Source organism: Physeter macrocephalus, chromosome 21 (assembly GCF_002837175.3).
Source record: "Physeter macrocephalus isolate SW-GA chromosome 21, ASM283717v5, whole genome shotgun sequence".
Taxonomy (NCBI): domain Eukaryota; kingdom Metazoa; phylum Chordata; class Mammalia; order Artiodactyla; family Physeteridae; genus Physeter; species Physeter macrocephalus.
In genome coordinates, this window is record NC_041234.1 from 92,448,679 (window position 1) to 92,513,719 (window position 65,041).

At 46.4% G+C, this 65,041-nt stretch overlaps 1 protein-coding gene and 2 long non-coding RNA genes across 10 annotated transcripts in view; 2 read left to right on the top strand and 1 right to left on the bottom strand.

Moving 5' to 3' along the window:
* LOC102990891 (uncharacterized) overlaps positions 1–3,387 on the top strand; it is an 86,546-nt gene extending 83,159 nt beyond the window's left edge. The window contains exon 11 of one of the 2 annotated variants that reach the window (XR_008616402.1): positions 3,303–3,387. This is a non-coding gene — a long non-coding RNA (uncharacterized lncRNA). The remainder of the gene's footprint in view (positions 1–3,302) is intronic. The other variant, XR_008616406.1, reaches the window with a different exon arrangement.
* A 2,825-nt stretch (positions 3,388–6,212) lies between these two features.
* On the bottom strand, positions 6,213–9,705 carry LOC129391751 (uncharacterized). Its single transcript, XR_008616414.1, has 3 exons — positions 9,638–9,705; positions 6,710–6,770; positions 6,213–6,295 (listed from the first exon to the last, which is right to left on the bottom strand). It is a non-coding gene; the product is annotated as an uncharacterized lncRNA (long non-coding RNA).
* LONRF3 (LON peptidase N-terminal domain and ring finger 3) lies at positions 8,271–52,231 on the top strand. Of its 7 annotated transcripts, none has more exons than XM_028482826.2 (13): positions 8,271–9,927; positions 12,568–12,686; positions 15,757–15,879; positions 19,472–19,627; positions 21,870–22,134; positions 22,822–22,912; positions 31,202–31,316; positions 33,536–33,657; positions 35,808–35,966; positions 36,556–36,736; positions 37,726–37,875; positions 40,984–41,138; positions 51,955–52,231. In XM_028482826.2, coding segments are annotated over exons 1-13 (2,454 nt in total). In that variant the 5' UTR covers positions 8,271–9,110; the 3' UTR covers positions 51,956–52,231. The 7 variants fall into 7 exon arrangements, 6 of the variants coding, with proteins under 6 accessions (XP_028338627.1, XP_028338628.1, XP_028338626.1 ...); XM_028482827.2 differs by lacking the exon at positions 51,955–52,231 and adding an exon at positions 46,855–47,295; XM_028482825.2 differs by lacking the exon at positions 51,955–52,231 and having other exon boundaries at positions 40,984–42,760.
* The last annotated feature ends 12,810 nt before the right edge of the window (positions 52,232–65,041 follow it).

The window sequence follows — 65,041 nt, forward strand, 5'->3', positions numbered from 1 at the left end:
ATTAATCTCCAAAATATACAGACAGCTCATGGAGCTCAATATCGAAAAAACAAACAATCCAGTTAAAAAATGGGCAGAAGACCTAAATAGACATTTCACCAAAGAAGACATGCAGATGCCCAAGAGGCACATGAAAAGATGCTCAACATCACTAAGTATTAGACAAATGCAAATCAAAACTACAGTGAAGTATCACCTCACACTGGTCAGAATGGCCATTATCAAAAGATCTAGAAACAATAAATGCTGGAAAGAGTGTGGTGAAAAGGGAACCCTCCTGCACTGTTTGTGGGAATGTAAATTGATAGAGCCACTATTGAAAACAGTATGGAGGTTCCCTCAAAAACTAAAAATAGAATTACCATATGACCCAGCAATCCCACTACTGGGCATATACCCAGAGAAAACCATAAATCAAAAAGTCACATGCACCCCAGTGTTCATTGCAGCACTATTTACAATAGCCAGGACATGGAAGCAACCTAAGTGTCTATTGACAAATGAATGGATACAGAAGATATGGCACATATATACAATGGAATATTACTCAGCCATATAAAGGAACAAATTTGGGTCATTTGTAGAGACGTGGATGGACCTAGAGACTGTCATACAGAGTGAAGTAGTCAGAAAGAGAAAAACAAATACCGTATGCTAACACATATATATATGGAATCTAAAAATAAAATGGTACTGAAGAACCTAGTTGCAGGGCAGGAATAAAGATGTAGACATAGAGAATGGACTTGAGGACACCAGGTGGGAGGGGGGAGCTGGGGCGAAGTGAGAGTAGCATCGACATATACACTACCTATGTAAAACGTAACACTATGTAACACTACCTATTTTACACTAACTATGTAAAATAGTTAGCTAGTGGGAAGCAGCAGTATAGCACTGGGAGATCAGCTAGGTGCTTTGCGATGACCTAGAGGGGTGGGATAGGGAGGATGGAAGGGAGGCTCAAGAGGGAGGGGATATGGGGATATAGGTATGGGTATGGCTGATTCGCTTTGTTGTACAACAGAAAGTAACACAGTATCGTGAAGCAATTATACTCCAATAAGGATCTATTTTTTTTAAAAAAAGCAAAAGGGAAAAAAATAAATGCTTTGTAAACTGCAACTTTTTACACCAGTGTTAATAAGTATTATGTAATATTACTGTGTTCAGGTTGGTTATTTAATATTGTTGGCCTACTCACCCATTTGATCGTAACTAATATCACATTTCAATTACATCATTCTGGTTCCTTATTATGCCCAATACTAATAAAGGCTACCACTTATTGAGCATTTAACCTGGGCTAGATTCTGTGGTGAGATTTTAGATGTGTGATCTCATTTATTCCTCATTATAGCAAGCTAGGTATTATTATAAGCATTATCCCCATTTTTCAGATGAAAAAAGTAAGGCAAGCTCAGAGAGGTTAATTAGTTTCCCCAATAGCAAATAGCCAGATTTTGAATCCAGAAACTTCGAGTTTATGATCCAAACCCTGATTCTAATCATCTCCCACTTCTGCCAAAGTCTTCAGATAAGGACAGTATCAACAGAGTGAAAAGCAACCCACAGAATGGGAGAAAATATTTGCAAATCACATATTTGATAGGGGATTAATATCCAGAATATATAGAAAACTCTTAAAACTCAAAAACAAAAAAAACAAACAACCTGATTTTTAAAATTTTTATTTGTTTATTGAAATATAGCTGATGTACAATATTATATGTTACAGATGTACAATATAGTGATTCACAATTTTTAAAGGTTATTCTCCATTAATAGTTATTATAAAATATTGGCTATATTCCCTGTGTTGTACTATATATGTTCTTGTAGCTTATTTTATACCTAATAGTTTGTGCCTCTTAGTCCCCTACCCTTATGTTGCCCCTCCTCCCTTCCCTTTCCCCACTGGTAACCACTAGTTTGTTCTCTATATCTGTGAGTCTGCTTTTTTTTGTTAAATTCACTAGTTTGTTGTATTTTTTAGATTCCACATAGAAGTGAGATCATACAGTACTTGTCTTTCTCTGTCTGACTTATTTCACTTAGCATAATATCCTCCAAGTCCATCCATGTTGTTGCAGATGGAAAAATTTCATTCAGCCACAAACAATCCTTTTTTAAAATGGGCAAAAGACTTTCTCCTAAGAAGATGTACAAATGGCCAATAAGTACATGAAAAGATGCTCAAATCACTAGTCACTAGGTAAATGCAAATCAAAACCACAATGGTATGCCACCTCACACCCATTAGGATGGCTATTATAAAAAGAAACAACAGAAAATAACAAGTGTTGGCAAGGATATGGAGCAATTGGAACCCTTATGCATTGCTGGTAGGAATGTAAATTGGTGCAGCCACTGTGGAAAACAGTATGGTGGTTCCTCAACATTAAAAATAGAATTACCGGGACTTCCCTGGTGGTGCAGTGGTTAAGACTCCACGCTCCCAATGCCCGGGCCCCAGGTTCGATCCCTGGTCAGAGAACTAGATCCCACATGCATGCCACAACTAAGGAGCCCATGAGCCGCAACTAAGGAGCCCACCTACTACAACTAAGACTCAGTGCAACCTAATTAATTAATAAGTAAGTAAGTAATTAAGTAATAGAATCACCATATATCTAGCAATTCCACTTCTGGGTATATATCCAACGGAAGTAAAAGCAGGGTCTAGAAGAGATATTTGTATACTCATGTTTATAGCAGTATTATTTACAATAGCCAAAACGTGGAAGCAATCCAAGTGTCCACTGATGGATAAATGGATATACCTACAAGAGAATATTATTCCGCCTTCAAAAGGAAGACAATTTTGGCACATGCTACAACATGAATGAACATTTGAGGTCATTATACTTAGTGAAATAAGCCAGTCACAAAAGGACAAATACCATATGATTCCACTTATTTGAGATACCAAGAGTTGTCAGATTCACAGAGACAGAAAATAGAAGGGTGGTTGGCAAGGGCTGGAGGGGGTGGGGAATGGGGAGTTGTTATTTAATGGGTTCAGAGTTTCGGTTTTGCAAAATGAAAAGAAGTTCTGGAGATGGGTGGTGGTAATGGTTGCATAATAATGTGAATGACCTTAAGAGTAAACTGTACACCTAAAAATAGCTAAAATGGTAAATTTTACATTTCGTATGTTTTACCACAGTTTATAAAAGAAGATCCAAGCCTTGATTTTAACCATTTCCCAGTCCTGCCCAAGTCTCAGATAAGTTCCTTCTGATGAATGTTTGCTGCTTTCCCTCCAGATAACCTGCCTTTTCTTTCTTTTTCCTCCTAAGACCAGACTGCTCTCTGCCAGGATCTCTAGAGCCTCACATTGGTCAATGCCCCTGAAGAGGGCAGAGTCCAGCCTCAGGCCTCTAGCCCACCCTCTTCCTGGGAAGAAAATGCCTCTGCTCTGAAGGCAGCCAGCACATATTTTACTCACAACGGTCAGCAGATGGCTGTGGATCCCTTCTGTTCCCAGGAATCACATCGGAACTAACCGCACTGTGCATTTTCCATCACTGGTAGCTATCCCAACGGTGACATGGGGCATCGTTATTAATAGGTGAAGGACAAAGAGAGAGGGGAAGTGGCTTGGGCTGAGTCACACAGCAAAGTTAGAACTCCGATCTCCCAGCAACTAACGTCGCCCTGGGCTCTGTCCCACACACCTGGCAGCTCCAGAGACTTGCTCCTTTTTGTACTCTGGGCAACGAACTCTCTAGCTAACCAAGCGGGTCTGACTTGTCTTACAGAGAAATGAAGCAAAATCTTCTTCGGGATGGTATATTATGATCTTTCTGTTTCTGCTGGCTGGCAGGAAACCGAGTCCCCACTACTTACTGAATGACCTGGAACACATCATCGAAAGTTTCTGGACCCTCAGTTTTCCCTTCAGTAAAATGTAGACAAGATTTATTGGTGCCTACCCCCAGAGAAACTGGATGAGGTAGGGAGAGGAGTGGGGTGCCCTTATCCAATCTATTCTGCATTACCCTTTACACGGGTGAACTTCAAACCTGGCTGAGCATGATAATCACATGGGTGGCCTTTAAAAATACAAATTCCTGGGCCTTGCCCAGCCTGGCTTACTTGGATTTCTTCTCCTTTCTCCTGGCCAAGTGGCCCCCAGGGTGAAGGGAACCCCCTTGATTTGAGCAGCGGGGTGGTCTTTAACTTCTCTACGTAAATCCTCTCCTACTCAGCTTAAAGGAACCTTTGCTACGAGATGGGAAGCATTGCGTTCTGTCTCCTTTGAGCTCTCCCTTGGACTCTCTGTTCCCCCAATTTTGGCACTTCTCACATACTGCTTGTTATTTTTACTTAACTGTTTCAAATCTTTGCCTCTTGTTTCCTCAGTTAGCTACTGGAGGGTAAAAACCATGACCTACCCTTCTCTTATTGCCCCGCAAATGCCAGCTCCATTAGCACCTAGTATCTCTTCAATAAATATTTGTTGAATGGCAAATCTTGTAATTCGGAAATCTGAAATAAATTCTTATTTATTTGGGAGACGTTCTGTGTCCTTTGGAAGCTTTCTGGTCACATGGAGAGAACTTTAAACAAAGAGGCAAGAGCCCTAGCTTCCAATCTTGGCTCTGTCACAAACTCCCATTGTGACCTGCAGCAAGTCGCTTGCCTTCTCTAGCCCTCGATTCCCTCACTCGTGAAACCAGGGCTGATCTGTAAAGTTTCTTTTAGCTCTGGATTTTTTGGCTACTCTAGATAGCAAGGGGCAGCCTTTTTCATGTCAATGCCTTTAATGCCCACCATGCCTAATTTTTTTTCCTCTAAGGACTACATAATCGATGGATCACCTCCAGTTTATAAAGTGAGAAACTCAAGTAAAGAACAAGTAAATGCTTTGGCCAAGCTTCCATGCATAGCGTGTGTGTGTGTGTGTGTGTGTGTGTGTGTGTGTGTGTGTGTGTGAGAGAGAGAGAGAGAGAGAGAGAGAGAGAGAGAGTGGCGCTGTCGCTCATTCCTCGCTGCAGCTCCCTGGCTTTGACTGGATTCTTCCATCCCAGAGCTGTTACCAGTCCTTCTCAAGTGTAGGACTGTTAACCCTTAATTATCTGTATGGCCACTCTCTCTGTGAACAACCCAGGGCAAAGGTATGACATACTCTAGCTGGGTTTCCTCTTGTCCCTCTGCACACTCCCATGTAGGGTCAGAATGTCCACTGCAGTGTTCAGTATGGTCTGTTCAAATACTGTCCCCGGAGGAGGAAATGAAAGACATAAGACAGTAGTCCTTGCCCTCTAGTTGGCCTGGGAGGCCGGGACAAGAATGTGTGGGGAAAAGCTGCCACCATATATAAGGGAGGACCTGGGAGCCAAGTGCTGCTTTGATATATCTCCAATACCTAGAACAGTGCCTGGTACATAGAAGATGCTCAGCAAATATGTTAAAAGAGGTGAAAACTGCCACAGTTTTCAAACTTTTTAATTTTAAGGAAGGGAAAGCCTTTCTTCAATGAAATCATCCCCAAAACTCACTACATGAAACAGGTGGACGCAAGGTTGCCCTGGTTGAAGGGAGCTAGAGTCGAACCCTGCCTGCTGTCTCCTCTGGGCCCCAGAGAGAATCCTGAGCCCAGTTGGAAAACTTGCTGTAAGTCAGTTGAAAAGGAGGGGCGGATCAACTCTTGCTCTTTTTCTTGGTTAACCTTAGCCAGGAGGGGATGCTGGCAAAATAAATGGAGGTTTGAAGGACCCAGCCCTCTAAAGGGAATATTTGCATCTGAAAGAGCGTTCTCAATTTCTCCTCTCCCCTCATCGTCAAGTTCTAGGGAACTTCAATTATTAAGGGTAGAGGAGAAGAAGTTTTGAGTAGGAGATTTGTGAGTTGGTCCACAAATGAATATCAATGGAATGTTTGTTTAAAGAAAGAAGGAAAGACAAGCATTGTAATGTTCTCCAGTATTCAATAGAAACCCACTGGGTGTTATCCTACAGGCAGTCCTGATTTGCAAATGCAATGTAAAACTCTCATGTGGCCTGGTCAGTGAGTGGATGGTGCTGCCTTTTGCACCGTTGCACCCTGCAACACGCTGGCAGCTCTTAACCTTCCTAAGTTCCTGGTTAGCCATGGCACACACAGCTGCCCAGAGGGGCTACCTGATGAGAGCAACTCTACTCAAAGTCTGCAGGACTGAATGAAACCTGCTGCCTGACTTGGCCTTCTCCTTGTCTCCTTGCCATGGCGGGTAAGGGAGGGAAGCCAACCCAGGGAATGCTTACTTGTCAAGGTGGTCCAGGGAGCAAGGCACATCCCAAATCTGCATCTGGAAGACAATTTTGGGTAACCAATATCTATTTTTAAAACTTGTCAAAGGGATAAAATTTTTGAATTGAGGTCTTCATCACTATCCATCTCATGGCCCTTTCATATAAATCTCTTTACCTGCCCCACAGATTATCCCTCCTCACAGGCGCCAGAAGGGACAGACAGATAATTAATGCCTGGAACCCTGCTACAGACTGTGTCCCCCCCCGCCAAAATGCATAGGTTGAAACCTAATCCCCAATGTGACAGTATTTGGAGGTGGGGCCTTTGGGAGGTGATTAAGTCATGAGGGTTCCCTCATGAATGGGATTCATGCCTTTATAAAAGACCTCACAGAGATCCCTTGCCCCTTTCCACCATGTGAGGCTACAGAAAAAAGACAGCTGTCTTGAGCCAGGAAGAGGGTTCTTACCAGACACTGGATCTGCCAGCACTTTGATCTTGGACTTCCCAGTCTCCAGAAATAAATTTCTCTGTAAGAAATAAATGTTTGTTGTTTATAAGCCACCCAGTCTGTGGTGTTTTGTTATAGCAGCCTGAACAGACTGGACTGATAGACCCCATTCAATAACAGGGGAAACTGAAGGTGAAAGGAGCTCCCCTTAGACGGCAAGTCAGCAGGAGCTCCAGCTTCTCCCCAACTGCCCGGCATAGTCTTCTCCTCCACCTCTTGGCCAGTCTCCTGACTTCCCCAGCTTCAAACTCTAGCTCAGGCCTGACCTTGAAGAAGAGGACAGCCATCTGGCCACCCCTGCCCTTCCACTACTACTGCTGACCTCACCCCCTTGTCCAAGCCACCATCTCCCACAGCATCTGGACTAGTCTTTTGTACTTAAGTAGTTGAGTTAGGTATCATGACATCTAGTCTTAGGATAGAAGGCTGTCAAGGTTCAAGCTGGAGGGAACCTTGGACATTAGGACAAGACCTTGTCAAACTAAGACCTTGTGGGAGGACTTGCCCAAAGTCTCACAGCAAGTTATGACAAAGCCAGGGCTGCAAGCCAAGTTTTCCGATGTGTGCCTTCTTCGCTACATCCTGAGTTCCTCTGTTTCTTTTCTTGGTCCCTTTCCCCTATGTGCCCGTGTCCCTTCTCCCTTCTGACCCTCTCCCCCCGTCCTGTCTCAGAGGGAGGCTCTAAGGATAGCTGCACAGTACCTGTTCTCTGGGACCTTGGTGTTCACTCAAGGGGGATTAATGACCTAAAGAGACACAGCCCGGATGGAGCCTGTGGTTCCCAGCTCTGAAACATAACTAGTCATCCTTGACACTGGTTCAGAAGCCAAAACGATGGCTCCCAGAGTTTTAGATCACTTGCCCAAGGTCACTCAGCTAAGAAATGGCCAGAGCAGGCGCCCGTTGTAGGTCCTCAGGCCTCTGCGGCGGCACTCTACCTCGGTCGTGGCTCCAGGCAGTACCGAGAGCCTGCCGACTCCGCAGGCCCACTGAGCCGGAGACAAGTCCAGACCCCACCTCCCTGCTTGGAGCAGCGGGACCCTTATTTGCGCGAGTGGCTCCCGTCCGAAGTGTGGGGGTGGGAGGGAGACGCGGGGTGGGCGGTTCACTCTGGCCTTCTGGAAGGAAGCGGGGCACCCTTGAGGCCCCTAGCCGTTGTGAGCCAAGCATCGCGGCTTGCGCGCAGCCCCCCACGGTGACGCGCCTGCGTCGGAAGTCTCCGCTCTGGAGCGGCGGACCGGCAGGCAGCGGGGCCGGCCGCTGGAGTGTGCGCCGGGACTCGCGGACGTTCTCCCGAGCGGCGCTCTGGGTTCCCGCCTTCCGCCCGCCGTTCTCGCACGCCCCCGGAGTGCCCACTGACCCCAGCAGGCCTTGTGCTCGCGACCGCGCGCATCCTGCCGGTGGCCCCCAGGGCCGGGGCGCCGGCCTCCCGCCCCAGCGCAGGTTCCAGCGTTGGAGGAGAGAGAGGTGAGGAAGCGGGGCGCGCGGGGGGCCTCCTCCGGGGCGCTAGCCGGCGAGCGCATCTTCTCCGCACGTCCCTCTCCGCTCAGCGAGCGCCGCCAAGCTGCTGAGCCCGCCGGGCCCGCTGCTCCGAGTCTTTCCCGGCACAGGAGATCAAGCGCCCTCGGATAACCGCACTCACTACCTTTGGTGGACTCCATGGGGAAGGTGGCCAGGGACCCCGGGTGTGAGGAGCCGGGGCCGCGACCCCGGTGGGGGCTGCCCGGGGACCCTCCCAACCCGCTTGCCTTCACAGACAGCCGCCGTCGCCCCTGGGAGGGCAAGCCTCCGGCGTCCCTAACGACCTGGCGGACTGCGCGCCTCGAGGTACCGGCCTCTCGAGGGGAGAGGGGACCGCTAGCGGGCGGCTGGCAGAGGGGACCTGTTTGCTGACGGGTTTGGAGGTGGGATGGGGTAGGGTTTGGAGACGGAGAAGTCCAGGAGAAGACGCTGGGTTCTTTCTTTCCCTCCCCGTCTTCCGAAAAGGAACCACATTGCGAGGGGGAACTAAGACAGAGTGTAAACACAAACAACCGCAAAAAGAAGCCAAGAAAAGCTAAGCCCAAAGAAGCAAGCGCAACACTGTTACAAAACTGTCTGGTTTTGTAACAATCGCCCCGCCGCCGGCCAATGAGCGGCGTGGCGGCGCGTCACGTGGTGTCGTTTTATATAACACTTTGCTGAGACAAGACAGTTATTAGGCGGCGCGGGGCGGCCGGCATGGAGCTCGTGGAGGCATTGCAGAGACCGGCGAGAGGCAGAGCGGCAGCCGTGGCAGCCCCGATTCCCTCCAGCCGCCGCTCCCTGCTCCGCGTCCCCGGCCCCTAGACGCCTCTTCCCCACGCATGTCCCTCTCCCTATGGATTCATTTCAGACTGAACAGATGCTGAGCTTGCCCGCCGAGCTCTGCAGCAACAACTTAGAGCTGGCGGAGCCGGCGGCATCACCTGCCCGCGGAGACACGGGCCCCCACCCAGAGGCGGCTACAGAAGGCCCCGCACCTCTACCGACCCGGCCGCCGCCGCAGGAGCGGCCTCCGAGGGCCTCGACGCCGGAGTGCAAAGTCCTGCTCACGCAGGCCGACGCCCTGGCGTCTGGGGGGCGCCTCCGGGAAGCCCTCGAGGTGTACCGACAGCTCTCGGAGCGGCAACAGCTGGTGGCTGAGCAGCTGGAGCAGCTGGTGCGCTGCCTGGCCGAGAAAGTCCCTCAAGGCGAGGAGCCGGCGCCGGAGCCCCCGGACGGGAGCCGCGGGGCGAGCTGCGCGCTGGCGGCGGAAGAGGCAGGGGCGGCGACGGCCGCCGAGGCCACCGAGGTGTGGGACGGCTTCAAGTGCCGGAAGTGCCATGGATTTCTCTCAGACCCCGTGTCCTTGTCCTGCGGACACACCTTTTGTAAACTGTGCCTGGAACGCGGGCGGGCAGCCGACCGGCGCTGTGCGCTGTGCGGGGTCAAACTCTCCGCTTTGATGGTGGCCACCGGGCGGGCGCGCGGGGCCCGGCGGGCTGGGCAGCAGGCGCCGCCGCCGCTGCGGGTCAACGTGGTGCTCAGCGGCCTCCTCGGCAAGTTGTTCCCGGGCCCGGCAAGGGCGTCGCAACTCCGGCACGAGGGCAACCGGCTGTACCGCGAGCGCCAGGTGGAGGCGGCGCTGCTCAAGTACAACGAGGCAGTTAGGCTGGGTGAGCCCACCGTGCCGCCGGGGCGGGGGCGGGCGGGGGCACGAGCCCGGCGGGGAGCTGCGGGGTGGACCCGGGCGGAGGAGGGCGCGCGGACCTTGGGATGGACCGCGACCGGAGTGGGGGAGGGGGGCTCTGGAGTTCCGTCTCCGACTTTTTCTCTGTCTCTACTGGTTCATCGCCCTTTCTCTGGGTCTCTGTCTATCTCCTTGCTCTTTGTCTTCTTCTGTGTCTCCTGTTAGCTTGTGTGTTTCTGCGTGTCTCAGTCCCTGCTTCTGTTTGTGTCGCTCTGTTTCTCCGTCTTTTTCTTTCTTTCCGTATCTTTGTCACTCTGGCTCTTGCTCGGTGTCACCGTCTGTTTCTCGGGCTCGCCTTCTCCTGTCTCTGCGCGCTCGGGCCCCTCTTAACACCTGCCCGTAGCTTTCGGGCCAGCAGGGGAACTTCGCACCCTTCCCACTCGCGCGCCGGGGCCTCTGGGCTCCCGCCAGCCTGGGATGTTCGGTCGGCGCCTGCGTCTGCCGCTCCCTCCCGGCCTGGGGCCGCCGTGGCTGCCGGGAGTTGTCCCTTCCGGGGCCGCGGCTCCCGGTGGGGTGGGTCCGGCGTGGAATTAGGTCAGGAGAGCACTGGTTGCATAAGGGGCCGCGAGCGGCCCGGGCCGGGCGGCCCCTCCTCCGCGCGGGCGGGCGAGATTGTGTAACGGCTGAGGTAGCCGAAGTGGGCCACGCTTGCCTCGGAAACCATCCCGGGAGCGTGTGCGGGTGGGGTGGGGGGAGCGCTCGAGCCCCGTCGCCCTGTGACTCATTGTCACCGCTTCCTATCACACGATCCTCGGCTGAAATAGATGCCCCCCCCGCCGCCCGACCGCCTGCAGCCTGCGCTGTCGCCTCGAACGCCAGCCCGACAGCCCAGAGGGCGACCGGCCAGGCGACGGCTCGGGGATCCCCGGGGACCGTGGGCTGGCTGCCAAGGGGGCCGCCTCTGTCCCGCTTTCCCGTGCCGCCTGAGGAGGGATGGGTGGTCTTTGCGGCCTCAAGGGCGATGTGGGCAGTCCCGCGCCTCGGGCCGCACTAGGGCGTCCGAGTTCCCTCAGGGAATGACTCCCCCCTCCCCGACCCCCCGCGTCTGGACCCAGGAAGTGGCCGCCGAGCCGCGGGTATTGCCCAGCTCAGGCCGGCTGCCAGGAGCTCGGCGGCGGGGCGCGGTGTCTGGCGAAGCGTGCCGGGGAGGAGGCGACAGGGCTGGGCAGACAGGGCTGTGGGATCCCAGGGTGCCCTGAGCCCCACTCGGATGGGTGGCGGAGCGGGTGGGCTGGCGTCCCCACGTGTTGAATCTCCACTCGAGCTTGCAACAGGTAATGGGGGAGGGGGAGGAACGAGACCCCGTGTGCCCAAGCAAAGCACAGTGTGTACTGCAAGGAAAGGGGACAGAGGGGGCTGCAAACTCTTGACTGATGTCTTAAGAGCAAGTAATGGGCACCCAGGCGAAACCTCTGCACAACCCTGCTGGAAAAAAGCCAACAAAGCCTGTTCCCGCAGCAGAAGCTGGAGCCCAGTCCCTGGGGAAGAGCAGGGCAGTATGAAGTAGACAGGTGGCGGCCGCTTAAGCCCAGGTCTCCAAGGGAGGTTCCATTCCTTTCAGCCGACCCCTAAGGGCCACGAAAGCCCCTTCCTGCCCTTCACCTCCTCCCCCTTTGTTGCTGTCACCACTTTTCCCTGGGGGTTCTTCCTTGCACCACCAGAGGAGTCAAGGTGAAAAATGTCAAGACCTCTTCACCCTTCCAAGAGGAAAGGGACCTCCCCAACAAAGAGTATCTTTGTGCCGGAAGATGGCCAGTCTCCCTTCCTTACTATTCGAAGTACTACACTCCCCTTCGGAAAAAAAGGAACCTGTCTCCCACCCCAGATTCAAAGTCTGGCAAGTTAGCAATGAGTCTGGCCAGCTAGCTAGACTTTGAGCAGATGCCTTCCCCTCTGTGGGCTTGATTTTCCTTGAAGAATGGGTTGATTGAGCCAGATGATCTCTAAAGGCCTTTCCAACCCTGGCATCTAGTGGTTCAGAGTATTGGTGAGAGCCAACCTCACTTTATTCCCAGAAGCCTTGTCCATTCACATCTGCCTATCTGTAATGAGAGGATGGAGGCTTGCAGATGCATTTCTATTTTCTTCAGAAGAACTTCATGTGTGCTGGGGTTTGTAGACAGAGATGTCGCTGATATCACTGGGAGACTAACTTGGACTTGTCTTCCTGGTGGCAAGGATGGGGGTCACATCTGGCCATCCCCTTCTCCTTCCTCCCTGGCCTGTTTCCTTGGGGGCAATACCTCACCCAGAAGCCAGGCTGTAGGTTGTTAGCCACGGCCATGAAGCAGGGTGCGAGAGTTTCCTGTATGTCAAAGTTGCTAACGCACCACTGACACCACAGGCCCTCGAAGGAACTGCTTGAGAGAAGGGGAAAAATGACTTCTTTACAGCTGAGGAAGCTCAGACCCAGAGCGGCTGGGGGGTGTGGTAGGCAGGGCAATATTAGGGCTGGAGATCGAGCTTACCCCTTTGGGTCCCTAGTAGAAAAGTCCTAGATAACTTGTCATTTTGCTCAAGGTTTTTGTTGTTGTTGTTGTTTGTTTGTTTTTTCTCATTTTGGCAGCTCCAAATGACCACTTGCTTTACAGCAACCGGTCTCAAATTTATTTCACCTTGGAGTCTCATGAGGATGCACTACATGATGCAGAAATAGCATGTAAGCTCCGCCCCATGGGGTTTAAGGTGAGTGTGGGATGTGGGGGATGGGAAGGACTTGTACTGTAGACAGGAACTGGCAGGAAGGACTGCCTCCCTCACTCAGAGCAGGGAGAAGGCTCTTCAAAGGAGCTGGGGGGTCCCTTGACAAAGGGGGACTTAGGGAGCAGCCTGGGCCTTGTGACTCTCTAGAGCATGGACTTGGGAGCCAGACTGCCTGAGTTTATGTCCCAGCTCTGCTACTTTTACTAGCGGTGCGGCCTTGGCAAATTACCTAACCTCCCTGTGCCTCATCTCCTCATCTATAAAATGAGGATATTCAAAGCATCTACTTCACAGGGTTTGTTGTGAGGATTACGTGAGCTAATGCACGCACATACTTAGAACAATGCCTGGCACATAGTGTTGTGTGTGTCTGCCATCATCAGCATCATTCTTTTCCCAGGACAGTAGAAAGAGGAGGGAGAGAGAAGTATTGCTGGCTCGTTCTGCCATCTCAAGTCCTTAATGTAGTCAGTCAGCCTGCCGGTCCCCCTAAACATGTAGGTCACGTGGAGGGGTGGGGAGAAAGACAGGTTCAACACCTCTCAAGATGCCGGGGTGCAAAGTCACTTTCTGCATCTCTGTCAGGCCTCAGGACTGGCCCTCAGCCGCATTTCAATATTTTGTTTAGAAGATTAGATTTGAGCCTGGGCTCTACTACCTGCAAGCTAAGTGACCATGGGGAAGTCGCTTCACTCTCTGAACCCTAAGTGTCCTAGTTTGCAAAATGAAGATCTTGCTGTCTGCCCGGATCGCCTCACAGGGATGCAGTGAGGGTTACAGGTGAGCGTGGCCAAGAGACCATTCTGTGAGCTGTAACGCTGGCTCTTGGTGTGGTGCTCTCTCTACACAACCCCAGCTCATCCAAGGCTGTGATCCCTCATCTGAATCCCATGGGGCCAGATATGTTCAGAATCCAGAAGGTTTCCAATCTCACAAAGACCAGGTTTTAGCTCTGGACAGCGCCCCATAGTCACACACACTATTTCTGCAGGATATTACATGAAAATACACACTAAGTGGGACAAAGACTGTAACACACATCATTTTAGGTCAGGTTTTGCCACCTAATGATTTTGATGTCAAGCTTATGAAAACATTGGATTATCAGACTGTTTTCTGGATCTGGGAACTTCAGATAAAACATCGTGGAGCTGCATACTAGGCCATTAATGTCAGAGTGAATCTCGTATGTTCTTTCATGAGAGGGTTTTCATGAGTGATGATGGATTAGTATATTCTCTTTCCCAAGGAGCACAATTACAGTTTATTCAAAGTCACCAAAGTCTTAGCCCACAGGAGCTTCAGTGGCAGCATTTCAGGCCTTGTAGTGGTGCAGGCCAGTGAGCTGCCTGGGCATAAGAGGACTTCCCTTGCAACTCTTTCTGCTTAGGCCCCCTAAGGGTTGGGGCCTCAACAGTGCAGTGGGAAACAAGGCTGAGTAAGCAGTGGACCATTTTGGATGAAACAGGAAAAGTGACTTCCCCAGTGAAGGAAGAGTTGGTGGAAATATTAAACAGGAGTTCATTTCCCCAAAGTGCTGGGGTAAGCAGAGAGGCAGTGATGAGACAACTCTGCTGACTTGGGGGTCGAGAGAAGACTTGAATGGTGCTTCTGATTCAGAGCCGCCTCACACCCCGATTTGCATATTTCCCACCATTTCTGTATGAAACGCCCCCGTGGGAGGAGTTCACCGCGTGCAGCCCTATTCCGGCCACCCAGCCAGGGCTCGTGCTTCTCAGACTCTCCTGCAGGCGGTACAGCTCCCAGTAGGGTGAGCTGGCGGCCCTGAGCTTGGCATGACTGCTCAGATCCCAAAAGTCTCTCCAGGTTCCCAGCACTTATCTCCTCTAGCCGCCCTGAGATGTCACACAAGCCTTTCTCCTGAGGGCCCCTGGAGCACTGCTGGGAACACGCAACAAGCCATGCATCCGGCTCCAGAAGGAGGGGGAGTTCCGGGGGAGGCCCCCAAGAGGCTTGGGGCAGGGGCCACTGCTCAAGAAGGCTGATCCCGGCTGACCCCTGTAGCCAGGCCCGAGCCGGAGGGCACTGCGGCCTGCAGAGGCGTGTCGGAAGGGGAGGCCCCGCATATTAGAGTGCCCAGCAGCTGCACCCTGGATTGCTTCCTTCACTAAGTTACACTCGGGGTCAGCCGTGGAGCTGGGGGAGTGGGGAGCAGGCCCCTGAGGGGCAGCCTCCAAGCCAAGCTGCCAGGAGCACCTGTCCTAAGGCACGGAGAGAAGGCAGCCCTCTTCACACCTCTTTTCTTTTTCCTCCCTCTTCCTCAGGATGCTCCTCTCCTACCCCTTAGGGTTTCTCTCCCAGGGCAGGTGGGCTTTGGACCCTGAGGAGCCCTAAAACTTCTTATACTATTTCAAGACGTGGCGAGGGAGCAGACGTGAGCCGAGCCCACCGGAGCCGAAGTGTTTGCGCAGGCCCTGGTTAGCCCTCCAAAGGGCGGGCGGTCTGCTTTGTGGGGAGGGGCACAGTTCTAGTTGCAGCTTTGCTACTAGCTACCTTTCACGTCTTGGAGAGATCACATGCCTTGGCTTACTTGGGCCTCTTCTGATAAATGATCAGTGAGTGTAGGTGGTCACTCAGCCGGTAAGATGGACTAGGTCTCTGCTTGACTGACCAGTTACCAGGAAGGCCCATCCAGGCAGGTCCTGAAACCTGGTTAGTGTGTGCTCAAATGGGGGTTCTTGCTACATTTGGTACCTCCTCCAATACAGTGGTGGGGCCGGGAGAGGAGGAGGCGGAGGCACAGTGGTTGAGAATTTGGACTTCGGTATCAGTCAGTGCCAGGCTCAAAACTTGATTCCACAATTTCCCACCCGGGTTATTTTGGGCGAGTCATTTCTCTGAGTCTCAGTTTTATCTCCTTGAAAATGGGCTTCAGAACAGTTGCCTACCTAGTAGGGCTATAGATGAGATAGTCCTTTTAAAACCTTTCACATGACGATGAAAACCCACGAAGCAGTTAGCTGGTGTTATGAATGACAGCAGCATCCAGAGGTGGATAAGAATGGGATTGAATGCTCATGTTTTCTTCCAGGCACACTTCAGAAAAGCGCAAGCCTTAGCCACCCTAGGCAAGGTGGAGGAAGCACTAAGGGAGTTTCTATATTGTGTGTCCCTCGATGGAAAGAACAAAAGAGCAAGAGCTGAAGCCCAAAGGGTGAGTTGCGATGACGTCAGGTCCAGCTGCCCAGCGGCCCCACCCCTCTGTCTTCTCTGGGGTGGGGGGGGAGTGAGAGAACTGCCCTTCCTGGGATGGGGGGTCCTGAGTGGGTGGCTCCCTGGGTTGAGGGGACAGGAGCGAGACACAAGTGCCAATGGATGGCCCGGAAGCACCATCCTTTTGGCACGTACAATCAGATTGAGCAGTTCCTGCATTTCCGTAGGAGCTGGTGAGGAATGTTCTTGCTTCCTTGACTCGGGGTTTGGGTTGTCAGTGGGAAACAAACAAAACAAAATAAAACCAAATAAGTTAACATGGGGATGGAGGCCCACTGAGGAGATTCTGGCTGTTGGCAAGAGGTCCTGGGTGAGAGGCTGCCTGCAGTTGTAGGCTAATTGGCCTGGAAGTTGGATGCTAGCAAGCAGTGGTGGCCTCTGCTCTCCCACTCCCTATTCACCGCCACTCCCCAAGTGCCCCTGTCCCAGTACAGTTTGGCAGAGCAGTGGATGAAGAAAGGGCGCAAGAGACAGGAGTGGTTCCTGAAGGCTCCAGAAAGGAATCTTTAGCAAAATCAATGAACTAAGGGAAGCTGAGCTCTGGAGGTTATGCCTCTCACAGAAGGTTTCTTTTCCGGGAAGTTGCTTTGGCCTGGTTAGTCAGAGCGCTGGTGGCGGAGAATTGCTCCAAGCTGTGGACCCTTTCCCAACTCTTAACTGTACTCCATAGTGTGAGTAATAATAATAATAATAATGGGTAACATTTATTGAGCGTTTCCTATGCACCCCACACTGTGCTATGGGCTTTATGGGGAAGATATAATTTAATTTCCACAATGTCCCTATGAGGGTAGGTACTATTATTTATCCCCATGTTACAGATGAGACAGATGAGGAAGCTGAGGCTTGGTGACTCTCCTGAGGTCACACACCTAGTGACTGGTGAAAGAGCAGTCAAACCCAACTCCACCTGCTTCCAGAGTCTGCCTTGTGAGCTGCTCCACCATCCTGCTGTCCCAGGAGGCCTTGTCAGGAGTCCCAGCACCCACTGCTGGGGCTGGGGGGAGAGCAGCAATGGAATTATCCAGGTCTGGGATAGATGGACAAAGGCGATTAGAAGAGCCTTGTCTTTTGGAGACAGTGTGCAAAGGCCAAAAGAGGCAGGTGTTGGGCTCAGGACTGAGTGGTTTCTTTATTCTCATTTGTCCATTTCCCAGTTGGCCTGAGAGGCTCTGGTATCATCAGTTGGGTTGATCTCTCTCTACAGCCCGATTTTACAGACCACCTAGTGTCATTTCCACAGCTGCCTTAACAGGGCAGGGCAACACATTGTGCTAAGCTCTGCGACCCAAAGAGGCATAAGCCACAGTGTCATTCCTCAAGGACCTACCTTACAATCTTGCACTTGTTATATGGTGTAATATGAATTTCAGAGCATACAAGCGAGCATTTGCCTGTGACGAGGGTTCCGGAGTTCTGAAGCTGGGGTGAGAATATAGAGGCGAATTTCCACTGAGTGTGGCGAGGGCATGGCAGTTACTTAAGAACACTGAGGACCCTCCGCTGTGCTTATTTACTGGATTGTTCCCATTCCAGGGATAGAGGTGTGACGGAGATGGTCCAGGCTCACTGGGGATTCATTAGCTGCCTTAGCCACTCACAGGCCTGGGTTTCTTTTTAATGTTTGTATTTACCTCAGATTCTTGTTTGCCCTCTTGACCCATTTGGGCCTTTCGAAGGCTGACACTGAAGCGGAATTGACTTCCATTCACAAGTGGAATGCCCATTCTTACTGAGAGTTGACCCCAAATTTTGTTTTCCGAAGCCACTGAGAAGGCCTAGTCTGAGACCTTAGATATGAAAGGAGGAAGGTCAGTGCTGCTGTCACTTCTGCTTTGCTTCCTTCGAGCTCCCTCTCTGCCTCTCTTCACCTCTCACCGCACTCTTACCCCTTTTCCCTTGTGCCCTGGGATGCCCCGTGGCTGCTAGTGCTCTGTCTGGGAGAATTCCAGGGAGATTGCTTCAGAAGTGGGTTGGTCCTGGTGGGCCATTCGGGAGGGCTTCTGAGAGCCAACTTTGGCTCCCGTGGAAGAGGAGCCTCTGAAAGCTGGCATTTATGGCCCTGGGCACTGTGAGTACCTTCCCACCTCACTCCTTTACCAACTTACAGCTGGGAGGAGACAGAGGCATCTGTCTGAAGACTTTGGGTCTGAACCCTAGGCCTCTCCCTGGGCCCTGGGATGGCTAGTGTCTTAATTCAGTTCCATCCAGTGTGGTGAGTATTTATTGGACATCTGTCACGTGCCCTCCAGAAGGCGACCATCTGGTTAGAGAGAAAGACTTACATCTGCAACGCAATTTGAGGCTAACACAAGACTGTGTAGTGTGAGGTGCTATCTTATGGTGCAGTCGAGAACACGGAAGGACAGGAGAGATCAGGGAGGCTAGGGGAGTAGGGGAAGGTAGTGCTGGAGCTGAGCCTTGAGGGATGAGCAGGGCTTGGCTACGTGGAAAGTGCTGGCATTCAGAAGGAACATCATGAAGGAACTGCTGGGGGCCAGCAAAAGAGCAAATCAAACCAGAGAGAGTTTGGTCAGAGTTTCGGTCAGATCCTCCTGATCAGTTAATCCCCTATTACCCAGAACAAGGGGTGGAGCGCCCTTTAGTGGGTCTCAGCGGCAAACTTGTGAATATGTTTTAGAAGTGAGCGACCTGCCTTCCTGTGTTGTGTTACATACGATAGATACATATGTATGTTGATAATTGGCGCTTTCACAGGGGAGAACCGAAACAAGGATGTGGGCAGCTGATGGCGCAGCGTCCACGCGACCGCACATCTTTGACTCGCAGTCCCTTCTGGGTCTTCTGCCTGCCCCCACGCCACTGCCCCCAGCTTATCAATTGTGAAGGAAGCCGGCCATAGACTGGAACCGGTCTGCCCCCCGTCCTTGAAGATACCTGACATTCTCTGGAAAGTGAAGGCCAGAAACGGGGAGGAGAGACGAGGAGAAGAGGGAGGAAGGTTGGGTTCTGCTTTTCCTAACATCTCACTGCTGAAGGGATTCATGATCCGGGCTGACGGAGGAGGGAAGCAAAATGGGCAGGGTGGGAAGAAATATCGAGGAACCTCGATGACGTTTGTCACCTTCTACCCATGGGGGTGTGGCGGACACGACTCCAGGTCCCCCAGCTGATGTTTCTCTCCCGTCTTCACCTCTGCCTCTTTCCTCCTACGTAGGTTATGAAATCCCCCTGCAGATATTTCTATGGAATGGTAGCAGCGGAGTGGTGATTTGTACCTCTGGCTAGGGTGACAAAGGCATCTGTAGTGCCTTTTCAAAATCCAGATTCTCAGGCCACACTTCAGACCTCGGGGAGCCGGGCATGGGAACTTAGAACCTGGAGTTTTCCTAAGCTCCCCAGGCAATTCCGACGCGCTGAAGTGAGGACCCCTCCCCCACTGTGTCAGGGTCTCTGGTCCAAGGCTTCCTCCCTGGAGTTTGGCCCCGCAAGCTGTGCCCTTTGCCCCTTCCTCCCCCCACCCAAGCACCTGTAGAAACTTAAGTAGTGAAGTCTTCTGTTTTATGTCACAGCTTCTCCTTAGTTTCTTTTCACCATCATTCCCGGGGGCTTCTCAGGAACATTCTCCCGATATCCTGAAGCTGTTGGCACCTCACCCTAGATTAAAGGAACACGTAGAGTCATTGGCTACTGAAGGCACCAGCCATAATCTACCAAAGTTGTCACAGGTAAAACTCCACTCACCCAGCTCGCTCGTGACGCTTCGTTTGGCTGTTTTGTGGGCAAACGTGGGGAGTGAGCCCTCACCCTCCTACCTCATTCGGTTCCTGAGAAAGAAGAAATGGAGTCGCTCATGGCTGCGTTCTTTGCTAGAAGGCTATTTCCTGAAGATGAAATTGGATTTTAGGCAGGGGCCCGGGGTTGATGATTTATTACGTTCAGTTTTCAGTTCTTCGTCAGATCCAGCTGAAAGAGAGAGTTGACAGAACTAGAAAGGAACTGGCCCACTTCCCCTGGAGCCCTTCAGTCAGGGTGGCTTTATCAGCTTAGGGGCGGAGCCTGGGAAGAGGGCCTGACAGCCCCTCCTTTCCTGCTTTTTGTTTGTGCAAGCTGCTCGTCTTTGAGCACCAGCTAAGTTCCTTGCGCAAAGACAACTCCATTTGATCCCCAAGGGGAGGTAATTTCATATGCCTGCACCGTGTCTTACACGTAAGTAGACTTCCAGTACATATTTGGAGCCGCGGAGAGGGAAGCGACTTAGGAAGTCGCAGGTATTTGAGTCTTTGAAAACGATGGTCTCCAGGCCCTAGCTTTCCCAGCAGAGGGCAAGTGGGCAGAGGCTGGGGCTCAGAAGGGCAGACGTGAAGGCAGAGTTGAGCTCTGAAGATCTAGGCACCTCGGGACATCTGCCTGCCCTCCGTCTGTGATCTGTGTGCCTCCCCTGTATGTGAGCCCTGGGGTCTCTGTGGCTTCTTGGATTCTCTGACAGGTGAGAATCTTACATTTCCCTGACTTCTTTCCCCGCTCTGGAGAATGAATAAAATGCAGGTGTACCTGACTCAAAAAAGGGTGGCGGGGAGGCAGAACTTAAGAGTATCTCCTGAAATCAAAGCACCCCTAGTGCATTTCAATACTTGTTTGAGATCATTATTACAGGACTGAGAACCCTAACACTGAACCAGGGTGTCTGGAGTGACTTCTAATGGCAGCTCAATCTGAAATGAAGAAAAATAGCACCCCTGGCTTTCCCATGTGAGCCAGCTGGGGAGCGGGGATTGGATTTCCACCCAAACTTTGCCTTGCAAAGCAGTGTGCCGTGTAGACTATGCCTGGGGCTCGTGGAAAGGATGCGGCAGTGCCATGGTGCTGAAAAAACCCTGAACTCCCCAGGTTCGGGACTCAGAAAACCCACATCCTTTTTCTCCTTACCTCATCATTTTCTCCCAGCTGGCCACTGCCCATTTGTCATCTATCTACCATTTTTTTCTGGTTGGAGTTGGAGGGGAGAAAACAGCATGAGCGTTTTGACCCATGTGCTGTGGATGTGGAGTAGCGAGGGGTTCTCTAGGTAAACCTGCATAAACACCTTGTCATTGGATTTGTTTTTTCTAGATCCTTCTCCGGGACAAAATTTCTTTAAAAGGCCAGAGACATTATTGATCGTTTTGCCAAATGATCTTGTCTCTTTTTCAGACTTTTCACCCAAAATCTAGTGAAAAGACGAATTTGTCCCTAGTTTGTTTGACCGGTATCATACATAGCTCTGGAGCGTGAGGGCACTCGGCAGGCCTGTGAACACACCTGTGCCAGAGCCTTCCCAAAAGTTTTTGGGAGCTGGGTGTGGGGCTCGAGGATGGCCCGGAATGGCAGTGAGGGTGAGAGGAGGTACTGAGTGGCTGGATGTACCCTCGCTGTACTGCATGCCTTGGTTTCCCTCAGGTAGTGACTGGGGACTGATTTGGAGAGGAGCGGGGCCTGGCACTGCACCTGCCATTCTCCCCTTAAGCGCGGCCCAAGGACTCTCTCCCCACACGCCTTTCTGTCCTTGCCTCAGAGGTTCCTCTGCTCCCCCCCAGCTGGGCCTGCCTGTGCCCTATGACTGCCCATCAGTTAAGCTACACGCCCTCTAGATGATCAGCACTGTACGGTATCTTCTCATTGTGCCCCTGGGGAGAAGTGTCAGAGGACGATGTTGGTCGTGAGTAGACCCTGATGTTTGGCTCTTCCTTTCCAGGAAACGCTGGAGCGCCCACATTGTTCCAGTCAGGTTTCTGTCCTTGCCTCAGACAGAGGTTCCTCTGCTCCGCCCCAGCTGGGCCTGCCTGTGCCCTATGACTGCCCATCAGTTAAGCTACACGCCCTCTAGATGATCAGCACTGTACGGTATCTTCTCATTGTGCCCCTGGGGAGAAGTGTCAGAGGACGATGTTGGTCGTGAGTAGACCCTGATGTTTGGCTCTTCCTTTCCAGGAAACGCTGGAGCGCCCACATTGTTCCAGTCAGGAGGCGGCAGCAGCCAGGGGGCACAGAGGCAGCCCGATGAACCTCGTGCCGGTGAAAGGGGACAGGCAGCCAGACGGCCTGGAAAACCAGGACGGAGCGGAGGAGGAGGAGGGGGCCGCTGCCTCTCCCCAGGCTGCCTCCAGCAAGACTGGCAAATGCCAGGAGAAGAAAAGGAAGCGCTGCCAAATCGAACCCCAAGACCCAGAGGTGCCTAGGAAAGCATCTAAGCCAGGTGCGGACTCTACCCGGGTGGGGGGCGGGGCAAGCGGCTCGGAGGAGGGCCCGGCTCACCAGTATGTGGAGGTCCCTCACCCTCCATGGGAGGGCTCCGCGGCTCTGCACGCGGCCCAGCTCTCAGCCCTGCTGCCTCCGGGGTGCCTGTGGGGTTTCTGTGAGAGCACAGCGTCAAGTACTGGCATCTCCTGCCCTCGATGGTGTCACTTCCTTCCAGGCCAGCCTCTGGCTACCCCCATCCCCATTCCGGGAAGGTAGGACGAGGGCAGCGTGATCAGGCCTCACTCCGCTCATTCGCAGTCGTGTTCCCGTAGGCAGGCATCTGAGAAGCAGCAGCCAGAGTGGCTGGCAGTGCCAAGATTCAGTGTCAGCTCTGAAGGCCTGGCTCAGTCCGCGGAGTTGCTGCCGCCGCCGCTTGTTGAGCCAGGCGCCTGTTGCATTTGAAGGAAGCCCCCAGGGCTCCGGACGGTCCCTGACTTGTGCGTCTCTTTATGGGGCTGTTGGAAGCCTGTGAGCGCCTGTTTCAGGGTACCCCATTCTCAGTGGCTCACGTGGCCACTAAGTCAATTCTCTGGGAGGTGGTGAGAGTGGCAGACTGAAAAGATAACTGGGTTCTTTTGCCTCAGAAGTGCTGTTTGTGAAACCAGGGTTGGTTCACCTCTGACGTCTGCTCTCTAAACCACAGATCCTCCGGCTGCTCCGGGGGCCAGACCTGCCCTCAGTGTTCCACTCGCATCTTTTGACGCCTCTGACCTTGAATGCTCCCTCTGTATGAGGTATGTGATGTGTACTGTCGCTGCCTGAGTGTCCTGCCCTTCTGGTGTCTGGACTTGTCTGCTGGTGAACTACTGCTCGGTTGGCTAGCACGGAAAAGCGTGGTTCTAACAAAATGGAGATCACGCCGTTAACTGTCACACGGGCTAGCTTGTGTCCCTTGTTTACAGACTGCATTCCCCGCACTCCTGACTTGGAAATACCTAGTGAGTGGGAAGGAAACGGTCTACTCAGAGGTCACAAACTGACGGCCCACAGGCTGGATGTCTTTTGTTCGGCCTTCGCGGGATCTGGGGGCTTGTGAAAGGTGAATGTTTTGAGACAGGACACGCACTCCAGTTGGTCACGGCCCCCCCTCCCATGGCCACTGCCTTACACCAGCCTTCCTCTCGCATTTGCTTTGCTTTCCTGGCGCCTTGTAGGCGTTTAAGTTTGTGACCCTGGAACTAATCTCAACTGGCTACTTGATCAAGATCTCAAAGCTCAAGGGCCAGTGTCAGCACCACAGGCCTATTCTTTGGAAGCCAAGAGAGGGCCTGACTAGTTTTTGTTCTGTGCCCTGCACGGTAGTCAGTAGTGGGCATGTACCACTTGGCCAAGCGTCTCTCCTCCACCCACTGCCACATCATCTCTACTTTCTCAGACCTCTGGACACACAAATTATCCACATGCCTGCCCACCCTCCAACGTACACAAAAAGGAAACTGCTACAGTCGTGGTCGCTGCAGAGAAATTACTTTCACTTGTTTCGTTTCACAGCTGTGGCTTTGTGGCTAAGAGGAGCTGCTCCAAAGCCAGAGTGTCTGGGTTTCAACCGAGGCTCTGCCACTTACTGGCTGTTTGACCTGGAGCAAGTGACTTTCTCTGCCACTGTTTTCTCCTGAGTAAAATAGAGAACAGTAGTACCTGCTCTATGGGGGTTGTTATGATTGAGAAAATCTATTTAAGACACTTAGAATAGTGCCTGACATATAGTAAGTACTCAATAAATGTTAACTGTTTTTCCTAGACCAGAGGTTCTTTAACTTTAGGTCCGTGGACCCCTGAGGGGGTTCTATCTATGGATTCTAATAGATCTAAGAATTCCCTGAAGTTATATGTAAAAGTGTGTGTGTGTGTGTGTCCGTGTGCGTGTGAGTTTTCCAGATCAAGGTCCACAGCTTTCAGTAGATTCTCAAATGTGCCTTTTTCCCCCCAAAAGAGCTTTAAAAGGAGGCTGAGATATTTGCACACAAGTTGTTAAGATGGTTGAACCAAGAGAAGAGATGTCAAGAAAAATCTTTCGGTCCACCACACAGATGGATCCAGCCAACAGAGGCTCCTCAGAGGTTTTCTTGCCCTTTACAAGCACATATGCCTTCCATGTCAATCCCAGGCATTTGTACTCGGAATGACTTTTCTTGTCCTCTGAATAAAAATGAGTAAGGTAGCCGTTACCCGAACACATACTTTTGCTCTCTCTTAAAAAAACTAGAGTTGTCAGATTTGCTCATAAGCTCAGACAGACTCGTTAAAGAAGGTAGCAGCACTCGAAGAAAGCCTTCCATATACTGTCTGAGTTTAGGTGGAGTGGGTGAGGGTAGGATGGGCTGTATAACCAGTTCCCCCTCCCCCTCACAACAACATAGCAGGTGGGTCGTGCCAGAGCCAAGTTGTGAGATGATAGACAAACTCTGCTTCCAAGCAGACAAATGGGCCTCCACAGGTAATAACGCCTTTGTGGCTCTCAGCCCGTGATGTGAGCCATGGTCCTTCAGATGTCAGACTTTGATAGACTTGATTCAGCTTACTCAGAAAGCCTGGGTCTTTGGTGTACTTATCCTCCTTAACACTCCTCCCGGCATCCCGGGGATGCAAAATCAAACACGCAGACTCATCCTGTTTGTGTTTTCCCTGAGGGCTAAGAATCCTGAGGTTGAAGTTCTTTTGTTCCCTTTCCTCTGCTTTCTCCCTTTCATCTTGTTTGTCCCTGATCTCAACAGGGAGCTTCAGAGAAGGGTTAGAAATTTGGTCCAAGAAATAAACACCAAGAGGATAAGACCCCCTTCTAGTTGGCTCGCTGTGAGTTTAAAAGCCATTATTTCCCTTATCCTGCCCCTCTGTTCTAAATGAGACTTCAAAGCAAAAACCCATCTTTGCCTGGAGAAGCTATTGTATGGGCTGGTAAGTTACCGGGGCCGGGGGTGGGGTGGGTGGGACTCTAGCTGCTTTACGGTGAAAAGAAGCCTGCCAAGTGTAGAGAGAACATTTCTGATGGCAAGGCTCTTAAAACTGCAGCCCTAGTTCAAAAGCATGTAGTTTCCCCTTCCAACAGGGCTTGTCTCCAAGTCAGAAATCACATGTTGACAGAGGCCATTTCAAATATATGCTTTAGCTTGAATTATTGCAGTCTTGGAAACGCTCCTGTTTCTACCTCTCTTTAGTGTTTTTCTTTTTAAAATTGTTATTAGGTTTATTATTACGTTCTGTTATGCCCCTCATGTGTCTTTGGTGGAGGGCGTTGAAGGGTAGATATTTTCAAACAATCTGCCGGGTCATGAAACTGTAGATATTTGTACCTCCTGTGCAGGTTTCTAGAATGAAATCCAGTGCCGTGGTGCTGCATTGGTAGAAGACAAGTTAGAGTGTGAATTTGTTTGTTCTGATTCTAGAGGGAAAATCAGGAGTGGCTTATAAATTCCTCAGGGAAAATGGTGGAGAGAGTGAATGGAACAGCAGTCTCCGTTCTGAGTTTCCCTTGCTGGACGGGGAGAGCTCTGCTGAGGGAAGTCACTCTCTGCCCCTCAGTCTTTAGTGACTGCAGATCCTCCCTTGGAATTTACCTGCTCCAGATATCCTCGCCCTGGGGGCCACCTCTGGGGCTGCTGTGGAGCAGCACTTTTGGGGTGACAAGGATATTTTGAGATGTGGAGCAGAATGTTTGATATTTGAACCAGTTACCTAATGGCCCAGTGACCTCCTTGTCAATTGAAATGAAAAGCTTTATATTTAACCTAGTTTTAGCTGCTCAAGTAGCTGGGTGTTAAGGAGTCAGTTCACTTTCTCTCTCTCTCTCTCTCTCTCTCTCTCTCTCTCTCTCTCTCTCTCTCTGCAGCAGTATGGTGCTGGCTATGGAAATAAAGACTGAAGGTGCTTGAGGAGAAGGCAAGACCTTGGGCATCACCCTTGACTCCCCCCCCCCCCCCCTGTCTATGTTTTCACCAAGTCCCCTGGAGCTCCCCCCCCCACCCCCGCCCCCTCCCTCCTCCTCATTCCCTCTTTGCTCTCATTTGATAGCAGCAAAAGAGCACAATACAAGGATGTAACTGGTGGGAAAAGATAGCTATTTCCAGACAAGCCAAACATTTTATCCGGGCTGACATCTAACTGAAAGCATTTATTATGACTATTGTTTACTCCATCACTGTGACAATGTAAAATGCTTTCTTGTGAGAAAATCTGGCCCTACTCTGATTTATAAATGCCCCCCTGAAGTGTTTTCCGAAATCATTACCTAAACTGGTAAATAAAAGGGAGGGGAATTTGAGTATATATCTATTTCTAGCTCTATCTACATAGAGAGAGTTTCTCTCTCTCTGGCAGTGGGGAGAAGGAAGGGAGAGAGACAGAGAGGGAGAGAGCAAAGGGTGTGTGTGTGAGTGTGTGCATCTACATGTCCATGGACGGTATGTGTTCTAGATATAGATGAACACACAGTCGTGGCTGTGTCATATAGTGGAGAAGGAAGATGGGCTTGTGACTCACACGTGACTTCACATCCCAAGCCCTGCTACTTATTAGCTAGCTATGTGACCTTGTGCAAGTTCTTTAACTTGTCTGAGTCTTAATTTCCTCAATAGTAAAATGGAGCTAGTCAAATTATTGCCTATGACTGTATACAGTTAATTTATATGAAAAACAGTATTGTACACACCCAGGATAGCAAGAGAAATATATTCCATCTGTCCCCAGTCACTTTACTCAGTCAGCCTGAATATAGAAGTGGGTTGAGTATCGAAAGATGATATATTCTAAGCATCTGAACCTTGAATTATTTCAAAGCAATAATTATGCAGCATCTGTGGCAGCATTCTTGTTTGTGACCGCTCAGATCAGGAGCATTTTAATCATAGCTCTTGCTAAGAGTTGCTGTATCCTTTTGTGTCTGTTTCATTCATCTGCTCATTAATTGTCAGTATTTATTGCAATTAATTGGCTAGCTATATCATTATTATTTGTATGTGGATTACATTCTTCAATGAACAAAAGGCTTGAAATTCTCAAGAAAAATAGTTTTGCAGATACAGATTTATCAATCAGTCTTCATCATTAGCGTCGTCAAATAATGTATAAAAAGCATTCATATTCATAGGTCTCCAATTACTGAGGAAATGAGATCATCTGGTTTGGCTGCTTCTAGTAGTTAGATCACAGCAGTAGTTCCCCAGATCAGCCTGCAGATCTCAATTTTGAAAAACACTTTAAATTGTGAAATAGACACAGTGGGAAAGTATGTAAAAATATGAATATATTCTCTTAACAAAATATTGTAAAGAGGATACTCATGGAGCCCCTCTCAGCCCAAGAAATAAAACACTGCCAGGACTCCAGAAGCTGCCCGTGTGCCCCTTCCAAATCACGACCCCCCCCCCACTGCCCCTGAAACCACTATCTTGATACCCTTGTATGTATCTCTAAACTGTGTAATTTCGTTTTTCCTATTTTTAAAAAAACTTTATATAAGTTGAGTTATCCAGAACGGATTCTTTTTTTGTGGCTTCTTTTCCTCAGGATGAAGATTTATCCATGTTATTCCATGTAGGTGAAGTTTGTTCATTTTCATTAGTGTATAGTGTCCCATTGTATGAATCAACCAAAATCAGTTATATTCTGGATGGATATTTGGGTTGTTTCTAGTTTAGGGCTATTATGGACAACGTTACTATGAACAGTTTTTATGTCCGCTGGTGCGTATATAACTCTTTGCCCATTTTTGATTGGGTTATCTCTCTTTTTCTTACTGACTTGTAGGAGCTCTATGTATTTTCTACATATAAGTCCTTTGTTAGTCATGCGCGTTGCAAATATCTTCTCCCGCTCTGGCTTGCCTTTTTGCTCTCTTAATGGCACCTTTCGAGGCACTAACAAGTTCTTAAGTTTAATGCAGTAACAATGATCAATCTTTTCATTTACAGTTAGCTTTTTTGTGTGTGTGTCCTGTTTAAGAAATCCTTTTTTTCCCCCCTGAGGTCAGAAAGATGTTCTATCTTGTCTTCTAAAAGCTGTACTGTTTGCCTTTCACATTTATTTTTACAGCCCACATGGAGTTGCTTTTTGTGTATGGTGTGAGAGGCAGTCCAACTTCTTTGCCCCCTATGGATAGCCAACTATCCCAGATAGACAGCATTATTGAGAATGCTGTTTATGTATTGAAAATCCCCCCTCCGCTTTGAAGTGCCACACTTGTCATAAATCAAGAATCTGGGGGCTTCCCTGGTGGCGCAGTGGTTGGGAGTCTGCCTGCCGATGCAGGGGACACGGGTTCGTGCCCCGGTCCGGGAAGATCCCACATGCCGCGGAGCGGCTGGGCCCGTGAGCCATGGCCGCTGAGCCTGCGCGTCCGGAGCCTGTGCTCCGCAATGGGAGAGGCCGCAACAGTGAGAGGCCCGCGTACCGCAAAAAAAAAACACAAAAGAATCTGGGTCTCAGTCTATTTCTGGGTTTTCTGTTTGTCCTTGTGCTAGTCTTACTCTGTTTTAATCACTGCTGCTTTATAATAAGTTCTGATGTCTGGTAGAGCATGTCCTCCTACATTGCTGCTATTCAAAAGTGTCTCAGCTCTTCTTGGCCCTTTGCCTTGCCTTATAAAGTTTAGAAATCGACTTGCCAAGTTCCACAAAAACAAACAAACAAACAAGTAAAATAACCCATTGGGGTTTTTATTGGGACTTAGTTAGGTCTTCTTTACTTTCTTTCAATGAAATGTTTACAGTTTCTTTCAATAGAGGTCTCATAAACTTTTGTTAGATTTATTCCTTGGCACTCAGTTTTCAAAAGCAATTGTAAATGTCATCTTTGCAAAAATGTATTCTCTCATGCTTGTTGCTGGTATATAGAGCTACAATTGAATGGTGTGTGTGTGTGTGTGTGTGTGTGTATTTCTCTAGCTTCTTTGCTAATTCTATCAATTCTTATTCTAATAATCATTCTATAGATTCTTTTAGATTTTCTAAGTTCATCATCATACCATTTGTGAATAACAACAGATTTGTTTTTTCCCTTTGAAGTCCTCAAACTTTTTTTCTCCCTGCCTTAGTACACTGGTTAGGACCTTCATCAAAGAGGTTTTTTGAAAATTAAGTTTACTTTTTGACCAATTTAGTAACTAAAATTTATTAACTCGGTTAAACAAATTAACTGCTTTTTAAACAGGTTGATAACATTTAAAAAGTAGAAAACAGTAAATATATGAAAAATCTCTCTCCTAGTCCAGACCTTCATTGGCTTGTTAAAAATATCAAATCTCTGCTCCTCCCCTTGACCTCCTGAATTGTAAACTATCCAGTGAGACTTTGCCACGTCTGCGTTTTTAAAGTTCCACCTGGGACTCTGATAATTAGGTCTGGAGACCCATAGAGTAGATTCGCCTATGCAGAGGTTATTAGGATTGTGTAACACAGTGATTCCCAACCCTGGCTACACATTAAAACCACCCCAGGAGCTTGACAAGTCCTGATGCCTGGCCCTTAACCCTGGACCAACTGATCTGCATCTCTGTAGGTGAGATCCTGGGCCTCTGTAGTTTTTTAAAGTTCCCCAGGTGATGGTGGGAGGGCGGTGGTCTGGGGAGGAGCAAGAGGGGGGGTTTACTCAGGGGCACAAGGAGACACTTGGGGGTGACAAGCATGTTCATTATCTTGGTTGTGGAGGTGGCCCCGTACGTAGGTGTGTACGTGTGTCAGAACTTCTCAAGTTGTACGCTTAAAGTATGTGCAGTCTATTGCTTGTCAATAATACATCTATAAAGCTATTTAAAGAAAAAGCAACACACGTGGTTCTCACACACAGCAGTGGTTGAGAATCACTGTTCTAACAGAAGAGACACACTGACTGGAAGGGGAAGTCGTGTACCTTTTCTTTTTCCATTTCATCTGCCAACAGTTGGCTGTGTACTCTTAGATCAGCCACTTCATCCCCTCTGGATCTCAGTTTCATTCTGATTGGTGGGTTCGATTTTTTTCTCAAGTACTTTTCAGCTCTGACGCTCTGATTCCTCTGTTCAGCCTGGCTCTGCGGGCCAGGCTGCTGGTGCACCTCCTGGCCACACGAGGGGGCTGTGCAGCCTGCAGCCTCTTCCTCTCAACTGATCACACTTGTGAGGTCAAAATAGGCTGGTCAGGCGTCTTTCCCTTCTTTCTGTCCTCTTGGTGAGTGCGAGCTCCGCTTCTGAAGCATCATCTTCAGCTGCCCCCATCCAATGGTCCTGCTGCAGGTGAGCCTTTCTTTAAGCAAAATAAATCCATGAATCTCTGAATGTACAGAACAGCTTTTTAAAAGATCCTCAGATTTCTTTGAAAAAATAGACAGCTCCTGCAAAACAATTAAAATAGGATCGAATTAAAGTATGTGTATACATACACATGTATATATGTATGTGTCTGTCTGTCTATCCATCAGTAAGCACATTAATAATAGTACTCTGTTGTCCCTAGGAAAATGATCCATCCATATAAAAGGCAGTTATGTTTGTTACAGGTGCAATTTTGAGATCCTTCAGGCTGTAAACATTGCTTAGGTGAAAAATGGAATCAAGGTTAGCAAATAAGCCTAGTCTTTTTCCACTGTAATATGATATAAAGTACTTAAATATGGGAGTGTGTTTTGGTTTATCTATGTGTTTACATATATTCGGGTGAACAGGTTGGCTAAGTGTTTTAGAATGGAATCTATTCAAGACACTCTGGGCATTCATCTTCATTTTTCTAGGACCTGACAGGGAAAAAACATGTGGATGCCCTGGAAGAGACTGACTAGAACTAATGTTACAAAGTGATCTAGCTATGTCCTAAATTTTAATAAATGCATAATTTAATGCATTTAAATCCAGCTCAGAAATAAAAAGCAAATGCTTTTCTGAAGTGCAACAACAGCAGGGGTTTTTTTTTTTTTTTTAAAGAAAGGAAAAAGAACCCCCTCCCACCCCCGCACATAGAATTTCCCAAATAATACTATAAAACCTGAACATTGAATAGCTCTGTCTTTCATGTTTGGTCTGATTGCAGTTTTCTTGCATTCTGATTCCTAAATTTCAGATTATTCTATGAGCCAGTCACAACACCTTGTGGACACACCTTTTGCTTAAAATGCCTTGAAAGATGCCTAGATCACAATGCGAAGTGTCCACTGTGCAAAGATGGTCTTTCACAGGTAAAACGTTCTTTCTTTCTTGATTGGGTTAGCTTATTGGGAATTGGGTACGAAGACAGCATCCTATTGGATCCCAAGCCACTGCACTGTGCTAGAGCAAAACACCCCCTCACACCATTTATTTCTCCTGTCTTAGAGCCACCCCTCCCCTCTCCACAAAGTCCTCCAGGGAAATGAGGCAACATCTAGCTTTTTATGAACTGTCAGTAGTGAAATTAATTTGTGTTGGAAACCAAAGTATCAGAATGATGACAAGCACAGATCAAAATGATGATAAACATGGATCCTTGTTCTAATCCCATCCTGGCACCTGATTCACTGTCATGTTGGGTGAATCTTTTGTCCTCCCTGGGCTTGGACTAGATGAGCTCCGATGTCCCCTTATCATCAATGTTTATTCTGTTGTTTGAAGAGATCACCCCCAGGTCCCCAGGAAAACCTCACAGACCTTCACTGTGGTCCCTGCCCCACTTCTCAGCTGCCACTGTACTTATTAGCAGACATTTGTCTGCTGGAAAATCTCTGGGGCTTCCAGATTCTCTAAAATGAATCACACAAACTGCCACCTTTGTCTTTCAAATGGACTTGCTGTAATTTTCTATAGCACAAGCAGATCTGGGAATCCATCTTGTCCCCCCACCCCAGGGACTTGTGTGCCAGATTTTACAATGAGTATAAATGTTCCTTGACCCCTGTCATCCCGGAGGAGAGGTTGGAGATGATGCAAGACTATCTCTAGGTGAACGTCGATCCAGAGGAGTCATGTGTCAAGCTTTCCCAACACCCCAACATTTAAATTAAGGGAAGGGAGTGAAATAATCATCCAGGATAGCCCTGAGGCTGTGTATTGGGCTGGGGGGCAGGGTCAGTGTCATATCTGGCCTAGGTGAAGAGGTGGTATTTGCTGTCCTGATTGTAGGTGAGAAGCCCATGGTCCTTATACTTCAATAATACATTTGTGTTGTGGTAACACTACAACATTCAGCTTAACAGAAAGAAGGAAAATCTACCGTTAAAATTTTAGTAGGTACCTTTACTGGGTTTTCGTTTCAGCATCAGCGGAGGAGTCACCTCCTTCTTGGAGAGGCTACCTCCGGAGTCATTGCTTTTCCCCAAAGACTGGGACTGGGCAAAGCAGCCGATTTTCCTGCAGCCAGGCAATGGCAGTGGCTGAGAAGGCATCGTGGAGGCAGAGGCTGTGAGGTCCTGGACTTAGGGGCTAGAAGATATTCCCATCTATCTCTGTGTCTTCACACAGGGTCACACTTGCACCATTTTCCAGAGAGAGAAATATCTTATTCCGATCATGTTCACTGCGGAATAGGCAGACGTAGCCTGTACTTGGAAAGGAAAAAATGTCTGACGCCTGCCGTTTTATACTCAGGAGCTCCCCCTGCTGGGTCTGTGTGGGTAGTTTCCATAGCCAGCAGTTCTCTGCAGATGTTTTCGTTCCCATTGTCTGGTTCACACAAACACCCACTCCTTACAGATCCCTGGATATGCACGGACTAGGGGTGTTTGGGAGGGGAGTAATAGTGACAATTGACAACTGAGCCCGAGTTAGGTTATGAAATCAGGGTTTATAACATAAATCCAGTGATACCTAGACGGTATAATAAAAAAAAAATAGGCAAATGAAATCACCAGTATAGCTTTTCTTTTTAAAACTAAAGTTAGAGGAGAAAAAACTATGTATAATATATAGACTTGAAATATCCCGAAGCCCAAGCATTGGGGTGGGGTTGGGGGTGGGGCACAGCAGGAAAGGATCAATAATTGAACATTGCCTTTTTAGTTCCCTGAACCTTTTGACCACGGACTTTCAGCATATCCCAGATGGAGACCATTTCTGGGAGCTTATAAACACAATAATCAGAAAAAGGAAAGGAAAGGATTTTCTCCCTTTTTTGACAAGAACATGATCTCAATCAATTTCAGTGTTTTAGGAAAGCTATGACGTTTTAAAAACTCCATTGCAGGTCTTTTTCCCTTTTAAAAATAATTTTTCTAATTATAAAAGTAATTCATTGCACGTGGTTCTTTTTAAGCGAAACTCTAACCTCCAGAGAATATATACATTATGATAGTATCAGCTGCCAATGTGTGGGTCTAAATTACTCCAGTATGTGGGTCATTTAACTGTTCTACTGATTACATCAGAAGTGCTTTGTGTTTTTCTGATGACTGCATAATATCTAATTGCCTTGTTCCCCGTATAGTGCTTGGCATCAAGAAAATACAGTAAAAATGTCATAATGGAAGAGCTAATAGCTAAATTCCTTCCAGAAGAACTCAAGGAACGAAGGAGGCTTTATGAAGAGGAAATGGAAGAACTTTCTAAGTATGCATATGCACATTGCTGTTTTCAGTTTCACTCACACCAGGTCACAGAACTGAAAGTGTACATTCCCTCCTAACTCCTCATTTAGTGATACCATGTTGGTAGCTTGAAATTGGCCACAGTGAGAGTATTTACACCACAGAAATTGGCAAATGCTGTGACAAGGGCTTACCCGTTCCATCCCCAGAAAGCCAGTTGTTCATTTACCAGCACCCACTGAAGAAACCTAAGCCGAACCACTGACCAGGTCACATATTGGCACTAGTAACTGGATATCACGGATACCAAATTATTGGAATAATTTAATCAGGGGGGCTTAATGCAGTGCAGTTGACCCTTAAACAACATGGATTTGAACTGCGTGGTTCCACTTATACGTGGATTTTTTTCAGTAGTAAATACTGTAGTCCTGCACTATCCAATCCGTGGTTGGTTGAATCCACGAATGCAGAACCGCGGATACAGAGGAACTTCGGATACCGAGGGCGACTCTAAGTTATATGCTGATTTTCAACTGGGCAGAGGGTTGGCGCCCCTAACCCCCGTGTTGTTCAAGGGTCAGCTGTATCCAGATGACGGTTTTCAGGTACATAAGGAGGTTCTACGAGGTTAAGAACTTTGATATCAGCCAGACCTGGGCTTATGATGCAGTTTTGCCACAAAGCGAGTATACTTCATGACCCTAGGCAAGTCACTTAACGTCTCTGGGCCTCAGTCTCCTCATCTGTAACTTGGGGATAATAACAGTCCCTGCCTCATGGACTTGTTACGAAGATCAAATGAGCTAGTGCATAGTAAGCACTTAATAAAAGCCATAGTAAGAATGCTGCTTGTTATTACGCTTCCTCTTCCATCACAGGTATTGTGAGAGGTAGAGAGTAGGGGTGGAGAAAGAAGTAAGGCTCCAAGCTCTCTGCCTGGCCGGAAGAACAACTCACCTAGCAGAAAAAGCAGGAGGAAATCACTAATTTCTGTCTCTCATACTGCTGACCCCCCATCTCCCCATCCCTGGTGGAACTCTCACAGCATTCTAGGGGCAAAGTTCCGGATGGCAAAAGCTGTTCTGGTTTTATGCTCACCCTGTAAAGAGCATTTCTAAACTGCCACCAGTTTGTTTGTGCCTCTCATTTTGAATAACACGCTGTGCTGGGGAGCCAGAAATGAAATCATTCTTTGCTCATTAACATATTAGATCTACTCAAGGCATCTTTATCTTTATTTCTGATTCTTAAGTTCACCTTGAGTCTCTCTGGGCCCTCTTCTCAAATACCATGTAATGTCTGATTAACAAACACTGGAATATACTAGGTGGATTTCTCTTTAAAGGAATCCTAAATTTGATCCTTTTGAGATTTGGGCAAATGATCTTATATATCTATTGGTAAGTTTATGTTCACATGTCCCTGTATTGGATTTACTAGACAAATAAAAGAACAGTGATCCAGGAGGAGCTGGCCCGGTTGGTGGTTCCCCATCAGGCCACGTGTCTGAGTCTTCGTGGGCACATGTTGAGAGGCAGACTCGTAGGTGTCGATTTCAGAGCTACTGCACCAGTGTCTCTGGAGGGGTGCAGAGGCCTGTTGTCTGCGTTTAAGGGCCTCCGGTGATTCCGATGCACAAGAGCATTTGAGCATCACTGGGCTAGATTACTCTTGCCTCTCCACTGCTCCCTCCTCCTCCCAGCTGGGCCTGCCATGCAGATCCTCTGGGGGCTTTGCCAATATGTGAGATGTTCACGGGGCTCTTGCAGAGATTTTCCCACCATTCCTCTGGAGAGCTGGGTCCACTTTTACCACTCTTCCCCATACTGCCAGCAAGACACCTGGAGAGATTGTTTGGAGTGGAGAGCACGAAAGAAAGAAAGAAAAATATGAGGTATAACTGTCACCGACAATGTTAAGGTACTAGAGAACTTCATTACCCAAATTAGAATGTGTAGAATGTCCATTTTAATCGTAGCCCTTAGGCTAACCTGTGCACCGGATAATGGGATTCAGCCCACAGCACCAGATGCATTTTAGTATTTTTTATCAGCCTCCACTTGATGTCTCCTTGCCTTCCCGCGGGGGAACCACATGGTGAAATTTGACCAACCTTTCTGTGTTCTGCTTCAATGCCGTGAGATGCATGTCATTTGCTCTTCCTGACAGCTTAAATAAGAACGTGCCCATTTTCGTGTGTACCATGGCATATCCCACGGTTCCTTGTCCCCTGCACATCTTTGAGCCTTGTTACCGTCTGATGATTCGTAGATGCATTGAGACAGGCACACGACAGTTTGGCATGTGCCTTGGAGATCCTGTCAAAAGGTAAGTGAGGAGCTATGCAAGTAAAGGGAGGTTGGGTGGAAAGGGTTTTTTGTTTTACTTTGGCGCCCTCCCAGGGGCATTTGTAAGGATCAGGGTCCCTCTGGCCCCTAGTTTACCGTGTGAGAGGCTGCCTGTTTAAAGGAACCCCAGGATCAACCTTTTGTTAAACAGGTGGTACACACTCTAAAACGTGTTTTATAAGAGTGTGGTCCCTGGAGTCAAACTGCCTGGGTTCATATTCCGGCTCCATCCTTGGAGCAAGTTTGACTTCGGGCAAGTTACTGAACCTTCGGTGACTCAGTTTCCTTATCTGTAAAGTGGGTACAATAATAGTGCCTACCTCGTTGGGTTTGTTGGGAGGATTGGTGAGTTAATAATGCACATAAAGTACTGAGCACAGTACAATAAATGGTAGCAGTTACACATTAAAATTTTTTCTCACACAGGCACTGCCTGTGGTGTTATTGCAGCTATAGACCCTGGGACAGGCAAGAAGGCAGAAGTCCCTCAAGGCACAACATGGGGTTATAAAAATGGCGGGAGGTGCACAGGCCAGGGAAACAGCTCATCAAGAATTTACTTTCTTGAGTCCATTCCCCATAAACAGGTTTGCGGAATATGGCTGCCTCCTAGAGATCAGAAATGTTCAGTTCTTTGCTGATGGCCGCTCAGTGGTCGACAGCATAGGCAAGAGGCGCTTCAAGGTCCTCCATCAGGGCCAGCGGGATGGTTACAACACAGCTGACATCGAATACATTGAAGACCAAAAGGTGAGGGTGGCCAGTGCCAAGAATCCTGAAGCCAAGCTAGCCCTGTAGCTTGGCAGACCAAGATGATCGCAAAAGGATTTCTGGGCATGGATGGGGGCCTTGGGATTTCTCACCGATTTGCTGCTGCCACACTGAATGCTGCCAGGTTGCTGTTCGATTGTGGAATGGCAGTGATTGCGCCCCTTGTCTGGGCTTTCCCTGCTTAGTTGCTGATTTATATTCATGCATAAGAGATGCCAAGCCAGACCAACCCTGGGGTCCATTCAGCATAGGAGTTAGGTCTCTGCCAGGGATACCAAGATCTGGAGCTGGATCTGTACATATGTATTTTATTTTTTGCTTTATTTATATTTTAAACCTTTTTCTTTTGAGATAATTGTAGATTCACATGCACATGTCTATTTTTAAATGTGCAACCTGGCCAAGAGCCCTTCCCAATAATCCATCATCCCATAAGGCAGAAAGATGACATGTCCAGTTAATCCTTGGTTTTCTGAACTAACGGGTAGAAGAAGAGGTAAATAATCCCATAAGTGTTTATATTTACATTCACTACATAGTACAAGATTAATAAACATTTGCTCAACGAATAAATGTATTTGACTTGGAAGATAAAGTTACGTACGGAGACACAGACACTGCTCCCTCTCTTCCCAGGGAGCAGTGGGGAAGCAGATGTAAAAAATGAAAAGGAGAGAGGCGTGAACAAGCACAACCTAGGCCAGTTGGCATCACTGGTTTTCTATATGTCTGGCTGTTTCAGCTCATTTACCCAGCTGAACCTTCCTCTGTCCTCCACCCTCAGCAATATTTACACACAGTCCATCATCTGGCTGAGGAGCCTTTCACACACTACACAGGAGGAAGCCAGAAGGGCGAGTCTTCCCGTAGGGTGACAGGATGGATGCTCAAATAGGCAGGTGTCAAAAGGGGCTCTAGGCATGAGGGAGAAGGTACAGAATGCTTCACTTCCACTTTGATACTTTCAGGTTCAAGGAGAGGATTGTGCTGAGCTCATGGGATTACATAACTGTGTCTATGAGCAAGCGTCATCATGGTTTCATTCACTCAAACCATCTCTGAAGAATCGGATACTCAACCATTTTGGTCCAATGCCAGAGAAAGAGGCTGATCCCCAGGTATATAAAAATGTCTCTTTGTAATCAGTCACCCCCACCAGATGAGAGAGCCTAGGGTTTGTGATCAGATACGTGTGTGGTTTCCATCCCGCAAATTTAGTGTAGAGAGGCAGATGGATCCAAACTGGTCTTGTTTGGCTGGGCAATAGGCATCATGGGTAAGAACAAAAGGACCCCACATCAGAATTGGAGTAACTCAAGTCAAGCAGTAGGAACTTGGATCCAAGATAGGTTTTAAGAGATTCGTTAAGTGAGAGGATTGGAACACAGGCACCGTCAACAGAAGAACCTTTAACGTGAGTCCAGATTCCCACCATGATAATGTGCTAGGGCGACAAGATTCACAAAAGGCCAGGCTCAAGAGAAGGGTACCTAGGGAGCTGAGGCCAAAGGCTGCCACTTCCTGGAGGCTTCATAACTCTCGCCCTGATTGCTGCAGGAGCGAGGAGCTAGGGCCAGCCGCCTTACAGGATTCCAACTGCAGGGTCACAGAAACCTTTCAGCCCCAGGTCCCTCCATGCTTAGCCCTGCAGGTCTAGACCCTTGCCATTGTCCTCATGAGGGATGAACAAGTTTTCCTGAGACAACTGACCCAATCCTTAAATTTACTCTTGGCTGAGTTATACTAGAGAAGAGGTCATTAGGTTCTACTGGATCAGTCTGTTTCCTGGAGGGACAGGTCCATTTGAGAGATCAAGCTGCAGATCTGAAGCTCTCCAGGAAAGTGGAGATAGTTAAGTTTCACCAAGCTTTGCTTGCCTGGTATAAATCAGGGAATACTCTCTCTAGGACAAGGCTGGAGATATCCTAGACAAATATTTTCCCACCATCACCTTTCCACATTCTGACCTGGTTCCTACGTAATCACCTCCATAACTTCCTTGATTCTTTCCCTGTACTCATTCCTGACTTTATCACAATAGTAAAATAGAATATGTATAGTCTGACTTCCATGCCAAAAAACTGGTCCTACTTACCTCTCTAGCTGTGTGACCTCGGGTAAGTCCTTTCCCCTTTCTGACTTTTTCACCCATCTCTGAAATGAGGGAGGTAGACGCGGAGGTCTCTAAAGTCCCTTCTTCCTCTTGCGTTCTGAGGCTGTAAAACACCAGTCTGTTCCCTAATGCGCTGCAGTGTCTTGTTTTCTCCAGGCCACAAAGGTGGCTCCTTTCCCCGCCCCCATTCAAAGGCATCGTGAATGTTGGAAGGAGAAAGGCCATTGCTTCCAGATGACCCAGCTCCTGGCTCTGGGCCACTGTGACTCAGGACTACGGCAGAGCTCTGAGAAAGCTCATGATCAAGTTGAATGTTCCCCTTCACCTTCTGGAAAGCATTCTCCCCTAGTCAGGCAGAAGACAGCGATCAGCAATGGTAACAGCATCTTCCACAAGAGAAAACACAGGTGCCACTGTGTGATTCATAAGGGCTCAGTGACACAGAAAGCCGAAATCTTGGGTTTCATTTCATTTCTTATTAGGACTGTTGCTTTGGCGGCAGCAGAAAAAATAAAACCCATCCGGTTTGATCCAGTCAATACTGTAGCCCCAGTGGTCCCATTAATAAGAATGTTCTAAGCCTCCGCAGGAGGTTTCTTAGGAACCACCACATGTATTAACATCAGCTTAAACATCTTTGTTAATGATCCTGGGAAATACAGTTCAGGATATGTCAATCTAACATTCAGAACTCATCATAGGAGGGATAACACGTTACAGACTGCAGCGAGGGACAAAAAGAATCCAAATGGAGCTAGAGGCACAGAGAAGCAAAGAGGTAGTGAAGCTTGGGGGGAGAATCAGGTGACCAGTTTGGAAGCAAACAATCCCGCGTGTAGAATGTGGTTCTCTGCAGTCCTAAAGCCAGCCTTCTGAAGGGTGTGGGCAGAAAGCTCATTTGGGGCTTAGTAGGAAATAAGTCATCAATGTCTACAATGTGTGCCTGGGACGCTGCTGACAAACAGAATTTTGGTGCAGGATCACTGCAGGATAGGAAAGCTCTTTATTAGAGGAAACCTGGGATGGAATATATTTCTATGTGACTGTGTTTTCCAATTGGAATTTTTGCAAAGTGGGATTGCTGTGCTTTGGGGGTGTGAAGCATAGGCTCTGGTTTTAGGGGAGAAACTAGCCGTGGCCCCGTTTAGTGACCTGGCATAGGTGGACTCTGTTGCCTTCAGCCAGAAACAGGGAAATGGAGGTAAGAGACATGCAAAGCCTAAGGGGTCATGAGAACTGAAGACCCATATGCTCTAGGCATCAGGCCAAAGGGCCTAAACAGAATCTAAGATGTGGAAGAGGCTGAGTAGTTGTCTCTCAGTATCCATGGGGGTTTGGTTCTAGGAGGCCTCATGGGTACCAAAATCCCTTGTATAAAATTATGTAGTGCAGTGAGTACCATCAGCCCTCTGCATCTACAGGTTTCGCATCTACAGATTCAACCAACCAATTTTGATCCATAGTTGGTTGACTCCATGGATATGGAGGGCCGACTGTAGTAGGTAGTTCAGCTTGTAAAATCACACTGGCTAGAAGGTATGGTATATTTGTTAGGAAATTGATGTGTTTGCTTTAACCACTACCAAAAATAACTGTAGCTTAAACTAGATAGAGAGTGTAAGTCATAGAGATGGAGGGCTAGGGCATCCCTGTTCCGTGAGATCATTCAGACCCAGGCTCCTTCCTGACAAAGCTCTACCATCCTTTGAGTGTTGCCCTCATCCTTCTGATTGAAGAAGGCTGATCATCAGCATGTCTGTGTTCTAGCTAGGGGAAGGGGAGAGAAAGAGGAAAGTGAGGGCGCATGCCCCTTTCCCAGAGCATGGCCCAGAAGTTACACTTATCACTGCCCTTTACATCTCCTTAGCCAGGACTTTGTCTTATGGCCTCACCTAGCTGCAAGGGAGGCTGAGAAATGTAGCCTTCCCACCCCCACCCCCTGGGTGGCTGTATGCCCAGCTAAGATAAAGGGAAATAGAGATGGGGGGTAATTAGCAGTCCCTGCCACACACAGAAGCAGTTCCGCCTGGGATGTTTCCTGGCAACTTTGGAAGCCTACAGGCTAGGATCACTTCCGCAGGAATAAGACGAACCCATTGCATTTCTCTTGCAGATCAACCCCAATGGCCCGGCCTGGTGCTGGTGGACATTAGCGGTTCTTCCATTGGAAAGCCGAGCTCAGCTCCCGTTCCTAGCAATGAGGTCCCTAAAGGATAGACTGAACGGTATTCGGCGAGTCCTGGCCTTTATATCCCGAAACCAAAACTAGTGAGTGGATTGCTGAAAAGGAGCTCCCATGCTCCCCTCACCACCGTGGGGGAGTCGTCTTGTAAATATACCTAATTGCAATAACATCTTAGAAGGAAGTATCAAACAGAGGCATTATCCTGCTATTGATCAGAAAGAAATTAAGTGGAAAGACCAAAAGAATGTGATCTGTTTGAAACTTTCTTTCTTAAGATGCTTCTTGACATGCTGCACAACTACATGCACAGCAGAGGTTGTTTAAGAGCCCAGAAGAAAAAAAAATTTTTTTGATTTTGACATAAAATTTTCTCAAAGTTTAAAGTGATTTTGCTTTAATTTTCTGTCTTTCATAGATGAATGACTGTGTGGTTGAAATGTGATGCCCAGTTACTAATCATGTTGCTGCATTATTTCACTGACTTTTGAGGTGTCATTCCAAATGGTTCATGTTTTATATAGCATTGTGTAAAATAATGTTCATACTTCCTTCTGTTTTAATAATTTATTTTCTGCACTGCATTATTTTTTCTACACGTATGTTTGTAACTATTTAAGTGTACATTACTGAAAAATACTGCTTTATTTATTGATGTGGTTTACCGTGTACCTAGGGGGAAGTAACAATACTAGAAATGTGCGATTTTTGCTTTAACAGTTTTTGCTACATTTGATCCCAGTTCTTGAACCATTTTTGTATCTATCCAATTGGATGCTTAAAGGAAGTTCAGAATCATGCCAAGATCATCTATCCCTACAGATTCTATTTTGCTTTCAATTTGAATCCAACAATATAAACTACTTAAGGGATTTGGCATAGGTTGTGGAATAAGCCAGGGTACGATAAAAGTAATCCATTTTCTATGTGTCATACAGAGCCAGGATGAAGGAATTATTTTCCTGGAATCAAGAGGTGAATTAGAGGGGTGTCTTTTATTACAATCTCTTATAGGCATTTATTTCAGCAATCTAATTATATCTTAATTTCTCCCCAGTGCAGTTAGTAATGGGACTTTTAGGCAGGATAATATTTAACCCTTCAGAGGTAATGGTTTTCAGTCTGGCATGTCACAGCCATGCCCAGCTAGCCTCCATACCCCACCTCTTCTCAGGGTTCTGAGGATCAGGGCCTGGCTAGCATGTGCGCAGACACTTGATGAAGGACGGTTCATTATTAAAAGTGTAGAGAAGCCAGGAAAGAGGCTAGAGCCCTTTAAGAAACCCTCAGACTATCTTTTTGGTTTTTAAATCTTTTTCAAAGGAAGCAATTAATCCATGATTTTATCTAAACACGGTCTTTCCTCCGCACTGAGATGGGCCAAAGATTTCAATACAGGGGAAGAATAGTGGTAAGGGGGTAAGAGTGAGGTCTTGTTTAGCTTGCTTAGGGCCAGTTTGATTTCTTTAGTGCCAGGACAACCTGAAAACAGGAGTGTTATAATGACAGAGTGAAGAGATTAGGACAGCGAAGAAGTGAATCGTGTTGTTCCTACCTTCACGCAAATTATCCTCCCCCCATGTGACTCTGGACAGCTGCAGCGTGAGACTCACACAGCCCATCCGCTCTGTTCCCGCTAGAGGTTAATGCCTCAAGTAATCAGTCTGACTTCTTCCATCACCACCTGTGGCCAGAAACAGAAAAGGGAGAATGAGATGATCCAGGCAACAAAAAAGAGATTCATGTAGGCAGAAACCAAGTAACCTTTTCTGCACTTTCTTAATGAACACCGTGTTGTCAGAACATTACGTTACCAGGTTTGATGTTTGGAGCCCAACTGGGCTGGTAAAGAATGGAAGCATAGGCGTGGTTACTGCCTAAGCAAACTCTACAAGGCTCAGGTAGGAGGAAATGAAAGGCTCCCTCTCCCACCTGGTGCCCAACCATGTGGTCATAACACAGTCCTAGGACAGTAATTTCCTACTATCTAGTGTAAATGCAACAAAGAAAAGGGTCCTGAGTGTCTTGGATTGCTAGATGTGTTACTTTTGTGATTTCACTTTTTCTGAGCACCAGTTTGTCAACTAGCAAGCGGTGGGGATAAATACTGCATGTAGGGTTCTTATTACATTACATGAGATAATATATATACATCACTTAGCATAGTGCCTAGCACATAGGAGTCATTCAACAAATAATAGCTATGATTAGATTATTCATAGTTACAGAATATCATCAGGGGACTACATTGGCGTAAAACCCTGCCTTTACACACAATACCCATTTCCAATTCCTTTAAACTTGGTTGGGGGAATCCACACCTCTGATTTTCAGGCCATAACTTGATGAAGTATTTACATGTAATTCCTCTGGGGGTCAAGTCTGTTTGGGAAAATGAAAAGACTGGAAAGCAAATTAGGGTCAGAGATAAGGGAGAATCCCATGCCAGCACATTTTTCCTCTTTCAAGAGGGCTACAAATTAGTGTTGTTTGGAGGTCTAGAATTTCTGATATAATGAAAGCCTTAAGTTCTAGCTCCATTAGAATAACCAACTCATCACTTCCTGCTCTCCAAAATGTATAAAATTCCACATCATAGACTATTTCACGTTGATAAGAGAGGACCTAACTCCAGCAAATGTAGCTTGGCTAGGCAGAATTGCACTTTTCTCTCAGTAGCCTGGATACACATTTGGACTGTTTTACAGCAAGCTTTTGTTTCAGTAGTGGTGGGAGGCAAAGTGCAAGGCTAAGCCTTGGCTTTCTTTGATATGTACTTGAATGGGGTAATCAATTGGACATGACCATTTCACTGCTTGTAAATTGATTTTGCTGCAAAGCTTGGGAATAAAGAGTATATACAGGAAAAACATAAAGTTAAATCTAGGCCAGAAGGACAAGACTTCCCCCTTGGTAGTTAGTGCCATTTATTCAGCTAATTTTCCTGTTTATTGTGATTTACCTAGTCTTTTCCTAGTAGGTTATTTTCTGTGTGTGTGTGTGTGTGTGTGTGTGTGTGTGTGTGTGTGGATGTATATAGATGTGTGTGTGTGTGTAGATGTATATAGATGTGTGTGTGTGTGTGTGTGTATATATATATATATATATATGTGTGTTTGTGTATATATGTACATGTGTGTATATATATTAGGTACCAAGCAGACATTATGCCTTTCTGCTTCGTACTGTACTATTGCTGCTAGCTAATAACCAGCAAAATGTAAAAAATGAGAAATGATAAAGCTAATTTTCTGTAGACAACTTGGAGAAAAGAGTGCTTGCTCCTTACTCAGTGGGGTAGAGAACTGACTGTGTCAACAATTTGCCTTTTCTGAAGGCCGACTGCTTCTAGCCCCTTGCTGCCGCAGCATGCTGGGACTCGTGGAATCACTGCACATGTGGCACTTCCAGTTCTGCCTGTGGAGCCGGCCTGGGCTCAGACAGTCCCCTGTGACTGGCTGTTGGAGCAGTGGAGCTCTGAGGCTGGTTCACAGCACTCAGAAGTCTCTTACTGTCAATAGATTGCATCTGTTGGTGGACTGGAACCCGCTGGGGGCTGTGTTTCCCCTCACCAACTCCATTTCCAAGATAGGAGTTTTATTCAGGGACTCATTCCTTGAGTTCCCAACATGTTGACTTTGCATCCATTTCTGTTTCCTGAGGCAGAATCATAGCAGAGATATGTAATCGAGATGCAAATAGAAGGCAGCTCAAATAAGGGAAAAGGACAGATTTTCAGCCCATTCTTGGTCTTGAGGAATGAGGTTTTGATTTGATAGAAGACAGTTCTGAGAAGCAGCCGGCTGCAATGGCTGCAATTTGTGGCCTTTCCTGAGTGCAGAAAGAAGGAAAAGGAGCCAAGTAAAATGTACACATTTGGTTCCTCTTAGAATGATAGCTCCCACTGTTCGACTATTTAATAATCTGGATTATGCACATCTAGAGGTGAAATGAAGACATTTTCCCTTACAAATGGGTATTTTCAAATGAGCTAAATTAACCTGGAGAGAGAAGTGCCTGTAATCTCTGTTCCTGGTGTCATTTTAAAGCTTTTGCTTCGTGACTGTGTAGCCATTAAAAGTTTACAAAGCAACACTGTGGCTTATGCATCATTTTAAAACTTTCTTGACATTTATCTATAGTCAAAGCAACAATAATAAACAACAACAAAATCAAAGGAGAGCAAATAGTTCAATGTGGCATCGTAGGCTTATTAGATAAACTAGTTCCGTCATTTTATGCAGTTCTCAGTAATGCCAGGATTAAAATATCCAGCAAGCCATTTAAACAGTGGCAAATGTGTCTTCGTGTTTGTAATTCCAGTTGTTTGTTAAGCAGCCATTTTACTCTTGCACTGTAATGAACTGAAAGGGGAATTAAGATAACGCCTTTTGTTTCTTCCCATATTGCTATTCAACTACCTCTATATGCTTGATGTCGCTTTAGGGTCTTCTTTCCTCTAAATCTGTACAAAAGAAGTTTCAGCTCATCTATGTTGTAATAACAATGTGATATAGACAGTCTCTGTGAAAGCTTGTTGTTCATTAAAAAATGTTTCCTATTGTCTCACTTTGTATCTAACACAACTCTACCCATACTTTAGGGCAAGAATTGCCCAAATAACTTCAGTATCTTTTTGTTGGAAGCTGAATAGAAGGGAAAGGGATCGGAACATCTATTTTGTTCTTGTTCCGATTGGTTGTAATACATTTGACCAGAAGATCTTCCAAGGAAATAGACCTGCACTCAGAAAGCAAGCTCTTACGTATGTGACAGTGAGGCAGGTATGAACTGATTAAACTAATTGTTGAGAAATGCACCCGAAAAACTTGTTGTTACTAATTATGTTGAAACTTTTTGCTAATAATCTGCCCCTACTTTATTTGTCAATCCATTCATATATTGAGTTTGCTTAAAGCAGAGCGCACTACCTACTCTGTTTTCTCTGGCATGATAAAATGTTCATAAAAGCAAATTACACGTTTTATTTCAATTAAATGGTTTCTCAACAATAGGCTAAAGCTAAGGCCCACAGCATGAACCCTTCGTCAGGAAAGTTGGTAAAATTGACCGGGACAATGAGCCATATTGACTGAGCTGACTCTGGCACGAGGGCTTCAGCAGCGTCTCACCTCCTTTACAGTATAGATGGTAGTCTCGTGCCACTGAGGACTTTACACAGGTTCTATTTTACCACTGAAGGAAAAAAGACATAGGAGTAGAACAATTAAAAAAAAAAACCGAAATGATAGAACACTCCACTTGGGCCTGACCTTGTTCTTTGTAACAGTATCTTTCGGGTAGTTGAGAAAAATCAGAACTCCTGCCAACCAGGGCCCAGAGGGAATGCTTGGCTCTGTTGGACTTTGCCCTTCTGTGCCTCGTCTGCTACTGTCTGGTTCTCATGAGATAGAGCACACGCTGGCCAAAGGCACAATCTTCCCTCTGAGGCAGTTCTTCTGCCCAGAATGCCTGCCTAATCCTTTCTGGAGAACTGGATTGGATCATCGAAAAAGAAGGTCTTGTTTGAGCAAAGCCAAAGCCAACACTTTCTGCTTCCTCTCCTCTGGGATCCACCCTTTGAGTTCTCCAGGGCCAAAGATGCCTCCCTAGAAGGAACTCCCAGTCTCAAAATAAGATAGGAGCAAGAGAAGGCAAGGACAAATGCCCTAAATCCACAGGCTCCCAGATGTTTAAACATTTCCTTCTCCTCTTATGTTTTTGGAGTTCTTAACTCCAGGAGGGGCTGAGGTGGGATGGGAAGGGGCTGGTGTCAATACTTTCCATACTGGCTTCTTCCAGGCAATGCAGAAGCTGCCCAGCCAGACTTGTCCATGGTCAGCCCAGTGCAGAGCCATGCCCTGGTCAAGGCAGAAGAGTGGAGGCCCCAAGAAGCCCTGCTTCTGGATCTCGGAGCCCACCTCTCCCACCCTTTCTCGTTTTCTGCTGATTTCCCCATTTCAACTGATCCTCCCGTTGACTGGCCGCCCATGTTTACTGCCCACTTATACACATGTATTAGCCAGTGTCATTGTTGCATTAGAAAGCCCTGAAAAACCCTTTCCTCTGCTTATCGAAGTGTTGCCCTCTAGCCCTCCTGCAGAACACCACCTGCCTCCCAGTAAGTCAATATCAACAATTTCTGGATACCACAGGTGCAATGAAATTAAGTCCCAAAATAGCTTACTTAACAGAAGTCCAGTTTCTCTATAAAAATCTTGCTTCTCTCGGATTTTAGAGGTGCATTATGGAAATACTCAGCACGGTCTCGGGAACAGGGGAGATCACTGCCCCTTTGGCCCATCAGGATGCCCATTGCCACAGCTGGCATGCAACTGCATTCTCAGGACCACGTACTCCTCCTGCAAGCCCCAGTGAGCACTTTCGTAAGAGGACCAGGGAGGAGGGCTAGGGAAGGATGAAGTCCACAAATGGAGTTAAGCTCTTCAGTTTCCGCAGTCTACAGGGATGAGTTCCAACTGGTGGGAGGGAAGGAGGGAGGGAAAGAAGGGTGTGGAAATGGTTAATCATGACAAATGAAGTGACATCCTTTTCACCGCCTTCTAGACAGAACTTCAGGCATCCTCTTCTCATGGTGACTGGATTTGATCTTCCTTCCTGATTGGGGATGCCACTTATGTCCAAACCAAGACTGCAGTCACGTCTTCAGGAAGCATTGACTGTCACGTTCTTAAACCCTTAGGCATTCAAAGACCCTGCTCACATGCACTGAGTGTCCCCTGCATGCCAGGCTCTTTTCTAGGTTTTTAAATATTTAGCTTCTTGTGGGATCCTCCCTATGATCTAGGAAGTAGATCTCTAGTCCCATGTTATAGGGGAGTAAACTGCAGCACAGGGTAGTTACATTACTTACCTAGGGTCATACAGACTAAAACCTGGGCAACGTGATTTCAGAGCCCACACCCTTAACCGCCATTATGAGCTGCCCACCACGCGGTGCTACAGACCCAGGAGAACAACTCAGCTGGTGGATACTCGGTTGGGGAACCTGCAGTAAGGGGGACAGCAGAAGAGCAGTTCCCATTTACCGAATGTGAACAATGTGCTGGGTGCTGTGCTTCACATTATCTTGTTTGGTCCTGAGGTAGGTGCTGTTATCACCCATCATTTACGAGGAGGATGCTGCGGTTTGGAAAAATAAAGCAACTTGTTGAAGGCCACGCAGCTGGGAGGCAGGGAGGCTGGGCTTGGGATGCAGGCTGTCTCACTCCACAGTCGTTAGACTGCCTCTCATGAAGGCCACCGCTCTCACTTCTCGGGCCTTGGGTTTGCTGTATTCCCACCACTGCCTCCCCACCCCCACCAGCAGACATTTATCTACCTTAACAGGAAGACCAGAAGCAAGAGATTTCAAGGTTGGTTCATAGGTCCAATAATCCCATCAGGTGCCTGGTCCACTTCCATCTTTCCTGAATGTTTTTAAAGCCTCATTATTAATGAAACAGCTTCACAAAGAAAAGAAGGCTGTCTACCTAGTCCTTCCCGCTGGGGGCCAGATGCCCCAAGGGGAGGGGTTTTGTTGGCCATCAGCAATACAGGGCTATAAATCCACAGATGAAGGGATTTTTTAAGTAGAATAAGGTACTTTGAATTCTCCCTAGAACAGGTTGTGACATCTTACTGGTTCCCTCATTAATTACGAGTTAAATCAAATCTTTGACGTGTGTTCAAAAATAAATAAGTGGAAAAGGTGGGGGGGGGTCTTCTGATGCTCACCTCTACTTCAAAGTTCAGATGGGAGGGTGGTCACCAGAGGCCTTTCTGCCTATAGGAACTGGCAGCAAAATAGAGGCTCAGCGACAGCGGTAATTCTTAGTCCAGGTCCTGCAAGGGCAGTAGCACCTCCGACTCATTCACTTATTAATGGAGCAAGTATTTACAGGACACATTATATGCTAGGCACTGGGCTACAGAGAAGAACACAACATGTCTGTTTCCTTGAGAGGCTCACAGCCTAGGGAAGAAAACACAGGGCATCATACAGAGCATTACTTTCCGCAAAGGAAAATCACCTAATCTTGCTTGGGGAGGTATTCAGGGAAGGCTTCCTGGAGGAGGTGATGCAGAAGCTGAATCCTGAAGGATGAGAAATTTTCCAGATGAAAGACTGGAGAGGGGTTGAAGAACATCCCAGGCAGAAGAAACACATGAAAAAAAATCTAGTGGTCCTTGAGGAGAGCATCAGCCAATCGCGTGGAATATTGTGAGCAGTTCAGCCCAGCAGAGCACAGGGTTCAACGCACGGCGGTTCCTGACAGGGAAGCAGAGCCCAGTGCCTCACACTTTTGTTTTATCCTGATTGAAACCACCAGCTGCTCTCTTGGAGGGCTAGCGTGTGAGAGCCCAGCCTGCCAGCCAAGTCAGGGTTCGTGGGGTAACCGCCACGGGAGTCCTCTCGGCACAGCCTGACTCCTGCTGCTGAGCTCAGGAGCCCCGTTAGGGTTTGGACGAGAGAAAGAAAAGTGAGGGTTTGTGGGTTGGACATGCTTTGCGGAGTGACTGGAACCTTCAGAAGTGGGGAGGCCAGGGGTGGAGTGGGGAAAGAAAGGAGTTGGCAGGGCTGGAGTGGAGGGTTGTGATTTATAAGACCTGAAGGCTTTGGGGCAATGGGCCCAGATGAATCTCCTCACCTTGATCAACCAAACATAAACCAGGGCCCCGGCTGTGGGGCGCTGGAGCTGGCTCATCCTGGCTCACAAAAGCCAACTGTTAAGATTTCAGAAATTTTACAAGGCGGTTGTTAAACACGGCCATTATTTTAAAACGAGTTATATAAACTTACAATTAAATACACTGCGTTAAAAACAAAGTAATGGATACTCAAAGTTTATCACTTCCTAATTGTTGTACTACTTTTCACTCTCATCAGTGACGTCAGGTTGGTAGCCAAAACCAGCCATGGTGTGTGATGTACAGCACACTGGAAATTAGGGGTCCTCTCCCAGGGAGCCGTTTGCTACATTTTTACCAGCACAGCACTGGCTCTGGGTCTTCTTCCTTTCTCCAACTCTCAGCTTACCCCCAATGCCAATAGCTGTTTTCAGGAAAATGCAATCCTGAAAACTAATTCATGTGGACATGCAAAGTGCTAGGAGTCCAGATTTCTGGTTTGGGCTCTTAGATAATTTATTCGTGCTTTAACGGAGTCTTCTGGGGACTCCAAGATGGTGTGATTGACGAGACATTTTCAGACCAACCTTTTCAGCGGCTGTTGAAATGGACATAATAGACAACAATCCCCTCTATGCTTTTGTTTGAGGCCATCCCTCTACACTCACCCCCTTCAAACCACAAGCCTGAAACTATTCCCTCGGCCTAGGATTTCTGTGGAATTAAGCAGCTGAATCCTCATCATTCATCCCACTAAGGTCATGACAAAGTGGACTGACAGGTCCTCAGCCCAGGAGCTCCCAGCTAGAGAGATTCACTTTTACCACCACTACACGAGGGTAAATAATAATAATAATAATAATAGCAGAAGCAGGTAATATATATTGAGTGCTTACTATGTACCAGGCAGTGCACCTTAGTGCTCGCAGAGTTCTGGAAGGCAAATACCATTACCATCCCCATTTTATAGAAGAGGAAACTGAGGCTCAGAGAGGTTAAGGAACCTGCTCAAAGGCACAGAGCAATCAAGCTGTGGAGGGAGATAGGAATCCAGGCAGTCTGCTTCCAGAGTGCTGCTTTCTCACCATGGCAGGGAGCTTTCTCCCATCGGAGGTGTCCTCATGGCTCTTCCCCTGGCTTGGCTGGGACTCATCCCCTCCCCTCTCTGACCAGCTTATTCTCTCTCCCTGCCCATTACAGGATGGCACACCTAGGGGCTTAGATGTATGGCTGAACTTGACCATTAAGTGAGAAAATCACAGAAGCTGAGAAAGTCGCAGACCACTTCCATTTTATGATCCTTCCAATGTATTAAAACAAACAAAAATATGAGGAAATGCCAAAGATAAGGTTACAAAATTTGTGGTAACACATTCACACATTTAATACAGAGCTAAATGCAATATAATTTTGCTATTCACAAGAGAAGTGGGGAGTTTCTTCAATGAGGATAGAGTTTATTTTGCAAGATTAAAAAGTTCTAAGAATCTGTTGCATGACAATATGAATATAGTTAACACACCTGAACTTTACACTTAAAGTTAAGACGGTATGTTTTATGTTATGTGCTTTTTACCACAATTAAAAAAAAATCTTAGAGTGAGTATATGGGAAAAAAAACAAACAAACAAGGAAACCCCAAAGATAAGCTTACAAAATTTGTGGTAACACATTCATATATTTAATTACAGAGCAGTTTAATACAGTATGACTTTACTATTCACAAGGTAAATCCAGTATTTATATAAAAATTAATTCGTGTTGCACTATATGCAATGTCGTCTGAAAATGGGACACAAGCTTTAAGTTGTATGATGAATGTTGTCTTTGTCCAGACCTATCAATGAAACTCTGTGAATGTATGAAAAATAGCCTCGCTGTGAGATAACCTCAAACCCTGAAGTCGGTCGTGAATGTAAGGCCTTGATCAAACGACTTTCCTAGCTGCCCCGGCCATGTTTTGCCCTGACCTGACATAAGGCTTCTGGCAGCAGAGGGCCTCTCACAAGTACTGTGAATTTCATACTTGGTTTCACACCTCTGACTGCACTGTGGTTTCCAGAGGGACTGCACAAGCTTGAAAACCCTTCCAGGCTGAAACAACCTTGTCCCGACTTTTTTGGTCATTCAAGCAGATAGTTTAACTTTATTTCGTCATTCTTTTGTTGTAACTTTAGAAAATTGAAGTATAGTTGATTTACAGTATTGTGTTAGTTTCTGGTGTACAGCAAAGTGATTCAGCTATATATATATATTTTTTTTTTTTTTCAGATACTTTTCCATTGGAGTCTACGACAAGTTGTTGAATATAGTTTCCTGTGCTATACAGTAGGACCTTGTTGTTTCATCATTCTTTATATTGCTGTATCTCACTAGTTATCACCTTTATTGTGTCACACACAAATGCATAACTTTATGTATCTGCTCTCTAGAAAAAGGCATACACACTATTTTGAATACACTTTGCATATATACAGTTTACAGACCTCCTCGGAATCAATGAAGCCCATTCATGTGCTCTCTGTCTGAGAACTTTCTACACACTAAAGTCCACACTCTTTTTTTTTTTTAGTTTTTGGCATTTTACTAATTTTCCGCATGTGAAAACCATAGTTATAATGTTTTGATTTTATCAATATAAAGGAACAGTTGTCAAGGTAGGAGAATATTGTTTTATTTAACCTTTTGTTAGCTTTATCTGCAACTTTTCAATATGTATAAACATGATACACATACTTCTGTTGGTACACTTGCTCTGGACCCTGCAGATTTAGGGATAGGCCTGGCTTTCACTATGAGTGTGAATGTAAAGTCCACACTCTTTAATAGGAAGTTCTAAGCCATAATTGTTTGAGGTCACCAAGGTTAACATAAGAGCCCCATAATATATCAATGATTTGGTGGTGGTTCAGCATATCAGGACAACATGCTAAATTTGAACTTGACCCAAACTCCCAACTTTTCCAGTTTGACCAGTATGAGGACCCAAACTACCAACTTTCCCAGTCTTGACCAGTTTGAGGACTGCACCCCACACCTCCCTCTGACTTGGTGTCCCCAGCATGCTATCTAGCTACAGCCGAGAATTGACCCAGAAAACAAGCGAACGTAAATACTCACTGAATCTCTCTGGGGCCATTCTGTGTAAATAGAAAATGTATATAAGTTGTTCTGCCTTTGAGAATCTGCTAAAAGCCATATACATAGGTACATATATTTGGGGGCTCTTAGAGGCCCCTGACATGCATTTATGGACCATCCTGCCTAGAGGACCATAGACAGCTCTATTTACTCTCTGCCTTCTGACCTGGGCCCTTCTTGAAATAGCCTTTGTCTGACTCTAGGGTCTAAGCTAAAGCCAATTGGACGTTCACCTCCTGGTTTCCCCCCTGTTTTATTCGTCTGGTAGTCTCTGTCCTTGCCCCACCACACCTGAGCGCTCCCATCTTGGATCCATAGTTATATTTCCACCTGGTTTCCCTCCTTTACACCTTTAGCCCTTATTTTCTGAGGCTCGCATTACACCATTCTGGTCTTTTGGTCTCAGCGTCCCTTTTTCCCCATTAGCCTCTGAACACCGCGTGCCTCGTCATCCTCTGCCTGGGCCCCCTCATGGTTCGCAGCATCTCCCACAAACAGGCTTTGCCTTATTCTCCTGAAGAGCTTCCTTATGGCTTCCCAATATACATTTGCATTTTGATTATGATCCCCATAGATTTTGGCTTTGCCAAAAGAGAAACAAAACCCACACCTCAGGAAGCCACGTTATATATTTTTTAAAAGTCTCATTCCGACTCTCCTTCTATCCTCTACTGGCTTCCACCATTCAAAAACCCTCCTTTTCCAGGAGTAGCCTTACACCTCTCCCCACCTCTCCCATCCCTTAGCTGTGGAGCTAAATGGTAGAACATTCTGTCTATATGGCTAAAGAAAAGTGGTCATCACGTTGAGTCCAGAGATGTATATGTGGGGCTCACAAATAAAACCAGCTCATTTCACTCTTTTCAAACAGAATTTTAGCTAGGTCACTTCTAATAGCCATCCATTGGGGAAAATGAAGGACTACCGATTTACAAAATGGGATTATGGAATTTTTCAAAATGAGCACTAGATAGACAAACTCTTGGGTTAACACTCCTCGTTGACCTAGAAGTGCATTGCAAAAAGAAAATAGTGTATTTCTGATCATGAAAACATGGCCCCTGTACCTAACCTTTTTTAGGTTAACAGTGGTGCACATACACTGTGATCCCTCTAAGGAAAGTGGGACCACATTCTAAATCATTTTCTTCAGAGCTTATCTTGAGGAACATGATAGTCATATCTTCCTGGATATCCCCACCCATCTGGTCCTTGGGACATGAGTTGATACCTTATATAGGAACTAGCTGCTGTTAGAGGAAGGAGTTTGAAGTTCAATGGTTCATCTAGAAGAATATCAGAGCAGGAGATTTAAGAACTCCAGATGTATTAATTTGGGTAAGTGCAGCCACAAAACTTGCTGGGACCTCAATAGAGGACTGGTAGAGAAGGAAAAGTAGCTTGTATTAGAGAAGATTGCGGGAGGGGAAGACAACCTGGTTTTCCCCTAGAAGGGTCAAGGGGATGGAGTAGCGAGTCCTCCCAAACCAATAGTGCAGGGTGGCAAACTTGGGGAAATAAACATGTGTCCCTGTTGTGGGCTGAACTGTGTCCCCTGCAAAATTCATACGTTGAAGCCCTAACCCGCCCCCCCCACCAGTACCTCAGAATGCGACTGTATTTGGAGATACTGCCTTTAAAGCATTAATTAAGTTAAAATTAGGCCATTAGGGTGGGTCCCAATCCCATCCGACCAGTGTCCTTATAAGTAAAGGAAGGGGCACAGGAGGATACAGTGAGAAGGTGGCCATCTGCAAGCCAAGGAGAGAAGCCTCAGGAGAACCAGACCTGTCAGCACTTGGTCTTGGACTTCTAGCCTCCAGAACTGTGAGAGAATAAATTTCTGTTGTTTAAGCCACCAATTGGTGTTATTTTGTTATGGCAGCCTTAGTGAATGAATTCCACCCCCTTTCTATTGAACTCCCCAGGCTCTAAACCCCCTTCCAATATTTGAGGAAGTCCCCACTGATGAGTCTTGGGGGAGGCAGAGCCTCTCTAGCAGCAGCAATGGTTGCATCAAGATGGAGTTCGACGTTGAGAGCATTAAGAGGTCAGGCTGCCATGTCTAGTGCCCATTGAAGGCAACTGTAGGAATGTCCTGGGCGGGCTAGCTCTACAGCTAGCTTGGCTCCCTAGCTCTGCCAGGGATTCTGTGAGCTACCAAGAAACTTTAAATAAATACATTTTCTCCCTATATCAGTTAGAGATGGCTTCTGTGGCTTATGATTAAGACCACCGACCGCTATGATTCAGGTCTGCATCTGTAACCTGAGAGTAATTCAACCTCAAAAGTTTCTAGGTGTCAGGCACATTCAAAGTTGGATGGGTGATGGCCTCAGAGTTCCCAGGATTGAGATAATTTTGAGCAGTGCTCCAGCCATCGGAGATGCTCTCAAGAGGAACACCTGACCTGAGGTGCTCTTCTCTTTTCTCTTTCCTACTTCCTTTTGTTCCTTCCTTTTCATTCCTCATCCTTAGCTAATATTTTGGCTAGCCCACAGACGTTGTTCAGCCCTAAGTGGGGCCCTTGGGAGAAGGAAGCTGTGAGCGCTGCTTAGTCCGGGCTGTCTTGGGAATGAAAGCTGCCTTAGAATGCGTCCCCCTCTGCCCTATCCCAGCCCTTCTTGAACTCAGCCATGAAGACTGGTAAATAAGGAAAATACGACAATATTTTTGTGTAACCTTTGATTCTCTGTTACTTGGAAACCAAGGGTCATCCTGAGACCAAGCGGCAGCTCTAAAATATCTATAAAGAAAGTATATCTATATATCTATTAAGGGCAACAAATAGTTACTAGTGGGAGGTGGGGAGTTGGGCCAAGAAGCAGGGGCACTCTGTGTGGCTGGGGGCTGTCTTGAAACTGAGTTTATATAACTAGCACACTACTTCTATTTAGGTGGTACATGGTAGAGGAGCAGGAAAACCAGAAGTCTCCAAATATGGTCCTTTGGAACTTTTACCCAATATTTTAAAATATAAGTTGTCCTTATCAAAGAAGGCTTTTAATATTTGTATTTGAGGGTAACTTTGGGAGACGGATATGAGGGGGTCTATATAGCTCTCCCAAGCTACTAGTTGGTGCCCCCACTCCTGGACAGGAGGCATCTATGGTCCCCAACATTATATCAGAAGGCAGCTAGTCAGCCCCCAGTTAAATTTTGCTCTTAGGGACTTACACTGTTCCTCAGCCACCTGCCTGGGGCCTGACTTCCGGTTGCCTGGGCCCCTACCTCTGCTCATTGGCTCCCAGGCACAGGACTCAGGGCTTCTGTGGCCTAATCCCCTGGGCCTAGAACATAGTTTTAGCCGATCAGTTTGCGGTGTGACCCCAGGCTTGCCAGACTTCGACACCTCCAACTCTTCTTTGCCATATCTTACAAATGCCCTGGTCTTTCCTTCTCCATTCCAGCCCGTGGAGTCTAGGGATGACATTGAAGTCAGTCCTTTGGCAAGAGATACACAATTCAGGGTAACTTTCAGGTTATTATTTCTCCTTTTGGGGAACTCAATAGGATTATTTGATTGAAAATGTAAAAACACAAAACGAAAAAAACCCAGGAGACAAATTGAATTTGTCTGAGGTAAAAGGCTTTCAAGCATTCACCGGTGTGAAAGAGCACATTATACTTAAAATATACCCAATCCCTTATTGGATAGTTGATTTAACTTTGTTTTAACATTTTATTAGGGGGAAAAAAAAGGTCAGTGGAGCAAAAGTTTCTATAGCAACCTGGCAGCCGCACCTCTTGTAACCTATGACATCCTTAAATTACGTGCGAGGTGCAACTAAGTCTGAGATGGGCCTTGTGGGAATTGGCTGACCAATGGTTATATAACTGGAATAAGTGACGGTTTCAGCCCACTTATCAAGGAGGAGCCTGAGGCTGTGTGTAATACGGCCCTATTGTTAGGAAGGCCTTCAACCTGGGGTGGGGATTGGGGGTTGGGAGTATATATGTTGTGTACATGTCTTCAGGAATGGGGGGTGGGGAGCGCCTGAGAAAACAGAAAGCCTAAGGCTTCATTCTGAAAAGCTTGGTGCTACTCAGACTAGATAATCCCTGCTGGTCTGGTTCCCTGGCGAGAATGGGCAGGCCTCCTTTTTGGGGGGGAAGGGTGGGTGGAGATGAGTACAAGCCAGATGTACGTGAGAGTAAAGTGACGTGTGGGCAAGAAAACACAGGAAGACCCGGATGGCACGCTGGCGGGTACCCACAAACAAAGAAACAACAACAAAAAACCTAGGCAACCTATGACAACAACCGGAAATTCCCATTTATGCTCAGGTAGAAAATTGATGCTAAGTATAGAGACTGCTGGAAATGAATACCCGCCATTAGTTTCTTTTATCTCAGCCACACCTCTGCAAACCAGATGTAAATAGGTGAATCAACCTACTTTCGCTAAATGTGGGGAATTGCAGAGCCTCCTGTAAGGCAGCTACTTTATTTTGCACCTGTGGATGAGAATGGTGTTTGACTTAGAGAAATCTGTTCCCAGTCTGGGTAGTACGATGAAGGAGAGAGAGAAGGAGATGCATTCTATTTTCTCAGCATCCTGTGGGAGGAAAGTCTGTCACCTGATCAACATCAGCCCCACCAGAGGGGCCAAAGTCTCCATTCTCACCAGCTACGTGAATGTTGAGAGACTGGTCTGGGGCGCTGCCCAATTCTTGGACCCTGGAAATTGCTTCTGTGTCAACCTCCCTTGTGTCTCAGAACCCACCTCTGCCCTCCGCATCCCCCAAACAGCACAATCAGGCACCTTCTTTGTGTCTTTGATCGCATTTGTCTGAGAGAAGGCAGGCGTGGGAGACGGAAGAATGTTTAATTCCGTGGGAGTGGTGGTGAGGGAGGTCGGTTTGGAATAACAACCAGTGTCACAGCACTCACGTGTTGGCTCTAATACTGAAGTCCAGGTCATTTCCAAGTTGCTGAGTGACCTTCAGTCTTCTGTGAGTCACAGCTGCAGCTGAGTCATAGGCACAAGGAGAGAGGGTGTGCTTGCTTCTTATAAGCCTTCGTCCTTATCCCCTCCCCATATTCTTCCTAGCTACTCGAGGAAGGGGCTGTGTCTTCTATTACTACTACGACAAAAGTCATGATGGCTTTGGAGTCACAGAGATCTGTCATTACTACCTATAGATGACTTCCTCTGTCTGAGGCTGAATTTCCTTGGCTACAATATGGGGAGAAAATAGTACCTCATGGTGTACCTCAGAGGATTATTGTGAAGTTTAAACAAGATCAATCATACAAAGAAATTTTCAGAGTCCCTGTCACACATAAGTACTGAATGAGTGTGAGTCATTATTAAGTTATTCCCCCCAAATTATTTTGGAAATATTTTTGGAAGTTTCTCTATTATGAGCTTGGTTATTGAGAATCATTTCCTCAAAACCTCATCACCCTGGAGGAAGAGGCAGTGATCCAATCTAACTTCTCAAGCGAAGGACTGACCCTAAGCATGTGTTGACCACATCAAAGGGCACATACCCCACAAAGTTGTGCATGAAACATCACACGGGCTTCTCCCTGCGCCTCTTTTGTACACGGTAAGGAGCGGATTATGCAGTAGCTACCTCCCGCTTGTTAGACTTCTGTGAGGGGAAGTGGTGTCCTAGGTCTCTCCATGTTTATGCTAATGGAATGGTTTGTCCAAGCCACATAGAAACATGATGCTTTTCCTCACTGTCAGTAGAACCTGTCCTTTGGCCACCTGGGTGCCCCCTGGGTTCCCTGCACACTTCGCATCCCTGATAGGTATCCCTTGGGTGCCCTGACATCACATTCAACCAATGGAACTGACCAACCCTCAAACTGAAGGCTATTTTGCTAGTTTCTTTCTCTGGAAACAGCACATTACATTATTGAGATGTTTCCCTCTAAACTTCTTCATTTACCTTTTTTTTTCTTTAGTTTTTTTTTTTTCCTCCAGAGAAAGGGACGTCTGCAAGTGAGCTTCTATGAAATGTCGCTTAGTCTTTTCTACAACAGGGGCAGAGACCATTTCAGGACTGGATGTGCTTTTAATATCCTGCCCCCAAATCAATAAAGACCAATTTTCCACACAGCCTTTCAATTCCGGATTGTAGTCATGAGAAATCGACAGGCTTCCAGGCTCTGGAGAGAGCTTTTTTTTTTTTTTTTCAGGGACAAATTTTCGGGAATGGTTCATACACACAAAGCCAAAGGCAAAATCAGTGCGATGTTTTGATTGTTCCAGACACAGTCATAAAAGAACTCTTATGGGGGTGCCTCTGAAGCACCCCCATGTGCTCCACATGCGAAGGGTAGAGGCACATAAATGTCGATGATAAGGCGCGGGCTCCTCATGACGCACCCCTGGACGGTGCCAACCTTCTCCCGCGGGTTCCTGCAGGGCTCCTGCTGTCATCCACCCCTCACGACAGACTACAGCCATGGGCAGAAAAGCTCTGCAGTGCTGCTGAGGAGCCTGTGGATAGATTCTTAAATCCGGTAATTTATGCATTTTAGTTTTTCTTACCTTTGGGCCAGTAGGGAGTAGAGAGAGTGGACTTTTCTGTCATAGGGGACTTATGGAATGATATTTAAAATTGGGCAGGTCCTTAGAAACCATCTAGTGCAAGGTCTTCATTTTTTACAAGTGAATTAAGTCCAGAGAGATTTTTGTCATTTACCCAAGGCCATTATGGCAATTTAGTAGCAGAATCAGAACTAGAATCCAGTTCAGTGCTCTTTCCGGGACAACATGTACTTTCCACTGTATTGGCATTTGTTTTACCTTAGATAATAGCAGCTAATATTTTTTGACCGCTCTCTGTGTGCCAGGAATTGTGTGAAGCACATTATCGTTTTCAATCCTTAAAGCAACACTAAGAAGTAGGGACTTATATTTTCCCCACTTTTACAGACAAAGAGATGGAGGCTTAGAAAGCTCAAGTAACTGAGCCAAGGTTACACATCACACCATACAACTCTCTTAATATTTAATTTACTAAACTGCCTAATCTAATCCAAGAAGAAGAGTACTCAGACTAGAGGGGATATTTATGTTGACCAGACTCTATAAGGCAGAATGTCAGAATTGATTTGTACATTTGTTAATTTGTACCCTGAGAAGATAATTTCCTGCATTAACATTTACAAAGCTATTTCTAGGAGGTTCTCTCCCCTTCTGAATGCTCTCATTGACATTCACCACTGTGATAAGCCCTTGCAAATGTGCACAGGTTGGAATTAAGAGGGGGAAGGCAAAAATTGAAGAATTAAAATATTGATTGAATAGGTATCCTGGGATGTTTGGAAAGGATAAATCCATTTATTCCATTTGTCTTTTCCAATTATTCATAAATCTCCTCCCACTGAATCTTGGTAGAATAAAGCCACTTGAATAAAAGCCACTTGAGGTAATGGATCTATCCTCTGTGTTTGTACCTATCTGGTTTCTCCCCCACAAAATGTCTTCATACACACTTCCCACATTCCTTCTCCTCTGCAACTGAGCACTAGGTACCCTCTACAGCACCCAGATAAACCATAAAGCAACACTTTGAAGCAACTCATTTAATCCCGCATCTGGGCAAAAAACCCACAAGAGAAGCCATGCTAGGATGTACAAGTTATGAGGACCTGTCTGATTATTTAGTGAATACCTCTTTCACTTTCCATTCAAATCACTTGGGTCCCTATTATTTCCATGACACTGTCTAAACATTTTACTGTTCCTTGGAAGTAGAGTTTGAGCTGGTAGATGGAGTTGGTAATCTGAAGAGCTGGACTTTAGTCTCAGTTATCCTTTCAGAGGCTCAGTTTCCCCTAGGCTGTTTAATACCTACCATTCCGACATACAGAGTGACTATAAAGACAATGAGAAGAAATATGTGAATGTTCTTGAAAAGTTACAGGTTATGCACATGCAAATTATCATTTGTGGCGGTTAATTTTATGTGTCAACTTGACCAGGCCATATGGTGCCCAGATATTTGGACAAACATTATTCTGAGTGTGTCTGTGAAAGTGTTTCTGGATGAGATTAACATTTGAATCGGTAGACTGAGGAAAGCAGATTGCTCCACCCACTGTGGGTGGGTCTCATCCAATCAGTTGAAGGCCTGAATAGACCAAAAAGGCTGACCCTTCCCTAAGTAAGAGAGAATTTCTCCTGCCTGACTGCCTGCAAGCATAGACATCAGCTTTTTCCTGCTTTTAGATTCAACTGCAACATTAGCTCTTCCTGGGTCTCAAGCCTTTGACCTTCAGACTGCAATTACACCATTGGCTGCCCGGAGACCATGATCTGATTTATGTTTTTAAAAGATAACTCTGGTATGGAGACTGGAATGTGTGTGTGTGTGTGTGTGTGTGTGTGTGTGTGTGTGTGTGTGTGTGTGTGTGAAGAATTAAAGCAGAAAGACCAGGTTGGAGGCCATTGTAGTCATCTGGGAAAGAAATAATGGTGCCTTAGCTTAACGTGGTGGTAGTTGAGATGGAGATAAGTGGATGGATTTGGAACATGTTTTGAAGGTAGAGGAAATAGGACTTGATAAGAGATTTCAGGTGAGAGGTAAAAGAATGGAAGGAATCAAAGATGACTTTTAGGTGTTGGGCTTGAGCAACTTGGTACTGAGGTGGGAAACACTGTAACTGGAGGTGGGGGGAAATCAAGGGTACAGTTTTGGACATATTAAGTTTGAAATGCCATACAAGTGGAAAGCTGGATACACATGTCTGGGGTTCATGGAAAAAGTCAGTCCTGGAGATAAACTTTTGAGGGTCATCGGTATTGACAGTATTTAAAGCCATGGGACTGGCTGAGATTGCTAGAGAGAGTGTATGGGGAACAAGAGTCCCAGGACAGGGCCCAACACTTAGAGATTTAGCAGACCAGTAGCATCCAAAAAAGGAACTATAAAATAAGGAGTTGGTGAGGTATGAAGAAAATCAGAAGAGTGCTTTCCCAGAGTGAAGAAAGGAGAGTGTTTCATGAAGGAGAGTGAGCAAATGTGTTCAATGTTGCTAAAAGGAAATGGAAGAGGGGAGAAGAAATGACCGCTAGGTTTGACAATATATCAGATTTATGGTGTAAAAGATCACTCTAGTGTCAGCATGGAGAAGGCATTTGAGTGGATGGGAGATGGTGGCAAGATTGGAAACCGGGAGATACCAGTCAGAAAATCACTGTTACCGAAATTTCAAGAGAAAGACCATAAGGGCCTGGATTGAAGTCGTGGTATTGAGGGAGAAGAGGAGGAGATAGACAAGGAAAATCTCTTAAAAATAAAACAAAGTTCTCTCATAAACACTTCTTTCTCTCCGTTTCAACTGTTCCTATTTCAAGACCTCATTAGCCCTAAAAGCACAGGGCTTAGAAAAACGCAGGGATTATCCAAACTAAGCTCTGATATAATGCTTCCCGAATTAAGCATTAAGAAGTCATTCCCCTGGGTAAATCTTTCCATAGCAGAAATAAAATTAATATACAAAAATCAGTTGTATTTATCTATACTAGCAAGGAACATTCCAAAAATGAAATTAAGTAAACAATTCTAATTACAATAGCATAAAAATCATAAAATACTTAGGAGTAAATTTAACCAAGGAGGTAAGACTTGTACATTGAAAACTACAAAACACTGTTGAAAGAAATTAAAGTAGATTCAAATAAATGGAAAGACATCCTATATTCATGGGTTGGAAGACTTACTGTTGTTCAATGGCATACTTCCCAAATTGATCTACAGATTCAAGGCAATCCCTCTCAAAATCACAGCTGTATTTTTTTGGACAAAACGGACAATCTGATTCTAAAATTCATATGGAAATGCAAGGGACCCTGACTAGCCAAGACAATCTTTTAAAAGAAGAACAAAGTTGAAGGACTCTTCGCTTCCAATTTCAAAGCTTACTACAAAGCTACGGTAATCTAGACAATGTGGTTCTAGCATAAGGATAGACATATACGCCAATGGAATAGAATTGAGAGTCCAGAAACGAGCCCATACATCAATGGTTAATTGATTTTCCACAAGGGTGCCAAGACAATTCAATGTAGAAAGAATACTCTCTTCAACAAATGGTGCTGGGGCAACTAGATATCCACATGCAGGAGAACGAAGTTAGACCCTTACCACGCACTATATATAAAAATTGGCTCCAAAGAGATCCAAGACCTAAATGTAAGAGCTAAAACTCTTAGAAGAAAATATAGATGTAAATCTTTGTGACTTTGGTTAGACAATGGTTTCCTAGGTATGACACCAAATGCACAAGCAGCCAAAGAAAAACTAGATAAATTGGACATCACCACAATTAAAATAGTTTGCACTTTATTCGGTATTAACTTGCTCTTATACAGATTGATTTTGTTTACTGACTTACTTTAGACTTTCTGTTGTCCCTTTTCTAAAAATTGAATACTAATGTTGAAGCTGTGATTTCCTAATTTAGAAGACATGATCTCTAGCCACCTGATCAAGTTATACAGAAATATAATAATATACAGAAATAGAAACCGCCCATTTTATCATCAGTGGCTTCATCTGATGAGGCTTAAGAATGTTTTCACCAACAGGGGGTGAAATTTATAGTTGAATATAGGCCACAGATGTTCTTAGAAATAAAGGGGACAAAAAATGGATTTCCTAATTCAGGAGTTATCCACTATTTTCTTCTATTGAAGTCATATTTACTTACTTTCCTAAATTTACCACAGATAAAAGTTTAAAAAATCCTAAAAGAGCTTGATAATCACAACTTTCCTTATATTCCTGCAATTCTCTTTTGCTTTATTTGGTACCAACAAAAATCTTTGGGAAAGGGGGTCCAAATGGATAAAAGATGTTCTAGGAACATCAGTCAAAAAGCACAGTGCAGGGAAACCAACCACAAAAATGCCTGAGGGACCTGTATTCTGATTAACGGAGGGTTAGCCAGAATGCATAATTTACTATGTTTTGGCTCTTGCAAAATTTCCTGCCCTTGTCGTAATATTGGTGCTCTTCTCAGCGAGGTTGTCCTTGGACCTCCTGTTTAAAAATCTCACCTCTACATTTCCTATACCTCTTTCCTCTATTTTTCTTTTTTAAATTTCTCTTTTTCTTTTCTTTTAATTTATTTTTAATTTTTATAACATCTTTATGGAGTATAATGGCTTTACAATGGTGTGTTAGTTTCTGCTTTATAACAAAGTGAAACAGCTATACATATACATATATCTCCATATCTCCATATCTCCTCCCTCTGTGTCTTGTGTCTCCCTCCCACCCTCCTTATCCCACCCCTCTAGGTGGTCACAAAGCACCAAGCTGATCTCCCTGTGCTATGCTAAGGCCGTAGCGTCTGGCCTTACGATTTGTTCTTTAATCCATTTTGAGTTTATTTTTGTTAGTCATCATCTAGCATATTACGCAATTTTGTTCATTGCCTGTCCACCCTCGCTAAAATGTCAGATCCATGAGCCAGGGATTTTGGGCCATTTTATTCATTACTATGTTCCTCCCAGTGCCTAAACCACACTAAAAACAAAACATGTACTAAACATGCAATTACTATTTAAATAAACTTTTTATTTTAGAATCCTTTAAGAAAATAGTTGTAAAGAGAATACAGAGTTCCTGTATACTTCACACAGTTTCTCCTATTGTTAATAGCTTACACTAGTATGATGTATTTGTTACAATTAGAGATTCAATATTGGTATTGAATACATTAATATTACCTGCAGTCCATACTTTATTCAGATGTCCATAGTTTTTACCTACTGTCCTTTTTCTGTTCTAGGATCCCATCAAGGACACCACATTACATTTAGTTGTCATGTCTCCTTAGACTCCTCTTGCCTGTGACAGTTTCTCAGTTTCCTTCTTTTTGATGACCTTGATAGTTCTGAGGCTTACTAGTCAGGTATATCGTAGACTGTCCCTTACTGGGATATATCTGATGCTTTTTTTTTTTTAACGTTTTTATTGGAGTATAATTGCTTTACAATGGTGTGTTAGTTTCTGCTTTATAACAAAGTGAATCAGCTATACATATACATATATCCCCATATCTCTTCCCTCTTGTGTCTCCCTCCCTCCCACCCTCCCTATCCCACCCTCTAGCTGGTCACAAAGCACCGAGCTGACCTCCCTGTGCTATGCGACTGCTTCCCACTAGCTATCTATTTTACATTTGGTAGTGTATATATGTCCATATATACACTACCACTCTCTCACTTTGTCCCAGCTTACCC

Excerpts from the sequence above, each read along its gene's own strand:
- LONRF3 (XM_028482826.2), top strand. The coding sequence starts at position 9,111 with ATGGATTCATTTCAGACTGAACAGATGCTGAGCTTGCCCGCCGAGCTC. Across the intron at positions 33,658-35,807 it reads GAAATGGAAGAACTTTCTAA|CTTAAATAAGAACGTGCCCA; the intron begins GTATGCATATGC and ends TCTTCCTGACAG. Across the intron at positions 35,967-36,555 it reads CTTGGAGATCCTGTCAAAAG|TCCATTCCCCATAAACAGGT; the intron begins GTAAGTGAGGAG and ends TACTTTCTTGAG.